The 72,089-nt window shown below is 34.9% G+C and overlaps 1 protein-coding gene across 1 annotated transcript; it reads right to left on the reverse strand.

The window, feature by feature from the left end:
* Positions 1-5,245: 5,245 nt before the first annotated feature.
* On the reverse strand, positions 5,246-29,265 carry ZSWIM2 (zinc finger SWIM-type containing 2). The gene is made up of 9 exons (XM_003309359.6): positions 26,724-29,265; positions 25,463-25,539; positions 22,474-22,514; positions 16,711-16,921; positions 15,056-15,304; positions 11,695-11,779; positions 10,877-10,989; positions 7,491-7,644; positions 5,246-6,555 (listed from the first exon to the last, which is right to left on the reverse strand). Exons 1-9 carry the CDS (start codon positions 27,162-27,164, stop codon positions 5,749-5,751), a joined length of 2,178 nt encoding a protein of 725 aa, XP_003309407.5. The 5' UTR covers positions 27,165-29,265; the 3' UTR covers positions 5,246-5,748.
* Positions 29,266-72,089: the final 42,824 nt, after the last annotated feature.

A 72,089-nucleotide genomic window follows, 5' to 3' on the forward strand; every position in this document is an offset into this window, starting at 1 on the left:
ATATACTTTGCAAAGTCGGGAGCCCCACCTGATGGTAATGTCCTATGGGAAGGCCTATAAAAGACACCAATTACCAAGGTCATAAACAATGTGCTGGTGTGGGGCACTGACATCAGTAAAAGTTCAGTGGTGGCTCTCTTCTATAACCCAGGGTTGATGGTAGGAGAGGCTCTTACTATTAAGTTCACTGATAGCAGTGGGTTAAACACCTAATAAAGGCCAGGTGGTACCACTTAACTGCCAAAATCTAAGTGAATGCAATTACTGTAATAAGCAGCAGGGTCAGAGTAGCAGCCAGGAGGCCTGACCCACAAAGATGGAAATAGTTTATTAAACAAATTGTCACTAGGGGCAAAACAGATGGGACTACAACAAAGGTACTCTAGCTTGCGCTGTTGGAAGAAATCAAGGATGAATGACCAGGAGACCAAGGGCAACTGCACTGGTTAAGAGTCATAATCTAGTGCCAAGTTGCTGGACATGAGGTAGTTTTCAGACCCAAAACCCACTGACTGAGGAGGCCAAGACTCCAGCAGGAAGGAAATTGAAATACCATAGCAATATACTTAAAAATGCATTTCCCCCTCCTTCCACAAAAGTAATTTACTTGGATAATTTTTTGAATAATTGGCCATCCAGATTTGCCCAGAACTGAGGGGTGCCTTGGAACATGAGACTCTTGTCTTAAAATTAGAACTCTCCCAAGCAAACTGATTTGTTAGTCACCCTAGTGCCATACATTAAAAGGGGGACAGCCAAACATTTAAGGTTTGTTGGACACAGTCAGAAATGACAGTCATACTCAAGACCTGAAGCATCATTATGCCCCCTCTAGAGTGGGGCCATATAGAGACCAGGTAGTAAATGGAATCCTGGGAAACATCTGGCTTTTTTTGGGCCCACTGTTTCTTCAGATCTCTTAAGTGGTCATTTCCCTAGTCCCTGAAAGTATAATTGAGAATAACATACTAAATGCTACAAGCCTCACATTGGTTTATTGGCCTGTGGCATAAAGGCAATCATAGAAGAGGGGGAAAGTGTAAGTCTTTAAAATTGTTACACAAATTCAGCAAATATAGTAAATCAAAACCAATGTCACATCCCTAAGTGGATGGTGAAAATTAGTGCCATCCTCTTAAGAATCTAGAAGATGCAGAGTTGTTAGTCCTGATTAAATCTCCATCAAATTCACCAGCATGGCCCTTGCAAAAACTGGAAGGATTCTGAAAGATGAGAGCAGAATACTGCAAACTCAATGAAATAGTAATCCCAATTGTGGCAGCCATGCCAGATATGGTATTTTTGCTACGGGAGATCATTACATTCTCAGGTACATGATGTAAGTCCATTAATTTGGTGAAGGTATTCTACTCTGCTAAGGTCAGAAAGGGCTCTTGTTCACACAGAATAGGCAATATTATATATTTGCAGTTTTGACCTAGGATTATGTCAACTCTCCTGTCCTCTAAACTATTTGAACATCTTGCAGAACAGTACATTGATTTACTGCATCAATGCTGTTACGTTAATTGGGCCAGACGGGCAAGAAGTTGTTATCATAATCCTCGTTAAGACAAAAGTGCTCTACAGAATGGAAGATAAACTCTACAAAGATTCAGGGGCCTTCACATTATTAAAATTATAGGGTTCCTATGAACAGGGACATGCCAGGATATTCATTCCAAAATAAAAGACAACTGATCACATCTTGTACTTCTCACCACAAAAAAAGAAGCTCAACATCTTTGAGTTATGTGGGTGGCAAATTTCACTATCCTACATGTGGGATTACTGCTGTGGCCCATATGCTGGATAATACCAATGGCTGTCAGATTTGGGGGGACCCAGAACAGGAAAAAACTCTGCTGCAAGTCTAGACAGTGGTATGAGCAGTTCTGCTACTTGGGCCATGCAACCTGGTAGACTCTATGGTATTAGAGGTATTGGTGGTAGGTAAAGATGAGTTTTGGAGCTTCTGGAAAGCCCAATATGGGGAATCACACGTATGTACCTGAAGTTTTGGAACAAGGCCATGCAATATGCCTTTGAAAAACAACTCATGGCATGCCCTGGTGGAGATGGGACACCTGACCATGGGATACCAATTGATCATCTATCCACAAATGCCCATCAGCAGCTGGGGTCTGTCAGATAGATCCATTGCATCACAGAGCTGGCAGCAATCCATTATAATACAGAATTGGTAAGTCCAGATGTGAGCATGAACAATATCAGAAGTTAAGATGCTTGAGCAGAGAGCCCAGACTCCCATGTTATCCACCAGTGTTGGACACTGCCCCTTCTTTGGCTCATATCTACAATAAGCTTACACAGAAGGAAAAGACTTGGGCTTGGTTTCTGGATGGGTCATCTGGGTATGTGGGTGCAATCTGAAAATGGATGGCAACTGCCATTGGTCAGAGCTAGTCCCAAAATCTGCCTAACTCCAATGATGCTGGAAAGTGTAGTTTCTCAAATGCCTGGAAAGGAGCCAGACAGTATTGGTGAGCACAAGTAATATCTAGCACAAAAAGCATTTTTAGACTTGTTTTTCTTCTTTTCCTTACTGATCACCTTTCTAAATGTTTCTTTAATTTGTCTAACTTTCTCTATCTCTCCTTATGGTAGATGGGAGATGCATTGCCCAGACTGACCTTAAAAGACAGTGGCGAGAAAATTTTTTTCCCATGGACAGAGCTTTTGGCAGTGCCTTCTCCCATATGTTCATCCACATGCCTTTACCCTAGACTTACTTGCATACAATCTTTCAATTTCTCCTCTTCTAGGCCCTCACCAGCCTGTCATATTATTCACCACTACCCAGAAGTATGTTTTATGCTGATCTCAGTCCATTTCCTCTTCCTCACAAATAGGGTAAACTTTATTCTTAGAAATCAGACGTTTTTTGCAATTTATTTTGTCTATTTAAAAAACTGAAAAATTGTTTAACTTCTCCTCATTGAGTCACCTAATTTACATCCCCAACTCTGAGCACAGCTTGCTTATGTGGTCAAGGAATCATTACTGTATTAGTTAATTTCTACTCTCCTTTTATAATCATGAATATTTGGTATATTGTATATTACTGCAATAATAAAATAAAAATTGCTGAATGATCATTAACCAGTTTGACTAGCGTGAGAATAGTATCCATATTATATCTTTCTCATAACTAAAAAATGAATTTTATGGCATTGTCTCAATTAGCATTCCAACTTTTTACTGTTGATAGCCCTATATATATATATTCTTTTTTTTCCTAAAACACTGTCTACCCTTTTTGAAGGGTTCTTTTAAAAAGAAGAGTGAAAAACAAGCAATGGGGAAAGGATTCCCTATCTAATAAGTGGGGCGGGGAGAACTAGATAGCAATATGCAAAAAATTGAAGCTGGACCCTTTCCTTACACCTTCTACAAAAATTAACTCTAGATGGATTAAAGACTTAAACATAAAACCTAAAACCATAAAAAACCTGGAAGAAAACCTAGGCAATACCATTCAGGACATAGGCACGGTCAAAGATTTAATAACAAAAACACTGCAACAAAAGCAAAAATTGACAAATGAGTTGTAATTAAACTAAAGAGCTTCTGCACAGAAAAATAAACTATCATCAGAGTGAACAGACAACCTATAGAATGGGAGAAAAATTTTGCAATCTATCTGACAAAGGTCTAATATCCAGAGTCTACAAGGAACTTAAACAAATTTACAAGAAAAAAAAAGCAAACCATCCCATTAAAAAGTCGGCGAAGGACATGAACAGACACTTCACAAAAGAAGACATTCATGTGGCCAACATATATGAAAGAAAGCTTAACATCACTGATCATTAGAGAAATGCAAATCAAAACCACAATGAGTACCATCTCATGCCAGCCAGAATGATGATTATTAAAAAGTCAAGAAACAACAGATGCTGGTGAGGTTGTGGAGAAAAGGAAATGCTTTTACACTGTTGGGAGTGTAAATTAGTTCAACCATTGTGGAAGATACTGTGGCGATTCCTCAAAGATCTAGCAGCAAAAATACCATTTGACTCAGCAATTCCATTACTGGGTATATATGCAAAGGAATACAAGCCATTCTATTATAAAGATACATGCAGATGAATGTTCATTGCAGCACTATTCACAATCGCAATTGGTTGATTTGGGAATCAACTCGAATGCCCATCAATGATAGACTGGATAAAGAAAATGTGGTACGTATACACCATAGAACACTATGCAGCCATAAAAAGGAATGAGATCATGTCCTTTGCAGGGACATGAATGGAGCCAGAAGCCATTATCCTCAGGAAATTAACACAGGAACAGAAAACCAAGCACTGCATGTTCTCATTTATAAGTGAGAGCTGAATGATGAGAAGACATGGACACCTGGTGGGGAACAACCCACACTGGGGCCTGTCTTGGGGGCAGAGGGAAGGAGAGCATCAGGAAGAATAGCTAATGGATGCTGGGCTTAATACCTAGGTGATAGGTTGATCTGTGTAGCAAACCACCACAACACTTGTTTACCTATGTAACAAACTTGCACATCCTGCACATGTACCCTGGTACTTAAAATTTACGTTCATGAAAAAGATTAAAAAATAATTAAGGAGAGTGAAATATCTATGGGAACATACATAATATTTTATTAGTTGGAAAATTATTTTGCAGTTTCCTTAACTCTATCTTTCAAGACAAGTAGGCTAATAAAATTCTGAATTGCTGACAAATATATTTGGCCATCCATCTTTATGTCAGAAGCAAGACAAACTTTCATTCAATTTTCAAATGCAGCTCATATTATAATTAACTCTGTTACTGTTTCTGAACTACATTTTATTAATTACTTTCTGTTTGTGATTAACCTCAATTTAATCACTTATTTAAATGCAAATTCTTTTCAAAGAATTTTGCTTGATATCTTCAATATTTGTTTCATAGACCTATGTATTCCATTATTACCATGAGAAAAATATCATGTGATATTTTTTCCTTGTGACAGATAATAAAAATCAATATAGCATCAATAATTTTAAAAATATTTGAAAAGAAACTGAGCCATATAATTTAAAAATAAACAAAAATCTAAGGGTTACATTTTTTCAAATGAACATTTTGAAACAATAGTTACTTTGAAAATAGAGCAGATTTTAAATAACAGATTCTTCAATAATAGTGATTGTATCAAGAAATTTGGTAGTACTTATATAAGTTTCTTGAAAATAAAACATTAAGACCATTATAAATGTGACATAGCTGATAGTATTTCATTTTATTTTCATTTTATGTATAAGAAAACTCCTTTATGGAGTTTTTTAAGGTTTTTTTTTTATAGGTTTGTGGTAATTACTAGTACAACAAAAACGCAAAAAATACAGAAGTACCGGGGAGTAATCCCTGCATGTTATGTGCTACCGTGAAAAATATTTGAAAACAGTGACTCAAAGTAGGAAAAATATATTTCCTTAATTTAAGTAAAATATTTCTAAAATCAGAGTAAAATAAGATAAAGGCTCTAAAAATTATTCATTATTTATAACATCCTGAATATATTCATGAAGACACCTAATGCTGTAAGTCATATAAGTAATAGAATCATTTCCTTTAAGTGTAGTGAGCTGTTTATAGGTAAGTAGGCAAATCCCAACAGAGAATTTTACATACATTTGTCAAGACTATGTGTGCTTTTTATGTTCTATATAAAACTTTTTTTATATTCAACATTCAAATATTTTCAGATAGTAAACTTTTTCACAGTTGAACTCCTTCTATTATTAAAGATAGCTCAGTACTTTTTGTATTTACAGAGTGAGACGCAGGCTGTCTTGATAGATGACTACATTTTCGTGTAATTTCTCCCATACAGTTACTATACCTTTTAGACAAACTAAGTTTAGCTGTGCTCCAATTGACAATAAGATTGAAATCCTCTGGAAGTAAAGTTGATCGCTTGTTGTCCTCTCTTATTTTAGTGGCAGGAGTCTTCTTTAGGTTGTGGTTATTACATTTACAGCCTTTGGTCATCCGGCTTTGACTAGTGTGATATTTTCCACTGATGTATGGACTTTCCATTGCAGTGGGACATACAATATTCTTATGAACAATAGGAGGAAGCAGTGTTTGAGATGGTATTTTCCCAAATGATACAGTGGGTAAATCTTGAAGATACCTGGGAAAATGTTGGCTAATTTTATATTCATAGGTTAATTTTTTTGAATTTGAATTATCTAATTTGATAGAGCATAGATTATCTATTGTTGTATTTTCATAGGCATCTTTTGGGCTTTGAGGTGTATTCAATTCATCAAAATTACACTGAGGTATGCTAGGTAAAATTCCAAGTCTATTTTGTTTTAAGACTAATCCAGTACCAGGAATAAAAAGATCTGGTTCTTTCTGCTTTGATAGATGAATGATGTCTCTGTTTGAAACAGACTGATGTGCTTGTCCATTCACCGCTGAATTTTTCCAAGTTAAAGGGTTATATATAACTTGTCCATCAATAGGGCATGAATTGCACTTGTGGAATAACCAGTTGTCAATACACTTCCTGTGAAACTTTAAAAAAAGGTAAGCTAATCAGAACTATACCAATCTTGTTTATAATATTATTCAAGTAAATTTCCCCCAGTTTCATAATTTTATGATTAAAAATATTTAGCAAAATTGAAAAATAATTATTTATCAAGTTTTATGAAAATATTTTGAAGAAGTTAACTTCTAAATATAACTATGTAGGGACTGATTTCCATTTTCGATATTAAAATGCAAAGACTTTTATGGATAGCATTTGTAATTTTGTTAAAAATTCTCTACTTAAAGTTATTCATTTCACTGCTACTTATTTCTAATGAAAATTATTTTAAAAGTCATAACCAACTGGGGTTGAAAATGGATCTGATAACAGTAAAATATAAAATAACAAATTAAGTTTTTGAAAATAAAACAATTAGCCATTTTAAGTAAGGATGACTCTAAAGCTTTATTACTGAAGCTTTGTTTGTTTACTGAAGCAACTTCGTTTCAGAAAAAAAGTTGGTTATCAACCACTATATAGTTGCTTATCAATTATATAGTGATCAAGTAGTATTATGCTGATTCTAATGAGTTCATGTGAAATAATAATTATGTCAACTTAGGCATTTCTGTTTCATCTTAAGAATCATAAAAATACATAGCAAAATATTAGTATTCTATAAACTTTTTTCTTTTTACAGATAACTAAAGTAGATAAAGGAATCTAACTTAAAGTACCATTTTATCTTTCCTAGATAGTATATACAGAAATGAGTACTAATTAATATAAAGACATCCTCAGGGAGAAAGCTGCCTTCTCAATAGTCTCTGTGGTAGTTCTTTCTATATGTGCTGTGCAATGTGAACACCTCTGTACAGAGCACAACTCAAAAGTAAAAGGACAGACTTAAATTGTCACTTCATTTGTGAAAATTGACCCTACAGGGAAAGTAAAACTAAAATGATGTGACTTTTACCTTGTGAGTACATGGTAGCAACCTTGTATGTTGACCAAGATGAAATGCCTTCAAACAAAGTAGACACTGGTAGCCTGGAGCAAGCAGCTTACTATTCTTAGTAATCAGTTGGAGAGGCAGTGATCTTACAATGTGTTTTGGTGTGTAAACTTGGCTGAATGAGAATAAGCAGAGACATGAGTGTTTACATATTATTATAGATCAGGAAGTGATCAATAGCACAGGTAAATAGTCTCTATATAAATAATGCAATCGAATCCTAGGTTTTCTTGAACTAAAGATGATAAATCTCATATATTATAAAGTTAAACAAATCTATTTTATTGATCCTGAACAATATGGATCCAACTTCATAAAGAACAAAGTTTTTGGCTGAGCGCGATGGCTCACGCCTGTAATCCCAGCACTTCTGGGAGACTGAGGTGGGTGGATTACCTGAGGTCAGGAGTTTGAGACCAGCCTGGCCAACATGGCAAAACCCCATCTCTAATAAAAATACAGAAAAATTAGCCGGGCATGGTGGCAGGTGCCTGTAATCACAGCTACTCAAGAGGCTGTGGCAGGAGTATCCCTTGGACCCAGGAGGTGGAGGTTGCAGTGAGCCGAGATCACGGCACTGTACTTCAGCCTGGACAACACAGTGAGACTTCACCTCAAAGAAAAAAAAAGTTTTAAGTAGTCACATCAAATAAAAATGCTAACCTAAAATTTTTGAGTTTGAGTCGCACTTTAATGTCAATAAAATCAGACCATATACTCAAATTATAATATTTTAGTCTGAGCCAACAATTAGGCAAGTGTTTAGAAAAATACAACCCAATTTACTCTGTCTTCTGGTAGGAAGTGAAGTGTATGGTAAGCCACATTAAATATTCCAGGCTACTATGATAAATTGGTAGATCATAAGAGATAAGGAAATTTGTTTTCTTTTGGAGTATATTCTTACCACTTCAATACTGTTAGACTATGTTAATGTAACTCTAAAAGTACCAGCTCCATTTTTTGTACCAAACATACTGACATAACTAAGATGGTATACTATGAATTAACTGCTATTTGATGCCACTGCAACTGGTAAAACAGATACAACAAATCTTTAAGAGAAAAAAAACTTTGGTTAAAAGGTCAGATGCATTCCTATCATTCAAAAGTCATTCAGAACAAAGTTCAAATATATTCTTCAGAAAAGTTTGTACTTCTCATTACTCTACAGATATATCCTCACCATGTTACAGAAATTGCTTTTACCAGGGTCCTCTAATTTCAATTAAAATGTATATTTTTAGTACTCTTTTAAGGTTGTTACCTACTGTTTCTTATCCTGAAATTCTCTTACTTATTCCATTTTCTCTGCCTAAAATGTCCTTCTTCTCCTAATGTTCTCCTTCTCAACTCCCTGTCCCCAATATCTCCTAAGTCCAACCGTTAGTTATACAACTTAGCATTCTAACAGGATGAAGTATGATGCTTGTGCAGGGAAAATGGAGTTGCAAAGCCTTTGTGTAGGCTCATTTTACGCCCCACAAGAGCTCTGGTCTCCAATGTGTGTGGAGTACCCATGGGCACGGGCTATATATCAACTGAAGTTTGGATACAAACTTACATATACATGTGTATGTATACGTGTGTGGGGGTACAGGTGTATTATAGGTATGTGTATAAATATATATTACATATATTTTTAATGAGAACAAGCACATTTTTTGTTTAGTTGATTCACTGAAATTATTATTTTTAGTTTCTATTTTATCCCATGCTTAAAAAGTCGTGACCCAGCCATCCCATTACTGGGTATATACCCAAAGGATTATAAATCATGCTGCTATAAAGACACATGTACACGTATGTTTATTGTGGCACTATTCACAATAGCAAAGACTTGGAACCAACCCAAATGTCCAACAATGATAGACTGGTTTAAGAAAATGTGGCACATATACACCATGGAATACTATGCAGCCATAAAAAATGATGAGCTCATGTCCTTTGTAGGGACACGGATGAAGCTGGAAACCATCATTCTCAGCAAACTATCGCAAGGACAAAAAACCAAACACCGCATGTTCTCACTCATAGGTGGGAATTGAACAATGGGAACACATGGACACAGGAAGGGGAACATCACACACCGAGGACTGTTGTGGGGTGGGGGAGGGGGAAGGGATAGCATTAGGAGATATACCTAATGCTAAATGACGAGTTAATGGGTGCAGCACACCAACATGGCACATGTATACATATGTAACAAACCTGCACGTTGTGCATATGTACCCTAAAACTTAAAGTATAATAAAAAAAAGTTGTCTCTTTTCTATGTGTTTCATAATGTACACAATCTTTTAACATTATACAACATGCTATATTTTCTTTTTTTCTTTCTTTTCTATTTTTTTTTGAGATGGAGTCTCACTCTGTTGCCTAGGTTGGAGTACAGAATTGCCATTTTGGCTCACTGCAACCTCCGGCTTCCAGGTTCAAGCAATTCTCCTGCCTCAGCCTCCCGAGTAGCTGGGATTTACAGGTATGTGCCACCACACCCCGCTAATTTTTTTTTGTTTTTTTTTTTTTAGTAGAGGCATGGTTTCACCATGTTGGCCAGGCTGGTCTCGAACTCCTGACCTCAGGTGATCCACCTGCCTTGGTGTCCCAAAGTGCTAGGATTACAGGCGTGAGCCACAGCGCCCGGCCTAAATTTTCTGTAATTGAACAGGACTATTGCAAAAGGTCTGGAGACCTCTCCACTAATAATGTTCTTAATCAATGTTCTGAAATATAACCAATCTGCTAGGCACTCTTCTTCCAACAGGGTGAAGTAGAGGGTAGACAGAGGGGGAATGAAGCAAAAAAGACTTTCTTCCCCCAAAGGCCAATTATTTCAAATGCAAATTTCAAATATCTTTGAATCTGTTTTTTCTTTAAACATAACTGATGTCAGTTTCAATTTTACATTTATGTCGATGATTATTTGATTACTGAGGAAACTACTGTATCCCTCATATCTAGTATAGTTTCTGGTCAAATTAAAAATAATAGATAACATTATTTGAATATTTATTGTGTTTGTTAACTCATTTCATACTCACAAAATTCCTACAAGGTTGGTTTTAACAATTATTCCCATTTTAAAGATGAGGAAAATGTGGCAGATAGAAGTGAAGTAACTAGTCCACAAGCCACATAGACAATGTGTAGTTGAACTATGATTGGATTTAAGCAGTCTTACTCTACAGCCCTGCTCTTCAACTGGATGGTACAATGCCACCTAGTATCTAAGTGCTTAATAATAATTAAATAATAAATAAAAGAATAAATAAAACTTATTCAAATTGAGAAGTTATTCAAAGATTCTGTCATACAACAAATATAAAATTTACTGGGAACCTCACCCTTGCTTTTCTTGAAAATGTGACATCTTTTCTTCTATCTCATTTTTAGTATCTATGTATTTTACAACTTCATCTGCTCTTTTTTCTAGTGATCTCCATTTTTGGTTTCTTTTCTGTAATAGGTAAAAGTAGATGTTACTTTGCAAAGTCGTGGATATTTTCATTTTGTGGATAAAAATTGGTTGCATATCAATAATGTGAATAATACACAATATTTTAAGCATATATATTATTTTTCAACATGTTAAAGTACTTACAAATTATTAGTCTCATATTGTATTGCATAGCTACTATAATGGCATTACTTTTTAAGGTAAAAAATAACAATAATTGTGTATGTTTTATTTTATCTTGTCTGGTAAGTAGAAGGTAGTGTTATTATTCAGCATCAGGAGATACTTTTTAAGTGTACGGTTTAAATTATCCCAGTAAAGTTCCATGTTTCATTATTGCTTATGTAAGAAAATTTAAGAGAAAATCATAAATGTTTTGGTTTTACGTTATAAGCCAATTTGTAATGTTGAGAGCTTTTTAAAAACCAAAGTTCAAAGTTTCAGAACTTTCTGTTCTGAAAATTTATTCATAATGTCATCAGATGTTTCTTATAGTATTAGATTTTATAAATTACCAGTGTAAGAACTGGTTGCTTTGTGCATCCTTATGAAAAAGAGTTCTCCTAAAAATATGGCTTTAGGTTTGTATTAAAAACCAATCAGCTCTGTTCCACAGTGTTGTGTATTCTTCTTATCCTTACACTGACTTAGCTCTACAACAGGACAAATAGAAACACTGTATTAGATTCAAGATGGATACTGTACCTCACGAAATGTAAACGTGTGGGAAAGATGGCAGCAGCTATCAAAACATTCCTGGCATAAGTGATATTCTATGCATTCGGTACACCTAAAAATACAAAACATCAAAACACGCAAGAAAAAAAAAATCCAATTATTGTGATGGTTTTGGGTGAAAAATTCTGACCAAAACTTCCTGGGAACAATCCAAACATGACAAGGTTCACCTCAAGTCACACTGTGTATTAGTTTCCTGTTGCTGCTGTAAAAATTTACTACAAACTTAACTTAAACTGCACAAATGTATTATCTTACAGTTCCATAGGACAGAAGTCTGAGATGAGTTTCAATGTGTTAAAACCAAGGGGTTGGCAGGGCTGTGTTACTTTTAGGGGGCTCTAGGGGAGAATCTATTTCCTTGCTCTTTCCATCTTCTAGAGTAGGGGTCCCCAACCCCAGGCGCTGACCTGGTCTGTGGCCTGTTCAGAACCGGGACATACAGCAGGAGGTGAATTGTGGGAGAGCAAATCTCCTCCTTCTGTCAGATCAGCGGTGGCATCAGATTCTCATAGGAGTGTGAACCCTATTGTGAACTGCGCACATGAGAGATCTAGGTTGTGTGCTCCTTATGAGAATCTAATGCCTGATGATCTGAGGTGGAACAGTCTCATCCTGAAACCATCCCCCAATAACCCCCATGGAAAAATTGTCTTCCAAAAAACTGGTCGCTGGTGCCAAAATGTTTGAGGACTGCTGTTCTAGAGACTGCCTACATTTATTAGCTTGTGACCCTTTTCCTCCATTTTCAAAACAAACAATGTAGCATCTCTCTGCCTTTCTTCCACAGTCACATTTCCCTCTGACTTTCTTGCCTCCCTCTTCTACTTTTAAGAACCTGTATGATTACACAAGGCTTATCCAAGCAATCCAGGATAACCTCTTTATTTCAAGGTCAGTGATTAGAAACCTTAATTTCATCTGCAACCTTAATTCCTCTATGACATACAAGTTCTGGGCGTAAGGATGTGGACGTTTTAGGAAGTCCATTATTTTGTCTACCACATGCCCCTTCCATGATGCCTTCTCAGACTATCTTAGCTTTCATTTACCTCTTTCTCTACATTCTTACAGGATGTACAGTCTATTAGATATTCTGTCATTTGATTATCCAGTGCTGCTTTCCAGTTGTTTCATGAATGCCAGAGTTAGAGTTGGCAGCATACTTCTTGAAAATAAAAATTATATTACTTTTTCCCCACAGAATGGAAAAAGGTAAACATATAAAAGATCTCAATAAAAACTATTGACAAGTCAAAAAAACCCACTTTCCATAAAAGCCCAATCTCAAGGTTATATTGTTTATAAAAATTTTGTCACAAGTAGAGGATTTTAAATTACTTGCAACATAATTTACCAAACTGAAAATATTCTGAGCAGTAGTCAAGTAAACTTATTATTCAAGTTATCAAATATTTAGAAGATTATTGCTATGAGAAATTTAAGAAAATATGTCCCTCAGACATCGTAAAAGAAGCAACTGCTAATTTATTCATTATTACTCTTTGTACATACAGGGAAGATTTTAATAATTAACACCAATGGGTTGGACAAATGGTGCCATTTATTCAATACATCAAAGTATGCTGGGCTAAAAAAAGTTAAGCATCTCTGTATTTTAACATATATCTAGTAATTTCGGAATTAACCTCTTAAAAGATGAAGTAGTTAAATTCTGAAATTCTGATGAAGAAGGAACGAAGAAACTTTCTAGTTAATCTTGTCTCCTACTCAATGTGTTCCTAAAAGAAATGGAAATAGTTTTTCAGACTGATGACTGAAATGTCGGTACTCAAGGGAATGGAAGATGGATGGAGTCACACACATTGAAAATGCATTCTTTAATTTGTAAAAGAGAATGGAGACAGAGATGAGTAATTGTTAGCCAGATCCGTAGAGGAGAAGTTATGAGACAAGAAAAGATTCTCAAAGGGGAGTGTAGGGTCACTAGTGGGCAGGGGGCAGGATAGTGGGCCATATGTTTACTTAGTAGGAAGAATAATGCCCCAGGACAGAAAGAGCAGTCAGAAAGCTCTGAGTGACACGAGTGCACTGTCATCAACAACATACCCAAGCAATATTTGTACTAAAGCTGCCTGTAAACCATTTGGGGAACATTGATTGTAAGCACTGAGAATTTTACACTGTGGCCCTCACATGTCCTTGTTCCCCCACATGTCCCAGCCCCCACTTTTACATGTGACCTTATCCCCTCCATGACTGGTCCTATCCACCCCTCTTGAGAAAATTTAAATGCCCATACGATGGCTGCTAATACCAAAGATCAAGTCCTTCCTTTTCCTGGAATCCTCTTTAACCAACATTCCTGAACCTAGCTGAATATCCCTTATTAAAAATTTATAAAAATTCTGTACTTCCACCCCAAGTTAGAATCCTCCCTAGGAGCCTTCTCAGGCCAGCCATTTTCCAGTAAATACTTTTGTTAATAATCAACTTTCTTTTGTGTTACACATACAGAAAACAAAACTAAATTCAAAGGAGAAAGGTATAATTTGCTGTTGGATGTGATAATGTTTTACGGTGTTATGACAGAATTTTAATATATATATAAATTAAATTGGGCTCATCATAATGTAATTCAAGAAGGCTGAAAAATAAACCAATACATTTCAAAAAAATGTGACAAAGATTGAAATAATGTTTTCTTCTTAATGTACTGTTAACTTAAAATTTTAATTAAGAAAATACAAATTTCCTAGGCATAGCAATTAATTTATGTTTTATCATGAGAATTGTGGGAAAGTTTGGGGGTTACTCACAGTTAAAATTGTTTGCTCTAATAATTACTATGTTTTTGTAGTTGTTGAAGTATAAGATATGAAAGAAAACAAAACCTGTACTCATTGCCATTTGGAGTAGGGGGGACTGGATTAAATATTCAGTCAATCCAGTCAATGTCCCTCTGGCCCAATCTTCGGAATTTTTGGCAATGATTTCAAAGGTAGTTCAAAGAAAGTTACAGAGGGTGAGAGATCCAGCAAGGCTCTAAGCTTGGAAACTTATGTAGGCTAAAGCCACCTATCCTGTGTCCAGAGCTTCTAGGATGGGGTGCTACTTCAGACCCAATCTGGACCAGAGCTCAAACCAATACCCTTGAACAGGAGAAGAAAATAAAACGATTGGAGTTCCTGAGATACTGGACTGAGATGGAAGTCAGTCTGTGAGTCCTAAATAAGCAGTCATCACACAAGTCAAACAGTATATGCAGGAAGAGGGAGGCTACAGAACGGGTACTCTAATGCTCGAAGTTTCCTGATGTAAAAAAATAAAAAAGAACACATGCTTATAATTTACGGATAACACTTACTTATAACACTTCCCCTCAATTGGAAACTGTTTGCAGTTATTACAGGGAATCCCAAGGTGTTTGTCCAGTCTCTCTTTTTCTGCTGCAGCTACAAGTTTGCTAGAGTTTTTGAATTCCTCCAAAATCAGTTTTAATGGTGCAAACTCTTTCCTGCACAGAGGACATTTCAACATGGAAGTGTTTGATGTACTCTGATAATTAGCTAAGATCTTCATGCATTTTATATGAATACTATTGCCACAGCCAAACCTATGAGAGATAAAATTGAAGTTTACCATTTGTATAGAGCAGTTTTACATATCCATTGTATATATATATTACATATATATTCATATAAATAAAATTTCCTGTGCTACCATCTTTATTCCACAAAAAAATAGATTCTGAACTGATTTTCAGCTATAGCTTGATTACACACACACACACACACTCACTCATTCTAGTAATCTATCATCTTTAATACATCAGAATTCCAAACTTAAATTTTCCTTCATTCCAATGAAATGGTGAAAGATTTTGCATCATTAAAATATTTTCATTTGTAAAGTGAGAATGAATATAGGCTTAACACAAAGGAAAATAATAATAATTATTATTTTAATAAAATGCTTCACTGAGAGCAGGGGTGCCACCATACTTTTCCAGAAGTCACACAATACATGGTAGTACCAAAGAAATATCTGCTGAGAGAAATACCATTTTGGAAAGTAGTTAATAATTTTACAATATGCAATAGAAGCAGACACATGAACAACTACAGTGTGGACAAAAGTTTTGTTAAATTATCAGAAGAAAAAAGAATGATCAGGAGAAAAAAATTGCAATGGAAAATGACTGTCCAAATTTTTCAAGTCCAACTTTTTAGTGCTGTGAAGAAAAGTATGAACATTAGACTCTCAATAAAGATTTAAAGTATAATAAAAAAAGTTAAAAATAAAATAAAATAAAATAAAATAAAAGTAGACAGCTGATCTGAGGTCTAACAAAACAAGAATTGGTTATGTAGACAGAATGAAAGGGATGAGAGAAATATTATTGTTGGCATTAATGAGTAAAAAAAAAAGATTTGTACATATGTGAAAATTGAATTATTTAGGTTTAAAGATAGAATTTTGAAAAACTAAAAATAATTTTTGTAATTTCAAAGTAAAATAATCTTTACTTTCAGGAAAGTCTTTATAACTATAATAAACCATCATATTTATTCATGTGTATAAAATAAAAACACAGAAATTACTCTACTCTTGTTACTTAAGGTGGGAAGAGGAATAATTGTGGAATTATGTTTCAGTTTTTACCCTTGTAGTGTAGCTCAGAAAGATTTAGAGTAAGAGCATATATTTAGCTCAAAACATATATATACACACACATATATATGTTGCTTCCTAACATATATGTTATATATAATATATATATTTCTATGATATATATATTATAGATATTATATTTATATTGTAATATATTATAATATATTTATATTATATATATTATATATATGTGTGTGTGTTAGGAAATAAAAGAATGTTAATTAAGTATAAATTAGCAGTAGGTAAAGTTGCCTATTTTTTCCCTATCATGTCTCCTAAGGTAATAAATCAGAAATATGTTTTAGAATTTTTAATTAGTTTTAAGAATCTAAAGAAAAAGTACATCACCTGCAAAAGGTGACAGGAAGCTTTTTCTCTAAAAGGAGCTCTTGACAAATAGAGCAGATATCCTCCGAATCAATTTCCTTCTGTTTAACGTACCCATCTTCTTCAACATGTTCATTTTCGTCATTTGTTCCTGGTTGGGGAGTTTGAACTCGATGTATCCCCCGAAGCAAGTCACTTATCTCTCTTTCTCCAAGACCCAATTGTAAAGCAGCTAGTGAGAAATCCCAAAGTATTAAAATCCAGTCATAAAATTGGAGCTACAGAGAGGTAACAACTTATGCTGAAAGTTAGAATTTTCTTTCAAATATCAGAGAGACAGTTTTGATTGAATTATCACACTGACATTGACCCCTTCTTTACATTTTTTTCAGAGCCAAAATGTCAGAAAAGAGTCATTTAAAAAAATATAAAATTTATTATTTTTTCTTGTAACTAAAAAAGAGTCAATGTAAACAGTGCACTTGAATATGATAGTGTTCATCCTTGGATTGGTGTTACAATCATGTCTTATACTTCGACCTGTTCACTAGTCCATAAACAAATATTTTGTCAACATATAAGAATATTAAAATAAATGGGACATGAATACATAAGGAGGAAACTGATATCCGAGTAGCTACTGTAATTATTTGTTAGATGAATAAGTGAATTAAATAATAATGGAAGAGCAAGACTTAATTAATTGTGCCTATTTTCTGTTTCTGTTTTGTGTACCTACAAAAGCATGTCTCATTAGTCTTATCCTCAACAGATTTGGTCAGTGTTTCTCAGGACAATCTATTAGTTACTATATTGCTTGCACCATTGGGATGTGCATTTTTTGAATTCTGTATTTTCTCCATCCTGCAATCCTTAAAGGAATGATGTTCTAAGTGCCTATAGTATTGATCAGGGAATCCTAGATTCTTCATTCCTTGGCCCATCCCTTTGCTGCTTCCCCCTTCCATCTCCTACTCCTGAACATGTCATAATTTAAATGCTAGTTGTTATCGGTCCCCTGCCTTCTATTGATTTTATGTATCTTTTTAATATATATGAATTAAAAATTATTTCCAAGATAATGAAATGCTCTGTTTTTCTGGAAAGACCCCCCCAACTAAATACTAAAATACTGAAAACATCACAGTTACATTTCAATACAGAAATCGCGGTTCCCTGTCAGATGTTATGGCAAGTGGACTGTGGGAGGGCATCATACATTAATTAACCATTACTTTGGGGAAGAAGGGCTATTTGTCACAAAGACACAGCAACATCTGCTCTCTAAAAAAGGAGAGAAAAATAAAGAACAAAATATTGTGCTTTGGGGAATAAAGATGCACTGGGGCAGCAGAAATACTGAAGAATAAAATTTCATAAAAGAAGCTGGCCACAAAGTGTTCTGTGTGGTAAAATGTGAATTGGAAAATAAAAGGAAGAAACAAACTCTTCTAAAGTGAATTCGGAAAAATTAATGTATAAGACTATGCAGGAATATTTTGAAAGAGAAGAGCAAGACAGCTAACCGGGACTGACATCACAATGTGTTGTACAAGTAATAAATGTAATAATATATGAGATGCTCTAAATAATAAACATTGTTAAACAAAGAGGAAAAGAAGGATTATCCAATAACTGTTACCGAGATAACTGGGTGGCAATATGGAGAAAATTAACTCAAACCAAATACCAACCTCCAACTTATACCAAAACAACTACACACTGGTGCTATTATATAATAAAGAACAAAAATAATAAAATGAGCAGAAAAAACTCCAAAGGACTATTGATACTATGGAAGAAAGACAATTTTTAAAGGGTTGAAACAATAAACATGAAAAGAACAGATGATCCAATTTAATAACACAAAAACTCCTATATGTAACAAAATTTAATAAAGCCATAGAGAAAAAACTGATAGCAGATTAGAAAAACATTTGAAAAAAGTAATGCTTATAATAATTAAGAAATGTTTGCAGTTTTATCCTAATAAATAGCCAAAATACAATTCACATAAAACACAAATAGTAAACAAGGCAGTGGAAGATGTTCAATTTTATTTGCATCAAAGGCAAATGAGTTAAAATAAGAATAAAGCACAGACACTAAAACTGACTGAATAAACACTAATAAACATTACTATTTGCTTGCCTTATGTTATTTCTTTTGTATTTAAAAAAGTTATTTGAAGGCATTTTAGATCTTTCATAAAGGAATGTTAAATAAATATACCAGAGAATAGAAACTATTTTCTTATTTAACTTACCAGGCATGGATAGATTACTTTGAACCTTGTATCTGGTATTTTTCCTGCTTTGTGTGGCTTTCTTTCCAAAATTATAGAAATATTACTAACATGGCAAAATATTTCTATGTGTCTTTATTTTCATATTTCTTAAATATGCTGTTAATATCTTTCTTTGTATGCTTAAGTACTATAGTTAAAATGTGCCAAAAACATGAATCCAAAAAACAAATAAAACTTAAAGAAATTGACATATTGCTGAAATCACTGTAAATCAGCAAAAGTATTCTGGAAACATATTTGGCAATACATGGGGGGGAGACATAAAAATATTAACACTTCTACTCCAAAACACAGTAAGACTATAGGCTAAGGAAATATTTGAAAAGAACAAAAAGCTTCACGTACAAAGAATATAACAAGCAGTTAGAAATAAATGCCTAATAGTGGAAGAATGTTAAATTGCTTATAATATACCATATTTAGTGAAATATTAGCTAGCCTTTAATGACTTTCATTACAGAGATTATATAGCATGAAAATATAAGGTAACAGTGTGATAAAAGCAGAACACAGAATTCTGACAGGCTATTAGGCTGTTTTACGATATATATAAAATCATAAAAGGAAAATAGAAAATAAAAAGTTTACATCTTTCTGGTGAGAATTTAGAAAAATTTCCTTTAATGAGGTTTTAATTTTATTCATAATTATTTAATTCCAAAAAGACGATAGTATTCACTAGTTATTGTATTTAAAAGGAACTATCAGGTGGTAAATCTAGCTTTTGTTGGGAAAATGTTTGTGAAAAAAAGAATGTTCAGTGTTCAAAAATTAACATTTTTCATAATAATATTCCCATATAATCATTTTTGTCGGTCTTTGAAAAGAGAGTCTCAGGTTTCTTATATGCAACACTGGAATGTAGATAATTGCTTCCAGATTCCTTTTAGAAAAGAATCTCTGAATGATGTTCAAAACATTACTCTTCCATTACAAGTAACATTCCCTCCACACTTATTTAAATGCTATACATAATCCCAATGAGTAATTATTTATAGTTTTCTTTATTTTTCATGTATGTTTATTCTAGCTTTAATTTAAATGATAAATTCTAAGATCACTAAGACTTTCTTTGAATATTATTAGTCTCTAGTATTACATTGTACACATGGGATTTTCTCAATGCTTACTAACTAAAATTTCTTTTAAATACAAGACATAAAAAATCTTTATTTCAGAAGGAAATATAAACTCTCAAATTATATAGGATTAATTTTAAACATTAAAAAATTCCCTACTGTAGACTGAATGGTTGCTGTCTTCGATAAGTGCAAAGAATAATACAATGTAATATATTAAATTGATCAATACAAAATTGCTGTGTTTGCAGATAAAAGACATTCATATACTAGCAATACATACGATTCAATTTATAAAAAGCACCTAGCAGAGCTCCTGGCTAATATGTGGTACAATAAATATTTGTTGAATTTAATTGGGTAGAACTGCACTGTTGAATATGGTAGCCATTAGCCACAGGTAGCTATTGTGTACTTGAAATTTGACGAGTGTGACTGACAAAACAAATTTTAAATTTTGTTAAATTAAAAATTTAGTTTTTAACTTAAAGCTGATAATCTAGAGTTACAGAAAAATGTATAAGTATGTAACAATTTGGATATGTGAATCTATTTTTCAGCTAAAAATTTTGAGGAAGTCTATGTACAGATCAAATATTTCCATTGAAAATATAGTGTCAGAGTTGAGATCTACTGTAAGTATAACAAACATGCTAGATTTCGAAGACTTAGTATAAAAAAAGTAAAATAGTTCATAACTTTTATATTGATTACATGTTGACACAATAATATTTTGATGTACCGGGTTAAGTTAAAATACATATTAAAGTTACTTCCCTGTTTCTTTTTACTTCTTATAATATGGCTACTAGAAAATTACATATGTATGTTATATTTCTATTGGACAGCCTCAGTATTGAAGCTTGTGAAAATGATATGGAAGAATAGTGTAGAGAATAAGACTTTGGAGAGAGGGTCAACATTTAACTTCAGTGAATGCAATGGAGAAGTCAAAAAGAAAACAATATGTATAAAACCATACAACCTAGTCATCACGCATGAAGGGACTGAGAGAGAGGCTTAAGAAGAGGCTGACATTTTAGAAAGAATCTGCCTATCTAGAAGGTGAAAGACAAAGTGCAAAGTTCAGGCATTGGAAACAAGGGGGCTACACAGAATGGTACTAAGGGCTGAGGAAAGTGGAACAAAGGTAAGAATGAGTATGGAGAAATAGAAACACTTGAGAAATATGTAGGATGTAAAACAAGCAGGATTTGTGGTATGGGTAGATACATGGCAGAAGAGGACGAGAGAGAAAAAAATCAGAGAGAATATCAAGGTTTACAGCTTTGAAGAGAAAATAAAAAGGAAAGCCAGTATGTGAGGTAGGGAATCTAAGAGGGGAGCACAGATGGAGAAATCAGTATTTAAGATGCCCATGGGACCTCCAAATTGAGCTGCCCAGAAAGCAACTGGAAATACTGGTCTGCTGGTAAGATTGGGAATCACTGATACAGAGTTAACAGTTGGAGACATGGAAAATGGGAGACATTTCTAAAAAAATATGTAGAGTGAAAAAAGAGAAAATCCCTGTGAAACACTAATGGTAATTTATTATCTGGTATAATTTTTAAAATATGCCTACTGTGATTGTAATTGTATAATAGCTAGGGGGAGATAAACTTGCCTAAATAAAACCAATTCTTTTTGAATAGAAAAAATTTAAAACTAATTATCACTTTAATTATTCATGAATATCAGAAACATTTATTAATACTTTTAAAAATGCAGTTGTTAGATGGGTCTAGTATTGGTCAAACAATTCCTTAACTGCAGTTAACCCTTTGACAATGACAGTATCTTTATTATAAGATGTACAAATTTAAGTGACTTGTATTGCAATTATTTTTCTTTCTCTCTTATTTTTGAGAACTCTGGAATTTAAACTTATATAAATATATAACTGACTCTAAACTCAATTTAAGTACTCACTTAAAAACTACATTTTACTCTGCTTTTGTTTAGCAAAACAATTTCATTCAGCAAACATTTTTGAATAAAATAATGTGCCATGCCAACAGTCTATTTCTGGGATCTAAAAAAATCACATTTGCTATTTTTCTCACAATTAAAATAATTTTAGACACAGAAACCACTGTAACCTTTTCTTAGAATACGTAAATGTTTTCCTACTTAATAACTGGCCATTGTTTCATACCTGTTTTTATTAAGTGCCTATGAGTTTGAAAATGACATATAAAGTTACATTTTTTTTAAAGATGAAAAATGTTCCAAGTGTCTTAAGTTTAAGAAGCTGAGCTACTGATAGTTACCAGATTCCCTAGAAAAATAACCATCTAAATTTAGAAAATGTTAAATAAAACATTCTTATATTTGTTAACTTCAAAGTAGTAAAATAAAAAAACAAAAACAAAAAACCCAAACCCCAAAACTTACATTCATGGTTCCTTGGAAGCTTGAATTTTTTCAACAAGACCCTAACATTCACAAGTAGAAAAAAAATCAAGACATTTATTTTTGACATAAACTCAAAAGACATTTAAAAATATTTAGAATAGAAATTGAATTATAAGATTTATATTATGGAAAGTGTTATGAATAAACTTAAAAATCATCAATTTTCTGTTATAATAGTTGTTAAACTTATGTTTTAAAATAAGCATATGTGAAAAAAGTATGATTAATGAAAACAAATGACATTTGGTGTGAAGAGATTTGTCAGAGAGAGTCCATGTATTTCCTACGACATACAGTTATTCAAAGGGAAAGGATAATGAGGGGATTTAGGTTTTTATGGTACTGCCTTTAAACTTCTCTGGAAAGGCAGTAATTTTCTGGATAGTGTACCAAATGGCTGTTTTCCTACATATACCTCTCTAACGCATGATATAAAAAAATTTTTTTTTAATTTTACCAATTAAAATGGAATGTGACTTTTTAAAAAATGTGGGAAATGCCTATTAAATTATTATTCAAAGATACTAAATATACTTTAGTATATGAAGCACTTTGATTATATTTCCATTTACTTAATGGTTACAATATTGTACAACATGAGTTATATAATAATCAAAAGAGAATACCCTTCCCCTGACGTAAAATGAAAATGGAAAAAAAACTATTTTAAATATAATCATAATACCAAATTGTAAGTTGTGAAAGGACCATATTTTATCTTTATGTCAACTAGAGTAAATAACTTGTGTTACTAGATGCTTAATAAAAAGTGATCAAAATAAAAGAGCAGAAAACTTAGTAAAAACATTAGAAATAATTATATAACATTTTTTACTTCTAAAGAAAAGCACTAGAAATGTGAAAGTAAGTCATAATCTTTTCTTAATTTCTTATTTTTTCATGTTAACTATCAAATAAATTAAAATAATATTAATAATTTGTTAGTATGAGTATAGGTAGGCAAAACAAAATGAGTTGATTTGTATTTAAGCTTAAGGAACTTTTTTTTCATTTCTAAAGGTCAATTACCCTACAAATAGATTCTCACACTAGAGGAAAAATTTCAGATTTAATAGACATAATCTTCAATAGAGTTCTACTTCTATCTTGAAAGATTTATAGTTAAAGTCAACAAAATTATACACTGGGGAAATGACATCCTATTCAATAAATGGTGCTGGGAAAATTGCAGCCATATGCAGAAGAATAAAAGCGGACTCATAACTTTCACCATATACAAAAATTAACTCAAGATGGATTAAAGACCTAAATGTGAGACCTTAAACTACAAAAACTCTTGAAGAAAAACTAGGAAACTCTTCTGGACATTGGCCTGGGCAAAGAATTTATGATCAAGTCTTCATAAGAAAATGCAACAAAAAGAAAAATAGTTTAATAGACTTAATTAAACTATAAAGCTTCTGCACAGCAAATGAAACAATCAACAGAGTAAACAGACAACCTAAAGAATGTTAAGAAATATTTGCAAACTACGTATTTGACAAAGAGCTAACATCCTGAATCTATAAGGAACTGAAACAACTCAACAAGAAAAAACCTAATAACCTCATTAAAAAGTGGGCAAAGGACATGAACAGACATTTTTCAAAAGAAGATATACAAGTGGCCAACAAACATAATAAAATGCTCAACATCACTAATCATCAGAGAAGTGGAAATTATAACCACAATGAGATATCATCTTATACATGTCATAATGACTATTATTAAAAAGTCAAAAAACAACAAATGTCGATAAGGACCTGGAGAAAGGGGAATGCTTATATACTATTGCTAGGAATGCAAATTAGTTCAACCTTTATGAAAAACAGTATGGCGATTTCTCAAAAAACTAAAAATAGAACCACCATGACCCAGCAATCCTATTCCTGGGTATATGGCTACTGGGCAAGAAATCATTATATCAAAAGATAGCTGAACTCATATGTTTATCACAGCACTATTCACAACAGCAAAGATACGGAATCAACCTAAGTATTCATAATGGTGGGCATAAAAATATACCACATTAATAAAATGTGTGTATAAACATATGTATGTACACACATATATATATAATGTAATAGAACTCAGCCATAAAAATTAATGAACTCATGTCTTTTGTAGCAGCATGGATGGAACTGGAGGCCAATATCCTAAGTTAAGTAATTCGGAAATAGAAAGTCAAATACTGCATGTTCTCAGTTGTAAGTGAAAGCTAAACAATGGGTCACATGGACATATAGAGTGAAATAAGACATCAGAGACTACAAAAACTGGGAGGGTGGGAAGGGAGTAAGGCTGAAAAATCACTTATTGGGTACAATGTTCACTATTGGGGTGATTAGTACACTAAAAGTCCAGACTTCACCACTATGCAATATATGCATGTAAGAAACCTGAACGTTTTATAAAAAATAAATAACCTGAACTATTTATAAAAATACATGAAAATTTAAAGTGATTCATAGTCAAATGTTAACTGAAAAGGAAAATATTTTGAAACTTGACTGCCATAGGCCAATAGGGAAAAGGTGAACACTTTCAACCTATGTATACATGTAGAAAATGGAACATTTGATATTCAAGAAAACGTGATTTTGGAAACACAATTTGTGGAAGCACAGCAGTGTCTCAAATGAACCATATAATTATCAGCAGTGATGGGATCAGGATTTTTCCCCCGTTTTATAGTTAGATTTCACATTTGTACATGAGAATCTAAAATTGATTTTTTCTATTTAAAAGCATTAACATTATAAAATGGTTCTCAATTTAAATGTTATTCAATTTTCAGAATAAAATGAAATACTGAAAAATTTATTGGTAAGCTATGACCATTTTAACTTTATATTCCCCAAACACCAAATTTCTTTAATTTTGTTGTTATTGAAACCATGACAAAGGCAAAATATTTAACACACCAAGATGTTCCTTCATGGAAGATCTTCATTGAAAAGTCACTTACCAGCAGATATGCTTACAAAGTTCCCCTCCTTTCAGAAATGTGGAACAGTTACAAACGTGAGGATTTCCTAGAAAAACCTTTAAAGGAAAAATGCATACTTAAAAAGACCAGTAAAATTTGAGAGTTAGAGCAAAACTGAGTTAATAAAAGAGATTTGAAGAGGTAATTTAGTTTAGGTGATTCAAAAAGGTTGAATAGATTCTACTGGAGAATCTTAATTCTTGATACTAGTCTCTAGGCTGATTTTTCATTTCATTATTTATCTTTGTTAGCAAATTAACAAATTAGGATGGTTTTAAAGTGACCTGTCCTTAGGCAGGTGAAAATAAAACTAATTCCCAAAGTCAGAGAAGAAAAAAAGCAAATATCAACCCATAAATTCCTCACTGTAAGGAAATTCTACTTTGGGGTGGAGCTAAGCACCTTTTGTAAGGTAGCTCATTTTGGATTTTTGTTTGGTGCATTTGAGTCGGTGAATTTATTTAATTTTATTCAAGAGGACAAAATTTATTCACCAAGGCTAGTTTGGCTAAAACAATTAAATACAGTAAGTATTGAAGCAACAAAGTAAAAAAAGATGCTTTAAATAAGCACAGACTAGTAAATTGCATCCAATTCTTAAACTTCACGGCACTAACGTAAAATTTTGTAAGTCAACTCCTAGGAGGTAGTGCAGTGGCTAATTTTTGAGTGGTTAAGGATGGGATATGCAATTTTGAAATATCTGTGGTCTTTCAGTAAACTTGAATTTTTATTCATTAATATCTTTCCAAGGTATTGCCATTTAAACCATCCTTCAATAGGGCCTTCATATAGTTTCAGAGTGAGCAAAGAGTAAAGGGAAACCTATTTATTTATTTAAAAAATATTTACAGTATGCTAGCAGATTGTAGAATTTTCATTTCGTTTGATTTACAGGACTAAGGACCACTAACAACAGATCCAAGAACACATGTAATGCAAACCAGATATTCATATAAAGCCTCTGACATTTTCAAGCCTAAAGATCAAGAGCCATCATCTTTTACAAGAGTTGCAGTTTGGTCTTAACCTCCAAAAAAGAAACTTCTAATAAATACTATTTCCTTCTGTAATTTCACGTATTTTAGAGTCTGGAACACTCTTGGGAAGGCGCTTTCGGGGGTGAGGCAGCAAGTATCCGCAGAGATTGTGATGGTGGCTACGCACATTGGGTATGCCAGCGGGGGAACCTGGTGGGCGGGGATGACGGCCAACTGGGGATTGTAGGGGCGGTAGTTACTCGGAAATCCATGTATTCCGGCTCCTCCTCCCTCAGCAGGAAGCCAGTGGGGCCCATCTCTCGTAGGAGGTAGATGCTGCTACTCAGCGCCTGGTCTTGGTGCCAGCTGAGCCTCTCGCTCAAGTGTCTTCGCCTTTCAGAGGCCTTATAGCCTCGGCGAAGCATGCTGGGTGCGGGCGGAGGCGGCCCCTCTGCTCGGCTCACTGAGGCGCCAGCCGGTCTCCAAGACAACGGCGTGCAGGCTGGTTGCCTTGGTGACGGTGGTTGGGCTCGGGGTGTCCCGGTGTGCCCTGCGCCGAAGAAGAGCGGGCGACAAAGGTGCGGGATGGCATGGATTCCGCAACTCGCCCCAGCCTCCACTGCGTTTTGAAGCGACGCCCTTGACTGAGCAGTGTTTTTAATAATCATCTGGCCGACTTGGAAGCTGGAGGCCGAAGGCATAGCTGTCGATTTTCTTGCGTTCCTTCTGCTTCCTCGGGGCAGAGATGGTGAAATCTACTTGTAAGGACAGTTGCAAACCCGATTGCAGTCTGGGCTCTGGATGCCGAAATTATCCTGTGATGATTCATCATCTTTAACAGAAAGCCGAGGTTACAGAGCCCAGAGTGATTTTTGACGTTCCACAATATTCCACGAACATTTTCTGATTGCTCACTATGTGCATAGATTGACTGAGTCTCTGGGGGAAAGATGTAGAAGACAGGAGTTCTAAACCCTAGGAAGTGCATCACCGGTAGTGGTGCCGGCTGTAGTCCCAGCTACTTGGGAGGAAACCAGATCCTTAAGTCATTTCTCTCTGCCTCTCTCTCTCTCTCTCTCTCTCTCTCTCTCTCTCTGTGTGTGTGTGTGTGTGTGTGTGTGTGTGAGGGGAAATGGTCTTCCAAGTGAGGGAACATTTTTTAATTGCATGTTTGGGTAGGGGTGGGTGTTGGGGATGGTACAGCCAGAATGGTGGATGGTGGTGCATCCTGAATGGTGGCACAGAATCCATTGACTATGGGTACATGAAACTTACAAATCTGTATACTAAGGAATAAGAGTTTCAAGGTATGCAATGTTTGTACCTCCAATAATTTAAATTGTCTCTGAGGTTTGTTTACCACGTTTTAGGGGGAAAACTGTAATAAAGTATGGGTCAACATTTTGAGTCATAATTACTGAAAAAAGAAGCCACATTACTAGAATCTCTATAGGAAATTAAAAGCAGGAGATAGCACTACTTGGAGGTCCAGTAACCTTTGCCTTGGTGGCCAAAGATAGAGCATATTTGTCCTATTTTATCATGGGCAGAAATCATAACTAGATTATGTCAACAGCAGGAGAGGTCTCAGAAAATGGCAAGGGCAAAAGATGAAAGAAGATGATGGTAATGGCAGCTTTCACAGGTGAGACACCTGGATAAACATCATCCAACCCTTAAAATCTTAGGTCTAAGGTCTAAGGTTTTAATTTACTAAATTTTATTTTTATTCTCCTATTCTGACTAATAACAACTCACATTCATACTACCATACTCCCAATTTTAGAATCAATTTAATGGTACTAGATGTTAAAGAAATACATTATAACATTAGAAAGAAACTCACATATCAAGAGCAAAAGGAATTATAAATTGGATTAAATTATTTTACATATTGATATGTATAATTTTAAAAACTCAATAAATTAATGACTCCATATTTGCTATATAATATGATGAGTTGGGCTTCAGAGTGAGGACATTTTATTCAGCCATCAATTTTTTTTTCTCTCTTTATATATATGTGTGTACATATAAAATAAAGTTATAAAATTTTTAAAAGCAAACAGCAAAAATTGTTAAAGCTGTTGTGTTTTAGTTATAGTTAGTGATACTTGTTTACTTGCTCCATGTATAAGTGATAAACATTTTCAAAGGGTCGCATGTTTAAGACACAATAGTCATTATATCAATGGAATATAGGTTCATAAATTCCATTTTGGGAGATGGTAAAAATAATGGTGTTTATGCTTTCATAGAAGTTAAAAAGTGAAAGCACAGATTGCTAGACAGAACTTCATTCTATTTGTAAGATATTTGTTTTGATATCTGTCAGTTATGACTTTAAAAACATTTTTATAGTCAGGTGACTATCCCATATGTTTGCTTCATCTCTTAAGAGTGTGTGATAGGGGTAATATTTTGAAAATATTAAATTGGAGAATTAAATATCCTCCTTCAGGTATATTTTGTGGCATATTTCCCCATGTGAGAGGGAGGTGGTTACTGCAAAAAATAAAGCTGTGGGCTGGGTGCGGTGGCTCATGCCTGTAATCCCAGCACTTTGGGAGGTCAAGGCTCGGGGGATTGCTTGACCTCAGGAGTTTGAGACCAGTCTGGGCCACATGGCAAAACCCTGTCTCTACAAAAAATACAAAAATTAGCTGGGCATAGTGATGCGTGGCTGTAGTCCCAGCTACTTGGGAGGCTGAGGTGTGAGGATCACTTGAGCCTGAGAGGTGGAGGTTGCAGTGAGCAGAGATTGTGCTGCTGCACTCCAGCCTGTGTGACAGAGTAAGACCCTGTCTCAAAAAAAAAAAAAAAAAATGATGCTTGAGTTTCATGGATCGATAAACCTGAGTTTCTTGGATTAATTTTTAGCCTCTTTAGCAATACAATTGTCATGAAAGACAGGTATTAAAAAGTTATGATGGCTCCCGTTAAGACAGAAAAAACTGAACCTAGAGTATTAGACCTTGGAATTATGTGGAAAATAATGCTCTAGGAAGTAGGAAGAAGAGTGATGGAAGTTACTAGAAGAAGTCAGCTTGCCAGTCTCCAAATGGGCATGTGTGAGTTGGGTTGAGGGCAGAATATATGGAGTGATGGATTGAAACATTGAGATGAGTTTAAGATGACTGAATACCTGGAGCAGGTGTGTGTGTATAGCATACTTCTGTAATGGTGTTAGAGAGTTGCAGGCTACTAGGAAACTTCAGCTTTTTGCCATGTCTAACACATGGCAAGCAATATTCAGAGGTGCCTGTGGAAGACAGGTAAATGATCTGGTTCTCAAGGATTAAAAACATGAAATGGATACAAGAGTTTGTGTTTATTTCTAGAGATTAGGCACAAAAGAAAGGCGGAATACTGGTATCTGACAAAGAAGATACAGAATTAATTGACTTCAAGACAGGAAGCAAATAGAACTAAGGATTCCAGAGGGAGGCACCAGCACAACCACCTTAAAAAAAGTCAAAACTCGCAACTCATTGTTCACTAACAAGGAACAATTCAGACTGCCCATATTGCAGAAGTGACCAGCAAGAGTCTAGGGGACACTGTGTAAATTTAAGGTCATCAGCTTTTATCAGACACGTGTTTACAGAGCTTTTATTTCCTCATACACTCATGTATCTTTTTGAGATGAAATAGGGAATGAGTGGAAATCTAAAATTCTAGGCATTTTATCCTTAATAGTGATTATGATGGTCTTAACATTCCACTTAGCTTGACTAAACTTTAGACAGATTTTTTCCTGACTGTAGATTCTTGACCTCCCTTTTCTTAGAGTATTTACTTCGGAAAACTTGGAATTATAAATTCTTTCTCTACCCCTTTAAGATGTAAATATTCTTGCAGCCTCTTGCAGATGTGACAACTAGTCATGTCTTTCTCAAGGACCTGGGAGGCATTCTTTGAAATAGAATCAACAATAAAAATAGTGCTCTCATATCCTAGTCTTTGCAGCAGCATAGAAGCCTAATTTAGATAAGTGCCAATTAGCAAATACAGGTGGCTTAGTCACATCGGCCAACCTTCACCCTAAAGTCCTCCAGTACTTTTCCACTAGTTTACCTCCAGGTGCAGGAAACCACCATGGCACGTGTGAATCTATGTAACAAAACTACATGTTCTGCACATATACTCCAGAACTTAAAGTATAATAATAATAAAAAATATAAAAACTGCCACCTTTTGTTTCAGTAGTCATGTTTAATCTCACTCCCATATTGCAGTAGACTTTAATAAAGTCTTCCTTGCTTGTTTAACTCCATCCAATGCAGTTTTTCTTTGACAGTGAACACCATTTATCTAAAAGACTATTTGGTAATTAAGTCAGGCTAAATTATATTTTGCTGAGTTTTTTTCTTGTGAACAAAGAAAGTGAAGTCTATCAAAAGCAACTGGACCATTTATAGAGAAAATATTTTAAACTTTTTGCACATAAAAGTGTAATATGAATAAATATATAACCCACTATGAGTGTGACTGGGACTTTAAGATGCCAGAATAAGTAGATAATGTTAGTTTCTCCCCCATTGACTAGCCTAAAAAAAAGTCAGGTTTCAACCTCTGACAATGAAGAGAACTAAAGAGGGCTGAGGTAGGCAGAATTTTCAGAATGACCCCAGTGACCCCAATGACCCTTACCCTTGTATAATTTCTTCCTCTGTGAGTATGTAGTGTTATGTGGCAAAAGAGATTTTGCAGGTATAATTGTGGTTACTAATCATTTGATTTTGAGTTAATTAAAAGGGAGATAACTATGGTTGGCCTCATGTTATCTCATAAACTCTTTAAAGGCAGTTTTCTCTGGCTGGTGACAGAAGGAGAAGTCAGAATGGAAGCACTTTTTTTTTTTTGGCCAGCTTTGAAGATGGAGGGGGCCATGTGACAAGGAATTCTGTGGCCTCTGGAAGAAGAAAGTGGCCTCTGGCTGACCACCAGCAAGGAAATGGCGTCCTTAGACCTTGAGCAGCAAAGGACTGGATTTTTGGCAGCAACTTGAATGGGCTTGAAAGCAGATTCTTCTGCAGAGCTTCCAGAGAAGAGCACAGTCTGGATAACACATTGATTTCAACCTTGTGAGACAGTGAGCAGAGAGCCTAGCTGAGACTGCCTGTACTTCTGACCTATATATCTGTAAACTGGTAAATGGATATTGTTTTAAGTCACTAAATTTGTGATAATTTCTTTTGCAGCAATAGAAAAAGAATATGGGCCACTGGCAAATTAACAGTTTCAACAACCTACTAGAAGAACAAATATGGGTGGAAGAATGCTGACTGATGAAATGAGGAGTAATTGATGGCAAGAACATGGAACAGATTACTTCTCATCTGCCAGCATTGGGTTGGACAATAGAATCACTTTAGCTAGTTTTACTTACAAAGGAATTTACTATAGGATATATGTTAGCTTGTAAGCTGACTAGAAGGGCCCAGAATCAAGCTTTAATTCCACCATAAAGTGAGGCATTCAGGAAACTTATTCACTTATACCATGAGATTTTTCCAGTGGAAATTCCTCTGAGTAATTCAAAAAGCTAGGGACTAAACATTGTACCTTTATTCTCATTGTTGCAGTGAAAACAAAGGACTTCATAACTGTGATTGCTAGTTGGGCTGCGTGGTCTCAAGAACTTTATTATTGCCTTTTAAGTCCTGGCAGAAGACAGTCAAGTATTTACAATCTAAAAGTTAAAAAAATCTGGAGAATATAGAAAGGTGGTAGAAAAAAATTGGAGAGTTACCCAAATGGATAAGGGGGCAGGAGAATTCAAACAATTTGACAAGCCGCAAGACCAAGATATTAAAAAGACAATCAGAATAAGAAGGGTTTTTTTGTTGTTCTAGAAATGATTTTTTAATTAAGAAACTCAACAGAAATTTTGAAAGATAAAGTCAATTATCTAGATGTAGAGCAAAAAGAAAAAAAGATGGGAAATATTAAAAAGAAAGAAAGAGGGCTAAGCAAAAATGTACAAATTTAGACCATTATGATTTTCAAAAGGCAGAGTGAAGGGAAGGAAATTATCAAAGATGATAATAGAAAAAATTTCCTAGGATAATTGGGAGAACTATATCTTCAAATAAAAAGGGCTTGTCAAATGCTGAGCAGTACAAATGGATAATGATTCATACCTAGATATGTGGCTGAGAAATTTTGAAGTGTTGAAAATAAAGAGAAAAACCTAGCCATTTACAAAATGAAAAAAAGATACAAATGGGCAAAAACAAGATAAGAATTAGAGTCTTTATTTGCATCAGGGATCCTAAATGACTTGGAAAAGTTCTGAGGGAAAATGATACTGACACTAGAATTTCATGTCTAGCTATGTTATCAAACAAATGTAAGGACAAAATCAAGTCATTTTCAGATATATAGGATTCAGAAAGCTTATCCCCCATTCATGAATAATGAGTAAAGCACAGGGATATATGTGAGAAAAACCAGGAATGTATAATTTTATGTTTAAATGGTTCTTATTATCACCAGCTCTTCTTTTTATATCATAGCTTCTCCATTCTCTTTATTTAGCAGATTCATTTCTTGGTTGGTTTGAATGACTTCTTGAATAATTTTTTGCGGAGAAAGCATGAGCAGTATACTTTTTGTCTTGAATAACCTAAATTATTTAAAATTGCTTTCACACATAAATGACCATTTGGCTGGTTATGCAATACTTGGATTAAAATCTTTCTCCTACAACTCTAAAGATATTGCTATATTTTTGCAAGTGAACCATAATATATAGGGTATAAATCTGACACCAGCCAAATTTTTTAACCTTTATGTATTGATAGCGTGTTTCTTCCTGGAAGATTTTAAATTCTTCGTTTTTAAGACTTCAACCAAGATAATTTCATAAGTTGTGTTTCACTGATTTTTTCTGCTATGTCATCAACTGACTTTTTTATTCTGTGACTTTATTGATTATTGCTTCTGTTCTATTGCTTCAGATTCTTTTTAAGGAACCCAAATTATCTTGTACTTTGTTCCTATTTTATTTGCTTGTTTTTAGTTAGTCTTATCTATTGTTTTATTCTTCCTCTTTTTTTTCTCAATCTTCTGCTTTCAGGGAGAGCTTTTCATGTTTTTCTTCTTTATCCTGATGCATTGAAAATTATGTCATTTGCATATTTATTTTAGAACACTTTAAAAATTATCGTTCTTTTGCTATCTTTGCCTGTCGCTCATGCAGTTTTAAAAAATCTCAGCCACTTGTTTAATTGCAGATAGTTATTATATAACATTTTTAACTTTTTTATAGAGGCTATGTTTTAGCTAATTTTACTAATCATATAAAACAGATGTTATTAAATATAATATCTTTTTAAAAAGCACATGCTTTCTCTACCTCTTGAGTGGTATGCCTTTTTGTTATTGTTACAGAATTTTTCCTAGTTGCATTTTTCTTTTTATTCATTTTTAATAAGGTTAATTCCTTCCAAGTTTGGTATTTGCCCCTAAAAGAGGACAGATGGAGTCTTCTCGTTTTGCCTCAGTTTCTACTTGGGATTATCAGAATCCTCTTGTAGCATTTTAGACATGTGGAATTGTTCGTAGTTCAGTGATCTGGGAGTAGGAAGAAGCTAGGACTGTGGTCAATACCACTTGGGGAACTTGTCTCTGTGAGGTTTCTTCTTGTATTTTGTGAAACAATTTTTTCAGCGGTTTTACCCACTGTGGTCCAAGCTCCTTTCTAAATCTGTTGCCCACAGCATCAAAAAGACGTCTGATGTTAAAGGGCAAAACTCCTTACTAACGACACTAGTATTTTATTTTGTGTGGCTTTCTTTATCTTTAGGTTCTTGAAGTCATCTTGCTGTCCCTGTTGCTACTACATTTCACATAGTCAGGGTTCAAGTCACTGTTTTTTGTAGACAAGCTCCTTGATTACTAGCACAGTCTACATCAGGGGTGTCCAATCCTTTGGTTTTCCTGGGCCATATTTGAAGAAGAGCTATCTCGGGTCACACATGAAATACGCTAACACTAATGATAGCTGATGAGCTAAAAATATTGCAATAAAAACCTGATAATATTTTAAGAAAGTTTACGAATTTGTGTTAGGTTTCATTCAAAGCCCACCTGGGCTGCATGTGGCCCATAGGCCATGGGTTGGACATGCTTGGATGGTGTATCTTCCTGGTTCCTCTTGCACAATTCTCTTCAAATAATAAATAATGCAGATCAGTGTTCCAGGTTTTCTTCTATACTTTGCATGTAGTTCATCTTTATGTCATAAAGAAGTCAAGTAGGGTCAGATGCTTTGTTTTAGCTGCCAACTGGATTCTGGGAACTTTTTTTTTTTTTTTAATTGAGACAGGGGTCTCACTGTGTCGCCCAGGCTAGAGTGCAGTGGCACCATCTTGGCTTATTGCAACCTCTGACTCCTGGACTCAAGAGATCTTCCCACCTCAGCCTCTTGAGTAGCTGGGACCACAGGCTCACATCACCACACCTGGCTAATTTTTTTGTATTTCTTAGGTGGAGATGGGATTTTGCCATGTTACCCAGGCTAGTCTGGAACTCCTGAGCTCAAATGACCTCCCAACCTTGACCTCCCAAAATGCTGGGATTACAGGCATGAGCCACAGCACCTGGCTTGGGCACTATATTTTATGAGGGGTTCTTAGAACATTTAAAAGGGCATGCGTTTTAAAAAGGCACACATATGAAAGAATACAATTTTGATCTATGTCATTCAAGAGGGCTTGATGTTTTAGAGAGACAGACTTTGGCTCATTGTAAAAAGGAACTTTTGAACAATTTCAGCTTTCCAAAAATGAACTGGCTCTCTCACGCTGCTTGGAGATTCCTATCACAGAAAACATTTCATGGCATTCTGAATGCCAATATTCAGGGTTACTGTGGAAGGTTTTCCTGCCCAGATGGGAAAGTGTCCTAAATATCCTATCTAAAAGACATTTCAGCTTTAAGAGTCTATGATTATTTTGTTTTAAATTATATGACAAAGCTTTAAATGTTGTTTTGTTGTTTTAAAGCTTAAGCTAGTTGCCTCTCATTGTTTACTTCGCATAGAAACTGTGTCTAATTTGAAATTTATACACGTTTCAGTAGTATTCATGAATCTTTCCTATAAATATAAAAATGCAATATTATCTTAGTTACCATACTAAAAGAAAATCAATGTGAACGCATTTTGAGAGTTTTCTAAACATATACACAACTTCCAAAATTCAATGTGTAAATGTTAAGTATCTTATTCATTGGAGGATCTTTCTTGTGGAACTCTTGGGCCTTAATGTCACCAGTGTAAATATTTGATGTTAGGGTCTATGTAAATAAAAAACAAATTAATATTCAATAAAATTGTGTATTTTTTTGTCTTAATTGTTTAATCATTATCTTGGAAAATACATCCAGTCTATTTCTTCTCTTTACCATCCAGATGGTGATTTTTCTGATATTATATTGGCATTATTCTCAACTGCAAAGCTGATCTATAATTAGAATATATTATTGAATATTGCCTTTGTAACAAATGACAACACCTGCAATTCTCAGAGAAGAGCCAAACGAATATGATTATAAATAGAAAAATATGACATTCCTTAAGCAAAAGGAACGGAAGTGTGTGCGTGAGTGTATGTGTGTGTGTGTGAGAGAGAGTGTATGTGTGTGTGTGTGTGTGTTTGTGTTCAGAGTCAGCAAGAATACATCGTACTTTGACATGGGAGAAATTTTTTTTTTTGAAAAACTAATTTCAACTTCTAATTTAGATGTCGGTGGTACATATGCAGGTTTATTATATGGGTATATTGCATGACACTAAGGTTTGGAGTACAAATAATTCTGTCACCCAGGCAGAGAGTGTAGTACTTAATAGGTAGGTTTTCAGTCCTCCCCACTTACTCTGTCTCCTCCCTCCAGTATTCTCCGGTTTCGATTGTTCTCATCTTTAAATATCTATAAGTGCCCAATGTTTAGCTTCCACTAATAAGTGAGAATATGTGGTGTCTGGTTTTCTGTTCCTGTGCTAATTTGCTTAGGGTGATGGCCTCCAGGTGCATCCATGTTGCTGCAAAGGATATAATTTGATTCTTTTTCATGTCTGCATGGTATTCCACTGTGTATATATACTACATTTTCTTTGTCCAATCCACCATTGATGGGCACCTAGGTTGATTCCATGTATTTCCTATTGTGAATAGTGCTGCAATGCACATATAAGTGTGTGTGTCTTTTTTGTAGAATAATTTATTTTTCTTTGCATATATACCCAGTAATGGGATTGCTGGGTCAAATGGTGGTTTTGTTTTTAGTTCTCTGAGAAGTCTCCCTGGGAGAAATCTTAAAGTGACATGATGCCTCAGAGCAAATATCCATGTGAATATTATCCCATCTTTTGATTTCCAAAAATTATTTCCTGAGCTCCACTGATGTGGTTCTATATTGGTCTGTGCAATGTTGGCATAAGTAAGACAAAGAAAAAAAAAAGAGGGCTCTACTGAACACCTATGCTTATCTCTCGGTAACTCACTCCTTCTCGAATCTCTGGTACATAGGAGGTAGCATGCATCATTTTACCTCTATTTACAGCTACTTGGACCAAGAGTGGACACTATATTTAATAAGAGTTCACAGACTAGTCTGACTTCAGTGGCCTGGCTCACAAAGATGGTCTAGGCTTCCTTTGTTAGAAACGGAGTTCAGATTTGAGGAAAAGGGTTGTTTTCTTTTCTGGCAGGGGGTGTTGTCATGGGGGTATAGTAATAAGCAGATTTGTGAAGTGCTGCATGGTCACACTAATGACAAAGCACTAAAGTAAAGCTTTTTGGACTCCTGCTGCCAAAGTCACCAGAGCTACCATGAATATATGACGCTCTCTAGTCCTAACCTCACTGAACTTTATTTCTATTGTAGTCCCTCCTTCCAGATTATTGTGTGATTTCTTAGTTATTTACTACTATAAACCTGCTTGTTTGAACTAGTTCAAGTGAGTCTCTGTTTTTTTGTGACCAAATGAGTAACAAAAATGATTCTCTGCATTAATTTAATGGTTGTAGAGATGTAAAAGAAAGAATGGGTTTAAGGTGTAGAATCAAAATACCTTAGAAATCCAAAAGATATGGATGATAGGGAGAAGGAAGAGTCAGAGATGAGTCCCAAACCCTTGCCAATGGGTAACACAGAAGACAGAACAGGGATTGAAAGAAACATATTGAAGTCCAGGTTAGACGTGTTAAGATTGTGGTGCCTGTGATTTTTTGTTATTGTTGTTTTTTTTTTTTTTTTTTTGAGACAGGGTCTTGCTCTGTCACCAGGCTGGAGTGCAGTGGCATGATCTCGGCTCACTGCAACCTCCACCTCCCAGGTTCAAGTGATTCACCTGCCTCAGCTTCCCGCATAGCTGGGACTATAGGCGCGCACCACCACGACCAGCTAATATTTTTTGTATTTTAGTAGAGACAGGGTTTCACCATGTTGGCCAGGATGGTCTCAATCTCGTGACCTTGTGATCAGTCCTCATTGGCCTCCCAAAGTGCTGGGATTACAGGCATGAGCCACTGTGCCAGGCCGACTGTGAGATTTTTAATGGAGATGCATATTAAAAAGTTGGATATGTAAGTGTGGACTCACTTTCATGCGCTACTCTTTTTTTTTCCAGGAAAGAAGGCTTAGTTGATATAAAAATCTTATATTCAATTATTTATGATTAAGGATTTTGACAATTGAAGGTTTAACTGGTAAATTGACATAGACTGCATCAAACTAATATAACATCATGCTATTAATGAGGTTTCATTCCTTTAAAATAACCTCGTTTTGGAGGCACAAATTTTGAAGAATTAGTCATGAATTTATGATGTCTCCAAGGTAATTTAGGTGTGGAAGTGCACAGCTAGACTCTCTAAATATCATCTTTGGTTCTATTGCATTGGAACACTTATAAACCAATATCTTTAGTGTATTTTGGCTTTCCTCTCAGTGACCCAAGTGGCAAAAAGATCTATTAGCTAAATAAGCACACAAGGTTGCTTCTTGGTAAATTAAACATATGAATCTAAATAATGTATTTTCCAAAACCCCACTGAAGCTATAGTAAAGGAATATTATGAAAGACATGAACCCACAAGTCAAAAGGAATCAGAGTGGAGACAACAGCAACATAATTTTGGAAAATGAAATGATGGATAAGTGGTAGGCATTATAGCAAACTTGTGAAAGCTCTATACTAAACTTGTGTTGCAAAAGGTAAGAACCAGTTCAATTTACTTTGAAGAATTTTAAAAGAGCCAAGGATTTATGTGATTAGCTACCTCTGGCAGTTGGAGGGTCCAGTGGGATGTATTTTATAAAAAGGAAAACTAATTGAAAGCTGCTTAGGAAGGAGTTACATTCCTGGTTCTCCTTTCTCAGTCTGAAAATTTAGGTAATTGCCTCCATCCAAGTAAATCAGCAGAGATTTGTTCTCTGGAGGAGGTCAAACAAAAGGGCATTGAGGGATACCAAGCATAATTAGTGATATCTTACCAAAAAAGTGGTATTAAGTTAACATGCATACTGGAGGCTGAATCCCACCCCCTCCTTATTCTACCCTATAACTAGATTACTGGTTATCAGAAATTTGCCTTCCAAGAAGAAAATAGTAAGAGTCTTCTCTAGAGAATCTGATGAAAATGTAAATATTAATTAGAGGGGCTCCCTGATGGCATGGTCCAGCCAGATTACCTGCAGTGATGTTTACAGTCAGAAAGCCCCACCTGCCCACTCAGTGTTTCAAACTGGGGTTTTTCATCACCCACTCTAAAATATGAGCTGACAATCAAGGCTTATAAATCTAAGGGTGACCTTTAACATAAAAGATGCAGATCAAATAGCTAAAAGTAAAAAACTATGAGGTAGAAACAGAGATTCTGCAGAGAGAAAATCATAAAAATTTGCATAATATTTTTAGAGAGATGTCTATTGAAACAAAGGAACAGAATGCTATAATAAAGACATATTAAGATAATAAAAATGAGATTTTAGTAATTTAAATTATTACAAAGAAAAGATAATTGTAAGAGCTGAGAAAGTTCCCTCCCAAATAATCAAACAATAACAAAAAAAGACAACAAAAACTAATTCACCATCACCATCACCATCAACAACAAAAAACAGAATAAGAATTCAAGTGAGGAAATATTGGAAGAGAGCACAACAGTTTCACTACCCAATTAACAGAAATTCCGGAAAGAGACCAGATAAAAGAAATGGCAAGAAAATGTTAAAAATAATTTTACAACATTTCCTGGAACTGATTCGAGGGCTCCTCAAGTATAACACATTTGCTGAGTATGGATGTATAGGTTGGGCATGGAACCACTCCAAGGAAGCACTCTGTATGCATAAGCGAAGTCATGCAGTTCACACCTACAGGTGGTGGCTCTGCATCCTACCGAGACCGATGGACATGAAATTTCATAATTCTGGGGAATGACAGAAGATCTTACACTCTGGGGTGTGTGTGTGTGTGTGTGTGTGTGTGTGTGTGTGTGTGTGTGCGTGTATGAGAGAGAGAGAGAGAGGAAGATAGGGAGAGAGGGAGAGAATGAGAGAGATGAAAGAAGCGGGAGGGAGAGAGAGAGAGAAGGGAAGGAGAGGGAGGGAGAGAGGAAGGAAAGGGGAGAAAGAGAGAGAAACTAAAGGATCTAGAATCAGAATTGATTTTTACTTCTCATCAACAGCAGTGAAACCATGAGACAAAGAGTAATGCCTTCAAAATTCTAAGGAAAAGTAATTTCTAACTTAGAGTTCTATACCTAGCCAAGTACTATACTTACAATCTAGGTGACAAAATTATCTGTATACCAAACCCTTATGACATGCAGTTTACCTATATAACAAACATGTATATGTACCCTTGAAACTGAAAAAAAGCAAAAGCATAATAAAACAAAATCTTACATGTTTGAAAATGTTTCTTATCTGCATAATGGTAAGTTTGGGGAAGGGGAAATGGGATGTAGAGAAGAGAGGACCATTTTTGTCTCAACAAACACTGATTATTTTAGCTACATTTAAAAAACCAAATTTGATTAAAACAAAAATGAAGAAAAAGCTACTGATTACTTTTAAAAACCAAATTTTTATGGAATTTGGTGAGGTATTATTTGAAAACCAACAGCATCTGCTTTCAATCATTTCAAGCAATTTTTCACTAAATTGGCACCAAGGCCATCTTGCCTTTTGGCATGTTTATGATATGTATATCATGTGAGTCTGTGTGTATGTGTGTATTATTTATTCTACAGCTTAAGGGTGAAAAGCTTAAAAATAGATTTCTTGGAAGCATTGGGATCCTATTTTTATTCCACTAGGTGTCAGCATAGTACCGTGAACCTGAATGCTGTTGGGTTAGCAATCATTAAATCATTGCTTGTTCATAAACATGTTTTTATTTATCTTTCCAAAAATGATGATGTGAAATTTAGATTTAATAATGTAATCATCTTCTGCATTGTAATCATTATTCTCTACTCAAATGTTCCTTTCCCCCTACCTATTCAGATTAGTATGAGCTGCTTAAATTAGTTAACCTTTGGTGCTAATATACATCAAGGGAATAGAAAAGGAAAACAACTGCTGACAGAAATGACAGCAATGAATGTGTTTCCTGCATCTGAACTTTGGATTTTCAGTCAGTGTTTTTTTTTTTTTTTTTTAGTAGATTAAGAGAGACATTTGGCTGACTGGGAAGATCAAAAGTATAACATTTCCACCATCTGTTATCTAGTTTATAAATATGCTTTAAAGGATATGAGCAATAATTGACTAGTTTAGTGCCATGGCAACTGATAAGTGTTCTTGTTAAGAAGACGTGTTGGGTAATTATTGTTAGATATTTTTAACTTATTTATTCCCCCTCTGACTAATCACTGTAGCATCATTGGCTTTGGCTTTGTATTGACTTGACCTTGACTCATCTCAACATCAGCCATACATATACCTATATGTGTATATGTGGATGTATATATATACACACACATATATAAACTCACATAGACACACATATAAATGTCAACAAATACAAGGAGCATGTCTATCTTTATTTTCTGTTTATTATAATTAGAAAAGTGGCTGAAATGTAATAGGTATGCAATAAATATTTGTTAGATGAATTATTTAAAGACACAATTCGATAATATACATGTGTAAGAGATTTAATTATTAAGACTTGGTCACTTATGGATGCAGATAATTAGGAAATGAGAAAGTCCCTTGGGGTTTCTAATTTAGAAGTCTTGGTGGTGGCATTCATAACTACGTGGGACTCCAGGAAGAGTTGTAAGTTCAGCAGGATAGATAATGAGTTCAGATTCTGCCATTTTGAGGCAGTGGAGTGGACAGCAAACTGAAGCTGTCTGATAGGCATTGGCTATAAAGCTCATATATTTTGTAAAAATATTTGAGCGGGAGATACAGTAATTATCATGATGTAGAATGGGTCAGAGAGTAGATAAGTTTACCCAGGCAGGGTTTGTTCAATGAGGAGAGAAAAAGGCCAAGGGCAGAAACCTTGCAGAATAACATTTTAGGAATATTGTACAATGAAAGGGAATCCTGAAAAAGAAGCTGGAAAGGAAAGAATAAAGTGTTAAGCATAAAAAGTAGTGAATTTTGGACGGGCGCAGTGGCTCATGCCTGTAATCCCAGCACTTTGGGAGGCTGAGGCAGGCGGATCATGAGGTCAAGAGATGGAGACCATCCTGGCCAACATGGTGAAACCCCGTCTCTACTAAAAATACAAAAATTAGCTGAGTGTGGTGGCACGTGCCTGTAGTTCCAGCTACTTGGGAGGCTGAGGCAGGAGAATCACTGGAACCCAGGATGAGGAGGTTACAGTGAGCCGAGACGAGATCACACCACTGCACTCCAGCCTGGCGACACAGCGAGACTCCGTCTCAAAAACAAAAAACAAAAAACAAGAAACAAAACCCAAACAACAACAACAAAGTAGTGAATTTCAAGAGAAATAGAATGGTCACCAGGGTCAAATGCTGCAAAGTAGTCCAGCCATATAAGCAATAAAAGATAGGCACATATTTATGAATTAGGAAATTGTTGATGACTCTGCTATGGAGTTATGAGAAGAGATTACCATTTACAGTATGACCGAGGATGACATAGGACATGAAAGAGTGAAGATAGTGAATAGAGACTGTAGACTCTACTTCGATGGAATATGACTATTCAAAGAAAGGGAATAAAGAACTTGGCAGCTCAAGGTTTGCTAACACCAGCTGCCCCAAGATTGAGATTTTATGGAATAGTTAATCAGCAGTCTTCAAACTGAGATATGTACACTTCTTGAGGTCCATGAAGACTTTACCAAGTACATAGGGTTGAAATAATTTAGAGATTAATGTCTATATCCTCCATTCCACATACACTCTTTGCTAATATTAATTGGCCTTAGAGCTTTAGTTAAAATATCACACTTGTTTTCTTTTCCTACTTTCCTTTTGCAACTACACTTCTCTTGCTTTATCAAACAAAATCACATATTATCTAATCTGATGTTGATCATCCCAGGGTATAAAATCATGGAGACATCAAACAAAAGAAAAATTTGTATTGATGATGAGAAAGTGAATTTCCTCAATGATTCAGAAACAAAATTTTTTGAACGTCAGGGAGTTTCTAATTTTTTGCTTTCAAAACAATTGAAGGAACTGATATATCATTAAAATATAATTTTTGATAATACATCCCTATGTGACTTTTGGCATATAACATGAAAGGATTTCAATAGTTGATTTATGATGCTAATACCAAAACATCCATTTCCATCTGTCCTGTCCCACATTGTTACACAAAAAATTTTTCTCATATTTATAAAAACAACCAAATTAGGAATTAAATGTATGCTGAACACTGTCCTTCATCATAAGTAATATTTAGTCATTGCACATAAACTAATTAGAAATGAAACAAAAAAAGAAAAATAATCTCACAGGGTACAAAGAAAAGTGGGAAAGAGAAGAGCATTGGTACTCACAACTGAAGGAGGATTGAGTAGAATGGGAATGAGAACATGTGAGAGGTAAGGTCAGTAAGAGGCTTGAATTCTGTGCTGGGCTGGGTAGACAGGGACATAATGGAATCAATGATTCTAGATTTGAGAGTTCTCAGTAGAGGTGGACTGAAGTCTCAGGTGATGTCCAACGAGGCCAACTATCTGTGACTCGTTTTCCCTCAGGATTCATGATTTTAGAAAGGCACTTAGGGCAATGACTGTGATGGGATGAATCCTGAAGAGAACACTCTCATCAGATGGTGGGAGGAGATTCAATGTATCTGAGAACACTCATCTCTTGAGGAGTAAGAGCTTGACTGCTTTCTTCACTACAGTATTTTTAAAGCTTAGAACTCTGCCTGGCACAGGGTGCTCAGATATTTTCTGTTAAATGAATTAGCAATGACTGGCAATAGCCAAGACTCCTGAGTCTTCACTTAGTGGAACTAGAGTGGCCTTTTAACAGAACCTATTTGCATTTACACATTATGTGTTCACGCTATATAAAGAGGAAAAAAAAACGCCAAAATACATATTTATGTTCATATAATTCAGTTTGAAAGTTCTCTTTCAAATAAATCTCACATGTCTTTCATTAGCTAAAATAAGAGATAAAGTGTTACACATAATCCCCCAAAAGAACATAAGTCATAACTCAAATTATAATATTAATTAAAATAAATTATATAAACTAGCATTAAATTATTTGCTATGACAATATACATAAAGAAAAAAAGTGGGTGACAGCAGACAAAAAAAGGCTAAAAGCATTACTTAAACTTGGCGTCATGAGGTGATGTTGTCAGAGACTTAGCTTTTAATAGGCCAGAATGATCATGTAAAATAAAACAAGCAACAATCTTAAACTGACATTCCGGGAACATGGGAATGATTTTGAAGTTAAAAACTGTTTTTAGAATAACAGTCTTAATGATATTTTCTGCCAATTAAAAAGGCTATAATTGACAGCTGTTTTAGTCAAGAATTGTTTAGTTGTAATGTATAGAAATCCTATTTTAATTAGTTTTAACCAAAAATGGGGATTTATTGGCCCCCAAAAACTGCGCCCTGGAAGCCCAGGGTACACCTAGCTTTAGCATAGCTGGATGCAGGGGGTTAAATGATATCATTAAGACAATCCTCTTTCTTATTTTCTTGGTCTTGTTTTCTTTTGTGTTGCATTTATTTCTAGGTAGACCTTCCCTACAAAAAGAGCCTCAAGAGTCCAAGCCTGTATGGTACCTGAAGCTCTGAGGGAGAATATACATTTTCCCGATAGCTTTAACCAAAACAGCTGGGAGGGCTTCTGTGGGCTTGGTGTGGGCCATATACCTAGCATGAAACATTTATGATGGTCGGTACAATGTAGTCCTCTGAGTGACCAGAGCTGGGCTCTTTGTGTCCCTTGGGAAAAGGCTGGTGTCTTCACCTGTTTGTGCTGCTGAAACAAAATACCACAGACGGGGTAACTGATAAACAATAGAAATTTGTTTCTCTTGTTTCTGGAAACCAGGAAGTCCAAGATCAAGGTTCCAGCAGGTTTGGTGTATGGTGAGGGCTGCCCTCTTGGCTTCCAAGGTGGTAGCTTGTTGCTCCATCCTTTAGAGTTGAGGAATGCTGTCCTCACATGGCAGAAGGGAGGGAAAGGCAAGAAAGTGATCCCTTTAACCTTAAACCTTAAACCTTTTTATATGGGTGCTAAGCTCATTCTTGAAGCCAGAGCCTTCATGACTTAATCACCTCCTAGAGGACACACCTCTTGATTCTGTTGCATTGGGGATTAAGTTTCAACATGAATTTTGGAGGGGACACCATCATTCAAACCATAGGAGCTGGTGATAGAGGCATCCCTATCTGAACCCTTGGATTTAAAAATCCCACCCCCGCCCACCTCCCCCCAAATAGATTGTCTCTGTAGAAGAATTCCAAAGGAAGGTAAGCAGTTCAGGGAATGTAGGTGGCTCTTCTTAAGGTCAATCAGGATTTGAAGTTCCTTCCATTTTGTTGTTTCTCTGTTCCTTAATGCTGAAGCTATCTCATTGGCACCAGCCCATAAGAAAGGGGAAGGAGGAAGTAGAGGAAAGATAAAGAGGAAGGTAACTTCCATTTAAGGAAACGATCTGGAAGTTGTTCACATTAGTTCTTTTTCATGTCATATGACCATTCCTGATGGCAGAAGAATCCAGGAAAAATAGAGTTCTGTTACTAAAAGAAGGAAGGTCAGGATGTATAATAGGACAAGTAGTTGTCTCTGTACCATTTACTTCTTTTAACTTTCAGATATTCAAACATTTAAAGATTAAATTTAAAAATTACTTTTACAGGAGGACATAGCTAAAAATGTGTCTTAATATGGGAAAACGGAAAACGAAATTTCTGTTCCACATTAAAAGAATCAGTTGCAATATAAGTGGTTAGTATATTTTAAAGTCCTTCACCTATGGCTGTACAATTGAGAGATGCTTTAATTTTTGACATTATTATGTGCCTTTCAAAAATAATATTAACATATTTTTACTTTTGAAAGAATGGATATTGATACTCTCAAAAGAATTATAAATATTTTGATTTTGTACTTTTAATGTCATTGGTTAGTATATCAATATTTTTAGAAAATAAAATTAACTATCTTGATTTTACAAAGAACCAAATTGTTCTACTGTAAAAGAGTAGACTAAAAATTCAGGTCTAATAGAATTGCAAGATTTTATCTCTTTCTAATGCTAAAAAGTTACTGAACTGGAAAAAGTATAATTTAATATGTTACTCGCTTGCCAAAAAAATAAAAGATGCCTGGCTTGGATTTTATCCAGGAAGACATCTGTTTGCCTGGAACTAATAATAGCACAATCCTAATGATGTGCCAAACAAGTTATTTTAATAGAATGCTTTGTTTTGGGAGGTTAAGTTTGGTTACTCAGCAAAACTGCTGTGTTTGTAAAGGTATTGTGTTTGAATCTTCAACTAGGGAAGCTGGTGGGAAAGTTGGTGGGAGATGCTGAACATTTTAAAGATAAAGCTAAACTGATAGGGTATGCTTCATTTCTAAATGACTTTTCAAGATTAGAGAATGGATGCAAGATAGTAGCAAATCACAATTCAAGTTTTAGAATTGATACTGGAGATTCTCCATTGTTTCAAAAGGCAAAGATATTCATTCCAATGTCTAGTGGTTATTTCTCAAAACCTATTCAAAGTAAAAATTCTACTTAAGTTTGGTCCCTTTATTTTTCACCTTTAGCATTTCCCTAAAATTATAAAACATCTAGATGGAGGGAAGAAGAAATAGTTAAATATTTGAATGTTTGGTCTATATGATTTAAAACAGCTAGATGTTTAAAATCATAGAAATAATTGAATTTTTGATTTTATTTAAACTTGCTATTGTATATACTTAGCACATTAGCCACTGATGCAACTGATTAGTAACTGTTTTTTTGTATTATAAAAAACTTTACCATGTGAACTAAATAAAAAGAAATAATGTCATAGGGAAAGTCATTTATAAGCCTTTTTGGCCTGTTGGGTAATTTTTGCGATTGCTCTGTTCATTCTCATTGTGCCAACACTGCTTCCATTTAAGCATTAGGCCAATGGCGGATACTCATTAAAGAAATATGTCTGAAATTTCTTCCAATATGGCCTTAGGTGTTAATTCAGAGGCATCATCTAACCCAAAATGAGAGGCTAAAATGCTTCTTTTAACAAGATTAAGTACTAGAGAATAACTATTGTAAGAAAATACTTACTAATTTATATTTTACTTTTTCGAACTAGAGTATTAATGATATAGTTGAAGCAGTATAAAGAGGCTAATGCCTTAACATTAAAATAAGGTTTTATATGTAAGTAATTTCTACACAAAGACATTTTGTAAGATTAACATTTTCTGAAAAATTTTTAAACTGAAATATGACTGCTATGATGTTTTATATAATAAATTTGTATTAATTAGCTACCTTCTAAAGGCACATGAAATTCTGAATGATGTATACAGAGAACACAGCCAGAAGAACATTTTCTGGCTAAATCTGGCTTCACATGTTGCCATTGACCATGGGAAACAGATTTTGGTGAAAACAAATGCTAAGAATATTCCAGGAACTTTCTGGAACACCTGGATTTTTTTTTTCTTAATTAACTAGTCTCTACTGAAATGATTTTCTAGGCCTAGGCTACTTTAGGGGTAGGGTCTTTAAAATACAATTTAATTCTAGTTCCCCAGATGGAGTTTCAGACCATATTGTATAGTCTCGAGGAGAAATATTAATGTAGGAAGTTGTAATATACACTACTAGTTGCCTTTGCCAGAGAAATTGCCCAACTATTTTTTAAAATTTAAATATAATATACACGTAGTAAAAGTAAAACCCCTTTTGGGTGTACAGTTCTATGAATTCTGGGAAATTTATACAGTTGTATAACTATTATCACAATCAAGATAGAGAACATTTCCATTATTGGAACAATCTCCTTCATGCTTCTGTAATCAATCCCCTTCCCCAATCCGGAGTCTCTGAAAACCACTGATCTTATTTCTATCCCTCTAGTTCTTACTTTTTTTAGAATGTCATAGATTGAATCACATAGTGTGTAGCTTTTGAGCCTGGCTTCTTTCACTTAGCATGATGCTTTTGAGATTCATCCATGTTATTATGTGTATCAGTAGTTTCTCTTCTTCTTCTTCTTCTTCTTCATTCTTTCTTCTTTCTTCTTTCTCCTTTCTCCTCCTCCTTCTCTTCCTCCTCCTCCTCCTCCTTCTTTCTTCTTTCTTCTTCTTTTCTGGAGACTCACCCCCTCTGAATGCTAAAGGAATCAAAGATGTGTTTGTGCAAACTTAGAAGCAGTCTGAGCCAGGTGGTCACCGTGGCTCACGCCTGTAATCCCAGCACTTTGGGAGGCTGAGGCGGGCGGATCATGAGGTCAGGAGATTGAGACCATCATGGTAACACGGAGAAACCCTGTCTCTACTAAAAATACAAAAGTTAGCCGGGCGTGGTGGCAAGAGCCTGTAATCCCAGCTACTCACGAGGCTGAGGCAGGAGAATCGCTTGAAACCGGGAGGCGGAGGTTGCAGTGAGCCGAGATCGCGCCACTGCACTCCAGCCTGGCGACAGAGCAAGACTCTGTCTCAAAAAAACAAAACAAAACAAAAAGAAGTGGTCTTAGCCAATCATGGCAATCCTATTTTCCTTAGTCAGGGAGTCCATTTCTCATAATTCTTTTCACCTAGGAATCACCATGTGTCTGTTCAGACAAAGAAGAAGCAAGGGGAAATCGGTTGGAGAACATTTAGGAAAGACGTCTCTTTCTCATATTAAAAAAAAGGAACAAATACAAACTTGTCATAGTCCAGTCCCACTGGTTTCTCCCTCCCCCTTCCAGATTCCCGTTTCTAGATAAATTACATCTGGAGCTATGGTAGCCATCTTGCAAGTCTAAAGGAGAGGCCAAGAGAACTGTAGAAAGCCCCCGAACTTTGTCATCATTAGCTCAACAACAAACCTTAAAACTGCCCACCTTCAGATTATTGATTATGTGAGATAATTGAAAGTGTTTGTTATTTTAGACATTTTATTATGTTATTTGCAGTAAATGACATTCCTTGCTGAGAAAACTGTCAGTCTAGAAACCAGTTCGGATTGCAATTGCGGCACACAATTATAGAATTTTGATTACCGTAGTTAGAAAACCTGTACCACTACTTTCTACAGTAACTTCATATTGTACTTGAAATGAGTTGGTATCTAAGGCATTTTCCTGAGGAATTCCAACGTATCCATTCACTTGAATGATTACAGTTCCACCTCTTTGGGGTTTGCCTTGGTGTTCACTTACTGTACTTGCTCCAATATTTTCTGTACTGGTTTCAGATCTCTGAAAACTATATTATTCACTGATTGAGATATTGCAGTTATCTTCTGTAGTCAAATTTATCATGATTTTTATATTATTATCTAGAAAAGAGGAGAGAATTCACTAGAAAATTTAAGGAGCCTATATCACCATGTGTTAGCAATGCTATCATTAGAGTCTCACAATAGTTAATAGACAGTAACTCAAATAATGCATTTTGTTATATTAAGTTAGGCATAACATATAAACTTAAAATAAATAATAGGATATATCCTTTACTTTGTGGAACTGGGGAAACGTGTTAATACCTTTAAAACAAAATAGAAAATGAATAAAAATGATTTCTTTAGGTAGACCCACATTTTTATTTGGAGTCTATTCAATATATGCTATTATTACTTACTATTAAGTACTTGGCTCCGAGTTATTCCAACCAAGGTCCTTGTAATTTTGCAGCAACTGAACAGGAAATCCTGTGCTTAAAGAATTGTTCTGTTTGGCATTAATGTAGGGATGCGCCTAGTGGGAATAGCCTGAGAGAGTAATTGGCCCTACAGAAATATTGGAATAAGATAATATAAAACTATAAAAAACTATAAGATGTTTTTGTTAATGAAATATATTGATGCTAATAATTTAGGGGAAAGAAGATAATTTCAGGTTTAAGTCTGTTTTATATTAAACTCTTTTTCAAGGAGGGCGGGGGCCAATGTTACTGACTAAAGCAAGTGCCCATATGCAGCTAGTTTATTTATCCAAAAATAAACTAGAAAGATATTTTAAATACATTATTCTTCTATATTTAAGACATATTATGAAATATTTCTTGAAATAGTACTAAGAATAAGAAAGTAGATTATCTAAAGGATCTTTGAATTTGTCTTGAGCTTGTCTTGATTTATAACTCAGAATCAAAAAGTTCTTAGAGATGTCTATTTTTGTTGTTTCAAGTGCTCTGATTTACCCAGTGATGTGCATACTTTTTTTTTCCGAGTTGGAAGAAAAGAGGTGAAGTTACAGAGAAAGTAGCTACAATTGCCCATAATCTATTCCCATATCTCATCTGTGCTACAGTCCACAGGAGAATGTCGCACTTGAGAGCCACCATCTGCTGTGGGTACATGGAGATAGAGTTTGAGAAACAACAGATCTACTTAAATTACACTATATATTTGAGAAAACCAGTGGTCAGAGAGGTAAAATAAATAACTTGCTTAATATAAAATAGCTATTCAGAGACCCAGGAAAAAAACATCTTCAAGTAGAAATAAGTACACTTTGGACCTATTCGTATATGTGCCATTAACTTGTTAGAAATGGCAGTAGAAAAGTGACTCTAACTGTGACCAATGACTTACCAAATGTATGTAATTTATAGATTTGGGACACTGTGTGCAAGAAAGGTCACATTCCCTGTGTAAATTTAGCATGGTCGCATCTTCTGTCTCAGAATCCTGACTGCAGCCAACAATTATTTTAGTCATTGGAGGAGAGTTAACTAATATTAACCAATAATTGTTTGTGCTGCATGACTCAAATAGGATGATGAGCCAATCAGGGAGAAGGATCAGGTGGCTGTAGAGTTTAGAGAGTTTAAGGTGGCAGCCACAATGAGAGAGAGTGATTCAATGTAGACACAGAAATAAGAAGAGATAGTCATATATGGAACACTTATTACATACTATAAGCATCATTCTAAGCACTTTACGTCTCTAATGTCCCAACAGCTTTATTAGGAAGCTTCTGTTTTGATTCACATTTTTCAGATGAGGAAAATAAAACTTATTTAAACTACTAGTTTATCTAAAGTCATACAGTTAGTAAATAGTAGAACAAGATTTTGGACTTCGGTAGTCTGACTCGAGGCCCATATTCTTGGGCAGTGAGAGAAGCTGAGATGTGATGAGCAGCCTGATACTACAAACTTTTCAGTTTTCAGATCTGGTTTTCTTAAAGGCTGTGTTTTCTTCATTTTTTGTGTTCTATGAGATTTACCCTATACCCTCTTTCCACATTTTTACAAGAGCTAAGTTTGTTCCTTTAAGAAAAACAGCCTGTGCTAAATGTTGGGAAATTAGGTGCTGAGAGTAGAAGACTGCAGAAACAAGCTATTGGAGCTATTTACAGTGTATGAAATACCAGACAGGGTAGCATTTTAACAAAGACATCTCCAACTGGAGGTAAGAGATATGGACTACAGAAAGATGGAGAGAGTGAGGATTTACAAGTAATGATTATATTGAAATCCTAGCAATTCTGAGAATTACTATGTGCCAAATTTAGACTCAGAATTTTAACACTGTTCTAGAGTCCCAAGAGCTGGGAGTGGAGTGAAATGTCAGTTTTAGAAGGTTTCTAAAAAAATCTGTACTATTATCTGACACTTGTGAGATGGTCAAAATATGTTGAGTGTTGTACATTCCATGAAATAGATTTGTAATTTACCTGAGTAATTCCATTTGAGAAAAAATGGACAAGTTGATACAAATGTTGTCCCAATGACTATTCTTTGAATTTCTTTTTTTTTTTTTTTTTTTTTGAGACAGAGTCTCCCTCTGTCACCCAGGCTGGAGTGCAGTGGCACGATCTCGGCTCACTGCAAGCTCTGCCTCCTGGGTTCACACCATTCTCCTGCCTCAGCCTCCTGAGTAGCTGGGACTACAGGCACCCGCCACCATGCCCAGCTAATTTTTTGTATTTTTAGTAGAGACGGGGTTTCACCGTGTTAGCCAGGATGGTCTTGATCTCCTGACCTCGTGATCTGCCCGCCTTGGCCTCCCAAAATGCTGGGATTACAGGTGCGAGCCACGGCACCCGGCCTATTTGAATTTCATCATTAGGTTGCAATCATATCTCAAACAAAGTGATTTGTGTGCTATGAAACTATAGTACTCTTTTTTTAACTAGCTTAACAATTAAGTACACAGTATAGCATAGTTAACTAGAAGCACATTATTGTAGAGTAGGTCTCTAGAACTTTTCATATTGCATAACTGAAGCTTTATGCCCATTAAAAAGCAATTCTCCATTTCCCTCTCCTCCAAATTCCTGAAAAACATCATTCTACTTTCTGCTTTTATGAGTTTGACTACTTTACCTACCTCATAGAAGTAGAATATATTGCAATATTTGTCCTTCTGAGACTGGCTTATTTCACTTGGCATAATGTCCTCAAGGTTCATCCATGTCACATCTGACAGATTTTCCTTTTTTAAATGGCTGAAAAATATTTCATTGTATATATATATAAGCCATATTTTAATAAACATATATTTTTAACTGAGAAATAAAAATTACACATTATCACATAAAACATATTCTGAAATAGGTATATATTGTGGAATGGCTAAATTGAGCTAACTGATATATGTATTACCTCACATTCTCGTTTTTGTGGTAAGAACACTTAAAATCTAATCTCTACGAATTTTAAGAATACAACATGAGGGGACTTCAAAGTTTGTGAAAAATGAAATCAAACGATAAAAATTAAAGATATAAACTTTATTTCTCAATATAAGTTCTATCAAGTTTAAGACACTTTTGTAGTGATGATACCAGCCGTTTAGTCCATCCCATTAGAACTGAGAGTCCTGGGAATTTAACCATATCGATGCAGTCTTTTTTTTTACATTAACTGATGAAAAATAAGTGTATTTTAAAGATTTTTTAAGATTAGGACAAAAATAAGCCAAAGGAGCCAAATCAGCACTGTAAGGTGAATGACTAATGAGCGGAATGAGCAGGAACATTGTTATGGTAGAGAAGGACTCTCTGGTGAAGATTTCCTGGGCATTTTTTGGTTAAAGCTTGGCTAACTTTCTCAAAACCCTCTCATAATAAGCAGATGTTATCATTTTTTGGCCTTTCAGGAAGTCAACAAGCAAAATGCCTTAAGCATCTCTAAAATTGTTGCTATGACCTTTGCTCTTGACCAGTCCCCTTGTGCTTTGACTGGAACACTTCCACCTTTTGGTAGCCATTGCTTTGATTGTGCTTTGTCTTTATGATAATACTGGCAAAGCTATGTTTTGTCTCCTGATAAATTCTTCAAAGCAATGCTTCAGGAGCTTTCTTCTACTTGTTTAAAATTTCCATTGAAAGCTTTGCTCTTCTCTGCAGTTGATCTGGGTGCAATGGTTTTGGCAACCATCAAGTGGAAAGTTTGCTTAACTTTAATTTTTAGTAAGAATTGTGTAAACTGGGCCAACTGAGATGTCTATAATGTTGGCTATTTTCTCTATTATTAATCATTGGTCTTCTTCAATTATGCCATGAACAAGATTAATTTCCTCCTTGCAAATTGATGTGAATGGTCTGCTACTGCAGGCTTCATTTTCAACATTGTCTGATCTCTCGTTAGAATGAGTTATCCATTTGTAAACTGCTGATTTCTTTGGGGCAATGTCTCCATAAACTTTTCATAAAGCACCAGTGATTTCAGCATTCTTTTACCCAGGGTTCACCATAAATTTGATGTTTATGTTTGCTTCAATTTTAGTAGAATTCATGTTGTTCAAATAGGGGCTCCTTTCAAACTGATGTCCTTCCTCATGCCTGAAACTAGGTCCTGTTCAGACATGCCATAACAAGTTAGTATGAGTTTATTTTGGTGCAGGAAAACTTTGAAATCTATGCATAGTTTTTGATAATACACATTTTCCATGAATTTTTAAAGGCCCCTCCTGGCCGGGCGTGGTGGCTCATGCCTGTAATTCCAGCACTTTGGGAGGCCAAGATGGGCAGATCATGGGGTCAGGAGATCAAGACCATCCTGGCGAACACAGTGAAACCCCATCTCTACTAAAAAATATAAAAAATTAGCTGGGCGTGGTGACTGGTGCCTGTAGTCCCAGCTACTCGGGAGGCTGAGGCAGGAGAATGGCATGAACCCAGGAGGTGGATGTTGCAGTGAGCCAAGATGGCGCCACTGCACTCCAGCCTGGGCAACAGACTAAGACTCCATCTCAAAAAAAAAAAAAAAAAAAAAAAAGGTCCCCTCCTATGCTATTATTAAATATAATCACCATGTGGTACACCATATAGATCTCTTGAACTTTTTTTTTCTATCTAACTAAAATTTTGTGCCTTTTGACAAACATCTACTGCCACCCTTAACCCCTGCTACCTACCATTCTGCTTTCTACTTCTGTGAGTTCAACTTTTCTAGATTCCACGTCTAAGTGAGATCATGCAGTATTTGTCTTTCTGTGCTTGGTTTATTTCTCTAAGCATTATTTCATTCAAGTTCATCCTTGTTGTTGCAAATGACAAGATTTTCTTCTTTTTTAAAGCTGAAAAGTATCATATTGTGTGTATATATCACATTTTCTTTGTTCATTTGTTGATGAACACTTAGATTGACTCCACATCTTGGTCATTGTGGATAATATTGCAAGAACCATGGGATTGCAGGTTATCTCTTCAACATACTGATTTCATTTCCTTTGGATATACCCCGGAGTGAAATTTATGGATCTACCATATAGTAGTTCTACTTTTAATTTTTTGAGAAATTTCTATTCTGTTCTTTATAATGTCTATACTAATTTACATTGCAACCAACAGTGTGCAAGTATTCCCTTTTCTTTCCAACCTTGCCAAAGACTTGTTATCTTTTTTGTTTCTTTGTTTTAGTGATAGCCATTCTAACAGATGTGAGATGATTTATCACTATGGTTTTAATTTGCATTTCTCTGATTACTAGTGATTTTGAGCATTTAAAAATATACCTGTGGGCCATTTGTATGTCTTCTTGTTGAGAAATATCTATTTAGGTCCTTTGTCTATTTTTAATTGGGTTATTTTTAAATTGGATTATTTGTTTTCTTACTACTGAGTCTACTATTTGTTTTCTTACTACTATTTGTTTTCTTACTACTGAGTCCGAGTTATTTATATGTTTTGGATATTGACCCCTTATCAGATGTATGGTTTGCAAATATTTTCTACCATTCTGTAGGTTGTCTTCAATCTGTCGATTTTTCTCTTGGCTATGCAGAAGTTTTTGGTTAATCTCATTTGTCTATTTTTGCTTTTGTTGTCTGTTCTTTTGGGTTTATATTTAAAAAATCCTTGCCAAGACCAATTTCATGCAGGTTTTCTCTTGTTTTCTTTTAGCAACTTTTACAGTTTCAAGTGTTACCCTTAAGTTTTAATCCATGTTAAGTCGATTTTTGTATCTAGTGTGAGATAAGGATCTAATTTCATTCTTTTGCATGTGGATAATCAGTTGTCCCAAAACCATTTATTGAAGAAACATTCCTTTCCTCATTGTATCTTGGGACCTTTGTCAAAAATCAATGACCATAAACATGTGGATTTATTTCTGGGATCTCTATTCTGTTCTCTTGGTCAGTTTTCATGTCAGTATCATGCTGTTTTGATTACTGTAGCTTCATAGTGTATTTTGAACTCAGGCAGTGTGTTGCCTCCAACTTTGTTCTTTTTGCTCAAGATTGCTTTGGCCGTTCAGGGTCTTTTGTGCTTCAATAAAATTTTAAGTTTTATTTCAATTTCTGTGAAAATGTTATTGTTATTTTGGTAGGGATTACATTTAATCTGTAGATCGTATTAAGTAGTGTGGACATTTTAACAATATTAATTCTTCCAACCTATGAACACAGGATATCTTTTAGTTTATTTGTATCTTCTTCAATCTCTTAGATCAATATTTTAATTTTCAATGTACAGGCCTTTTGCCTTCTTGGTTAAATTTATTCCTAGGTATTTTATCATATTATATTTTTAGCTATTATAGATGGGATTGTTTTCTTGATTTCTTTTTTGGATAGTTCATTGTTAGTGTATAGAAATCCTTCTGATTTTTGTATGTTCATTTTGTGTCCTGCAACCTTACTGAATTTGCTTATTAGTCATAATGTTTTTTTTTTGTGTGTGTGTGTGGAGTCTTCAGAGTTTTTTGTATATAAGATCATGTTATCCAGAAACAGGGACAACTTAACTTTTTACTTTTCAATGTGGATCCCTTTTATTTCTTTCTCTTGCCTAATTGTTCTGACTAGGACTTCTAGTACCATGTTGAATAGAAGTGGTAGGTATGGGCATCCTTGTCTTGTTCCTGATCTTAGAAGGAAAGCTTCTGTTAGCTGTGGGTTTATCATAGATAGCTTTTATTGTGTTGAGATATGTTCCTTCTGCACCCAATTTGTTGAGAGTTTTTATTATAAAAGAATGTTATATTTTGTCAAATGCTTTTTCTACATCTATTGAGATGATCATGTGATTTTTGTTCTTCATTCTTTAATGTGTGGTGTATCACATTTATAGATTTGCATATGTAGAACTGTCCTTGCATTCCTGGGGTAAATCCCATTTTATTATAGTGAACAATCCTTTTAAAATGCTGTTAAATTCAATTTTCTAGTATTTTGTTGAGGGTTTTTGCATCTATGTTCATTACAGTATTGGCCTATAATTTTTATTTCTTCTAGTGTCCTTGTCTAGCTTTAGTATCAAAGTAATCCTGGCCTCATAAAAGGAGGTAGAAAGTGTTCCCTCTTCTTCAGTTATTTGAAAGAGCTTGAGAAGCATTGATATTTGTTCTTTTTTTTCTTTTTTGAGATGGAGTTTCACCCTTGTCACCCAGGCTGGAGTGCAATGGTGTGATCTTGGCTCACTGCAACCTCTGCCTCCCAGGTTCAAGCAATTTTCCTGCCCTGAGTAGCTGGGATTACAGGCTGGTGCCACCACGCCTGGCTAATTTTTGTATTTTTAGTAGAGATGGGGTTTCACTATGTTGGCCAGGCTGGCCTCGAACTCCTGACCTCAGGTGATCCACCTACCTTGGCCTCCTGAAGTCCTAGGATTACAGGCATGAGCCACCATGCCTGGTGATATTAGTTCTTTACATATTTGGTAGAATAGAGCTGTGTAGTCATCAGTTCCTTGGCTTTTCTTAGATGGCAATCTTTGTATTACTGATTCACTGTCCTTACTTGTTATAGGTCTACTTCAGATTTTTCTTTTTCTTCATGAGTCATCCTTTGTAGGTTATGTGTGCCTAGGAATTTATCCACTTTTTTTTCTAGGCTATTTAATTTGTTGGTATATAATTATTTATTAAGAATAGTCTCTTGTGATACTTAGTATTTCTGTGGTATCAGTTATTCTTCTTTCATTTCTGATTTAGTTTGATTCTTCTATCTTATTTCTTAGTCTAGCTAAAGATTTGTCAATTTTGCTCACTTTTTTGAAAAACCAACTTTGTTAATTTTTTTCTAGTTTCTATTTCATTTCTATTTCCATATATTTGTCAATTTTCCAGTTTTTCTACTGCTATAGATATATAGTTTCATTCTATTGTGGCTGGAAAAATACCTTCATATGATTTCAATCTTCTTAAATTTGTTAAGACTTGTTTTGTGACCTAACATATGATCTATCATGGAGAATGTCCCATGTGAACTTGTCAAATATGTGTATTCTGGTGCTGTTGGGTGGAATATGTATATATATGTGTGTGTGTGTGTGTGTGTGTATGTATATATATGTGTGTGTACATATATAAATTTAGTGTATTCGCTTGAGGATTTTTACATCTATGTCGAAAGTAGTATATTGAAGTCTGCTATTATTATTTTGTTGCCTATTTTGCCCTTCAATTCTGTCAATGATTGCTTCACATATTTAAGTGCTGTGATGCTGAGTGCAGATAGATAGATAGATAGATAGATAGATAGATAGATATATCTTCCTGTTACAATAGTAACAAGTTGAACTTGTTCTTAACTTGTTATTATTATATCCTTCTTTATCTCTTTGTGACACTTTATTAAAGTCAATTTTAATAAAGGCATTTTATTAAAGTCAATTAATTAAAGTCAGTTTTGTCTAAGTATGGCTATTCTTGCTCTTTTGGTTACCATTTGCCTGAAATATCTTTCTCCATCCTTTTATTTTCAGCCTATGTGTGTCATTAAATCTAAGGTGAGTCTCTTATAGTCAGCATATAGTTGGATCTTGTCTTTTTTTTAACCACTATGTCTACTCTAGATTTTTTTATTGTTGAGTTTAATCCACGGACACTTAAAGTAATTATTGATAGGGAAAAATTTACTACCTCAGTTTTGTTAATTGCTTTCTATCTCATAGTTCTTTTGCCCCTCTTTTCCTCTCTTGTTGTCTTCCTTTGTGTTTCATTGATTTTTTTTTTTTGTAAGGACATTCTTTGATTCCTCTCTCATTTGTGTATCTTATATTGGCATTTTCTGTGTGGTTACCATGATGCTTACATAAAACATCTTATAGTTATAACAATCCATTTTAAGCTGATAACTTCAGTTCAGTTGCATACAAAAACTACATTTTTGCCCCCTCTTCATGTTATTAATGTCACAAATTACATCTTTTAATATTGTGTATCTATTAACATTTTAATATAGTTGTAGTTATTTTCATACTTTCGTCTCTTAACTCTATACCAAAATTAAAAGTGATTTTTGCACTACAATTACATTATTATTGTATTTTGTATTTGTCTATATATTTACCTTTATCAACAAGCTTTACAGTTTTATATAATTGTATAGAAGTTGCTGTTGCTGTTTTATCTCTTTTATTTCAACTTGAAGGACTCTTTAGCATTTCTGGTAAAGCAGGTCTTACAGTGGTGAACTGTCTCAGCTTTTGCTTATCTGAGAAACTTTGTATTTCTCCTTTATTTTTGAGAAAGAGTTTCACCTAATCTAGTACTCTTGGTTGGCAGTTTTTTCATTTTAGCACTTTGAATATGCCATCAATACCATTACACTCTCTTCTCACCTGTAAGATTTCTGTAGAGAAGTATGCTGATAGTCTAATGGGAGTTGTCTTGTAAATCACAAGTTGCTACTCTCTTGCTGCTTTCAAAAGTCTTTCTTTGTCTGAATTTTGACAATTTGATTATAATGTGGCATGGCGTGGATTTCTTTGGATCTTCCTAATTTGGTTAGATTGGGTGTCTTAAATCTAGATGTTTATTTTCTTCCCCGGATTTGGAAAGTTTTCATCAATTAAAAAAAATAAATTTTATGTTTCTCTTCCTCTCTCTTCTTCTGCAATTTCCATAGTGCATATATTGGTCCACTTGATGGTGTTCTATAAGAAGCTTAGGTCGTCTTCACTTCTTTTCTTCTTTTCCTTTTTGTTCCTCTGACTGGGTAATTTAAAATGACTCAAGTTTAGTTATTCTCTTTTCTTCTTGGTCAAGTGTGCTGTTGAAACTCTTTAGTAAATTTTTTAGTTCACTCACTGCATTCTTCCTCTCCAAAATTTCTGTTAAGTTCTTTTTTATATTTTCTGTTTCTTTATTGAAATTATCTTTTTGTTCATGTATCATTTTTGCTCAGCTCATTGAGCATATTTATGGTTATTTCGAATTATTTGTTGGGAAATTTACATACCTTCATTTGTTTATGGTTGGTTTTTGGAATTTTTTTTTTGTATCTTTGATTGGATTATTTTCCTCTTTTCCTTCATGTTCCTTGTAACTTTGTGTTGGTACCTATGCATTTGAAAAGACAGTCACCTCTCCTAGTCTTTACAGATTGACTTTATAAAAGGAAAAGACATTCACTAATCAGCTTAGCTAGAGATTTTGAGAATTTCTGAAACATTTTCTATGGATGTATCTTCTCTGAGCATGTTGCTCAGCTTGTTCTTGTTCTCAGTGGCCCGCAGGCATCTAGAAGATATTGGGTCTTATCAGGACCCCAAGTTTTACTAAACAGAAACCAGTGCCTCAGGCATCCCCTCCAAAAGCTGGATCTTTGGATGCACATTCCACTCTTCTCTTTTCCCCCTGAGGGAGAGTCCACTGAGCTATATTGTCTTCTCTCTGCTGTACCATGGGCCCTCTAGAGCAGGAGCACATTGCTCAGCTTGTTTTTCTTTTCATTGGTCCCTAGCCATCTAGATTATGCTGAGTGCTGTCCATGCTTTGAGATAAAAGAGACAGAAATCAGTCCCTTGGACAGCTCCCCCAAAAGCCAAAACACCTGTCCTGTTCTTTTCTTTGCAACCTGAGCAATAGACCATAAAGTCATTATCAGCATCTGCCTGCTGTACTGTGGTCCCTCTGAAGCAACAGCATGCTATTCAGCTCTATTGTTCGTAGTGGCCCCCAGGCAGCCAGAGTATTCTGGGTCCCATCAACATTCCAAGAAAGATCAGACAGAAGCTGATCCCCATTGGCAGCTTCCACTAAAGTCAGAACATTGGGCATGTATTTCCATCTTCTCTTTTACTCCCTAGGGAGAAGCCAGGAGCTGAGTGTTTCTTCCTGATCATGTGGCATTGTGCCAGGGAAAAGTACTGTGGCAAAAGAGAATAGGATGCTATGAATTTTTCTACTAGCTTTGATACAATTGGTTTCCTGTTTCCTTGGGGATAAAAAGAGTCTTTTAACTGGTTTCTAGATTTCTCATAAAGGGAATGGGGGTAGGTATTATTGAATCAATATCTCCATGAGAGGAAGGAGGGTCTGGGGCCTTTTATTCTGACATCTTGCTGATGTTACCTATAACATTTTTTTTGTGGTTGAGTTTTTAAAATATTTTGTGTAGAAATTAACATTAGTGTTTATTCATTGTAAATAATTATATATACATTGATAAATTCGGTACTAATTTTACTTCTAATCATTCTCAAAAGTTAATGTTTATATAAAGCTGCTAGTTTTGACTATTCATGGACTTGATGAATTAGAAAATAGAAAATATTGGTAAAAAATTTATACATTTAAGGTATTATTATTAATAATGTATTTAATTCTCCAGTCTTAGATTTTACTGGGGAACTCCTGTAAATTTTATCAGCACTTGAATCTGAAACTCACATCCCTGTTCAGTTACCCATTGGCCTATCACATGTAGTAATGGAATGACGTATGCCTAAGGGATACATTTGACCAACATACAGTTCTTTCTATGACCATGATTTTTAGCCCAAATTCCAATATAGTTTTCTTAGTGAGCAGAACTAGAATTCAAAGCAGTCTCAGAAGCACCTCTTATCCTTTATCCCAAGGTGCAAAATAGAATTGGCCTAAATTTCCCACTCTGTATTTCTTTTCTACTGGAGTTTTCTCTTGTTTCACCTGGCCCCAATCCAAGCAGAAGGAACCTCTAGGACCTATCTTATCCCATTAGCTTCAAGACACAAAAAACCCACAAGAAGTAGAGACACAATTTACTTACTTACCACAAACTCAATGCAATGCTGATAGGATGACTAATTGTATGTCATTTAGTTCGTCCCAGACTAGAGGTTGCAAAATGGTGGCTCATGAGCCAAGTTCAGCTAATAGATTTGTTTGTTTGTCTAGCCCAGTGTTTGTAAAAAGTAATTTTGAATATGTTGTCACAATTTTAAAATTGGGTTGTTTTATGTAGAAATCTGGATTCTAGATTTCTCCTGAAAAATTAAAGATCCGAAAGAGTGGACTCAAATTCCTTAAGGTAATAATAAGTTGAATTTGAATAGAGCTGCCTTCTTTACTTGGGGAATACTTTCTTCATTTTGTCCAATTGCCCCTGTCAACTATATTCATTTACATTATCTTTCTGGTGTGGGTGGCCTTTTGGTTTTGTGACCCTGACGTAACACAACAGCATAGTTCTTTCTCTTGGGATAGTTTGAATAGAAGGATGTACATTTAAGGGTGGGGATGGGGAGAGGGCAAGGAGATTTGAATGGGTGACTATCAATATTCTGCCTCATGAAATCTCCTAAGAGACTGAATTAATTCAGTTGGGAATAAACCTATTGTAACTTAAATGTAGATAATCCATATATTTGTATTTGATTAAAAAATGTATAAAAGTTTACATTAGTCCTTGACCTTTTTAACACAATGGAGTTGAGAATCAATTTCTAATAATTATAGTGAGTAAATTCTTTTGGTAAAGGGCATTGCAAGGGAGTAATTTACTGCCTGTTATGGTTTTCTTGTTAGTTTCTTCAGTTTACCTTAGTATGTTTTCATTGTCTGGAAGGACTGAAATTTGCAGAAGTGATTTTCTAGTGCCATAGTAAAAAAGATTAGCAGTGACAGTTTTCTAAAATATATGTTTCCTACCAGAAGCAGCCTTCTCAGCCCATTTCCTTTAATGATATCTGGTGAGGATCTGATAAGCTTTATTCTACTTGACAGAGGTCAAAGGGCATTGTCTTCCTCTTCAATCCAGCAGCCAACAACAAAACCAGTCATATGTTATCACCATCACACAGGAAGCTGCGGGCTTGCTTGTGTTAAACAGAGCACAAATACAGGAAAAGTGTCAGCCGGGTTAAAAGCTGGTAGAGCTGTGCTAGGAGAACATTATGCTAATAACATTACAGACAGAACTGAAGATATATGATTAAATTTCAGCATAAAGTAATTAGAAATCCTTAAACATTGAAAAAATATAAAAAGTGGCTGTGGCCATATTATTTTCCTTTATTTGAAATGATGACCCCATTTTTAAAAATAGGAAAATAGCAGTTAAATAAAAAGTTATGTCTGGAAATAGCACAATTTTGCAAAACATGCAATTAAAAAGTTGTTAATAATTTTAAAATTGTTTCCCTCTGTTTTGTATGATAAAAATTCCGAATTATATTATCTTATTTCAAAAGAAAAGACAATCTATTTTACGTTAATGTTTTGTCATAAATACAAATTTGTGCCTTTTAAAAACTAAAGAACTCATTTCACTGAGGAAGGGGTGTGTGCCTGGTTTTAAGGTGTTACCTGGGTCAAGGTGGGTATATTCTAGAGATATATACCAATAGAGTTTTATGTTCCATATTGGACTTCTTAAAAAAAAGATCTGAAAAGTTTTGCATAATGTTTTCTAAATTCTTTCCATTAAAAATATCAAAAACTATGAATTACAAAAACCTCTAAAGAGAAAATAAACAAAAATAATACTATATACAACTCTGCATTAACACAGTGACTGTGAACATTTTAATTCATTTCTATCTATATTTTTCAATATATTTTCAAGAGTTCAGTCCATTGCATGTGTGTGTATAGGCACATGTATACACACACATATATACTCAAGCACAAACATGTAGATACACAAATACATTTATAACTTTGAATGTCACCTTCTTTTAACAAATTAACATTATATCAAACATTTTCATGTTTTTTGTATTTGTCATAGTCTTCATTTTTAATAGCTGTATCTGGTTTCATTGATTGAACATGCTATAATTTATTTATTCAGTGAGCAACTGTAGGGGATGTACAAATATTTTTCTTTATTGGGACACTTAACATTTCCTGAGTACCTTAGGGATAGTGCCTCTCTATATGTTGTGCCTTCTAATGGCCATGATCAGGAAGGGCCTTGTCATGTGAATAAACTATTGGACATAGTGGACCTGTTGTAATGCACGTGCCCTTAGTATAAAGTAATTAAATAGTAAAATGTAAAGTTGCTGCTTCTAGGGAATAGTTAATGGTGTTGCATAGAAAGTATTGTGGTTCTGTACAAAAACATAACTCAGTTCCAGTTTGGATTCAAGAGTGTAGTCTGTTGAAGAGACTTAAAATAGATATTGTCCAGTTAGAACAGAATTTTGTAGGTTCCCTGCCAAAGTAAAGACAGAGAAAACTCATGTTTGAGTTTTATATACCAGGGTTAATAAGTAAAAATAGTACAAAAACTCTGTCTTAATGAGTGCTTTCTTGTTTGGGTATGTTACATACCCTACTTGGGATATATGTGATATAGGTGTGCCCATTTGTATTGGAAACACTATGCTGGTTTTGCACTTTTGCTTTTAGGACCCAAGAAAAATTCTAATAGTCATACATTGATTATTTTCTCTGAATGTCAGTCATAAAGAACCAAACACAAAAGTCCTAATGCCCAGCACACCTTTATCAGAGAGTGCTTGTCATCATCCCCAGGAATATTACTGTGTCTTTTCAGACAATAAAGAAAGAAAATATTATTGCTTTACTGTCTCTCTCTCCCCCTTCACCTCTCCCTCCCTCCCTTCCTTCCTTCCTTTTGTTTTTTTTCTTCTTCCTATTTTAGGTTTCTTTTCTCCCTTGCCCCACCTACATGTCTTTCTTGGTTTCAAGGAGAGGACTCAAAAACCAGACTTTTTTAAAAAACAGATACATTTTAGCTATTGAGTATCTTATGCCACAGAGGATAATATGAAATAAAGGATTATTTTGATCTTCATAGGAATAATGATGTTTTAAATAATTCTATTATGACTCTAAATTTCTGTTGACATTATCAGTTTTTTAACATTGGAAAATTCTATTTTTTCTAATTGTAGCATTGGGTAAATATATTTAATGTTTTTTCATGGAGAATTTTTCTTAAAAAACCATAATATAAAGAAAAGAGAAGCCTACTGCCCCAAAATAAACTCTGCCTATTTTTATTTAGGAAAATCATACACTGAAATATCAAAAGGAAGACAGAATATGATTTAGCTAGTTAGTTTTGTGTTGGGCTGATGCTGGACATGACAACAAAGAGTCTTTCTCTGCTGCATCCAGATGTTACGAGGCGATTAAACTTGGGTTTAACTGACCCAGGAGAATCAACTGGCTGCTAGAGCAGCCCTGCTTCTGGCTTTGTGGAGATCAAGGAAAGCCCTTTCAGCATGTCTGAGAGCCAGATCCAGGGTGTCTCAGGCAAGCTGGGGAGCACGTTGGCAAAATCTCTGGGATTGTGCAATCTCTCTGGTTTTTTTTCCTGACTTTTTCCTCTCAAGAACATATGCCTAAATTGGGCCATGCAGCTGTGTGAGGGTGGAGTGCTTACACTTAGAGCCCTTAGGTCTAAGGGTGCGGGGTCAATGGTACATTAGTTCCTCCTCTCAGCATCACCCTGAGAAACTTTAGGAGTAATCCCTTGAGGTTTGTTCGTAACCTGATTTTTCACCCTAAATGTTAACATAGGGCTTGCCTTTTCTTGATATTACACATATGTAGCTAGCAGCTCTCAGACAGTTTGAAAAATGTTTCACTTGCTTTCAGAAGTCTAATGACAAATGACAGTGACAAATGACAAATGGTTTATTTCAAAGAAGAAACTTAAGTTTAGTTGTCAGTTTAAAGAAGTCTACATTTCTGTAATATTATTTTAAAGTTTTACAGATACTTTATTAATCAAAGTATCGATTATACAAAATGCAAAAAGCTCATATAATTCTGTTTAAAAACACATTTTGAAATAGTCCCAACTATACTCACCCCTGGGTTTCTTTGAATTATAGAACAGATGTTTCAACATCCTTAAGGAGGAACTTGATTCTTAGGGCAAAGTTAATGTTGCAAGAGCAAGGAACAATTTGTTAGAGTACTTATCATGGTCCTCAGGAACATTATTCTGTGCCCTCTTGGACCCAAAGACATTACATTTTGTTATTACTGAGTCTGCTTGATTCCTCCTCCTCTTATTTTTCCTCCTCCTTTTCCTTATCTTCTTTCTCCACCTCCTCCTCTTCATCTTCTTTCTCCTTCCCACCCTTCACTACCCCCATCCTCCCTTAAAGAAAATACTTGATAATTAAATTTAAAAACTTTATATACAATGATGCTGTTGATTTCCAAAGTATCTTACTAGGAATAGAATACTACAATAAGAATAATAAAAATGTAACAGATTATTGATGATATAGTATTTATGAAACTATTGTAGTCAATATAATTTAATCTAATAGAATTCTATTTTTATAACTATAAAAACCAAACTTTAGATATTCTTCTTTCAATTCATGTTCCACTAACATATTTTTGTCACTGATGAATGGAAAAAATAATTGCTACAGTTGTGTTTTCAGAATGGTGCATAGACATTTATTTCATTAGTGATAATGTCTTCTCATTAGAAACTCAGGGTTTTGTATGTAATCTAAGGTAACTTTTCATTTTCTATGAACCGGCTCAAGTCAAACTACAAGGGAAGACTATAAAATGGAAGATTAATCCAAACAAATTTACCTCTCGACTTTTTAAGAACATAATGAATACTTGTGTGTGTGTGTGTGTGTGTAACACAATTAACGAAGCACATTTACCTTTATTTGTTCATTAAGTCTTTAGCAAGCATTCTTTAAACAAATATTTATTGACCACTTTAAATTCACTTTGAGGCACAGAGATGCTTCAAAGAGCTGACAGTATTTTGAAAAAGTTCTCTCTTTTAATCTTCACAACTCTTTGAGATATATAAAGCCTCTCTGTAACCACGACTAATATTAGAGTTCCAAGTGAATGAAAATTAGTGGAATAACAGCTGAAGTTGTGCTTTTACGTTTCCCTTAAATTGATCATATTCTTCATATTCTAAAAGCAGTTACAAAGTAGTTAAGGTAGTTGCTATTATTATTATTACTGAAAAGAAAAAGATAAGAGAAGACAAGGGAAGTAGTAATCTAGCATTCAATGAGTATCTTAGAGGCTAGGTACTTTACAGATGTTTCATTCAATTTTTCCCACAGCTCTGAGAGTTATATACAATTTACATTTTACAGATGAGAAATTGAAGCTGATTGTGGTTAAGTAACTTATCTAAGTCACAGAGTTGGAACCAGAGAATGAATCTCACATTTTCTGATTATAAATCCTTTTTTTGTGACACACATTTTTCTTTTGGGATCTCTTCATATACAAACAGGAAAGAAAGGGAAATGATAGAGAACAGAAGCTAAGTAAAAGTTAACCGTGAATTAAGGTTTCCTCAAGTTTAATCACACGGAGACATTCTGTACTGCTGTCTTAAAAACAAGCTACTAAGGGCATACATTAGTAAAAGAGTCTTGAATTTCGCCATTTATTGTCGACCAGGAGCCTCTGGCAGAACAGTTCTTAATTTCACAATTCCATGATGAAATAATCTGGTGCTATGCAACCTTTGGTGTGACTCTAAATCCCAGGGGATGGGAATGTTGAATAAAATTCATATTCAGAAAATGAAAAAAGGCTTGTATATATTTTCATGACAAGGTAATAAAATGATGTAGTGACTATGACTAACAAAATTTATCTCAATTATTGTAGCAGATTGAATACACATTTGGTATGACTAGACTGATCCCAAATGAATATTCTTAGACACTCCTAAGTATTGATGAAAGTGAATATGTGTGAGAGAATGATTCAGTCCCTAGATAATTATAGAGAAATGAAGTTGTTAGAATGATTTTGGTAGTAAGTAAAAGAAAATGATACTTAAGTGAAATAGTTTAAAGCTATTTTTAGTATAGAAAAAATGCTAAATAAATAAATATTGAGCATAACAAATCTGGGTCTTTTATCTGTTAGATGAACCCTCCTTTAAACAAAGTATGTGTGATCAACAAATTTTTCATATTTAGTAATAATAACCATCTATTATTGAGAACCCACTCTGTGCCAGTCACTATTGTTTTGACTTTTATTTAATATTCATAATATTCCTAGTAGAAATTACTATTCACATTTCACAAATTAGGAAATTGAGGATCATACAGAAACCAAAAAGCCAATTAGGAATGAATTAATATTGAACTCAGATTTATCTGATACCAAAGCCTGAGGTTTTTTCTTTTACACTGTGCATTAGGGGAATTTTCAGCTGATCTATTCTGTGCCAATCCTGCCTCTCCATGCTCCTTTGACTACCCAGCACCCTTGACCACTCATTACTCCCTCACCCTGTTTGGCCACAACTAAGTGGGCAGGGTCCCTGTACCTTGAACGGTATGAGCCTAAACTCTGCTCTCTCTTTCCTCTTTCACTTCATAAACTCACACAGTAATTTCACCCAGGCCAGTTCCTTCTTTTCTCAACTTTATCCATACAGAGGTATGATTCAGAAAGTGGCAAGATCTCAAGGTTTTTTACTCAAGTTTGTTTGTATGAGTGGAGGATGTGAAGGATGAAGATCATGGTAAGCAAAGGTGGGTGCCTACATGGCTTCTCCTCGGCTTTATTTCTGACAATACAAGCAGAGCACACCAATGCGTGTTCCTGTGCTTTTCTGTCTTTGTGTTAATGAAGTCATCCTTTGATTCTTATTCTCCTCTTGATCCTGGCGTGCAGACCCCTCCTGCCATCCAACCAAGAATGATGCTGCATAGGGCAAGGTTTGTCCATTCCTGGGTACATGCCATAATGCCCAGGATATTAAAATTTTAATATCTTAAAACTATTAAAAGATATTAAAAGTTTTAATATCTTAAAAACTTTTCTTCAACTACATCATATTGTCTCTCATTTTCTTCATTATGCTTGAAATGATTTCACTTTTAGAAAACCCAATGATATTTGTTTATTGTAAAGGCATTGTTACAATAAAATAATTCTATAACTACAGTAATTTATTTTGACTTTTTCTGTGTAAGTGAATGGGGGGGTAAGGAGGGGAGTCTTGATGTAAGTGTTCAATTATAATGTTCATATATCAATCACATGGAGATATCTTGATTGGCAGAAGGAGACCCCATTTACTCTTTGTGTTGTAGCTAATCTCTTCTTGTAAATACAGAATATCATTATGGAATTTTGGAAGCTTTGAGGTTGGGGAAGCCAGACAGTCAAATTCCCAGAGGTCAACAGGTCACACAGAGTAGAATTATGACATTGGTGACTTCACTCTGGTCCAACTTCACAGGCCTAGAGACTCAATCTTGTCAATACCCTATAATTAGTCAGATGTGTTGGATGACTCACACTAACTAAATTCACAGGAGACTGAAGTGTATAAGTCAGAAAGCCAGCATGTTATTTGACAATAAGGATGTGTTGGATGACTCACACTAACTAAATTCACAGGAGATTGAAGTGTATAAATCAGAAAGGCAGCATGTTATTTGACAATAAGGAATGTAAGAGCCAACATAATCCAACACTCCTGTCTTCTTGCCAGAGTGCTTTTTTCCCACAAATAACCAGAAATAGATTTTATGTACATGGGATCAGGATAAGTTACATATTTGATCTGAGGCTTTACTAGCATTTCTGCAATAGAAATAAGTGTGGGCTAGTAAACAGTGTCTACTTATCTCTGCTTGGATGGACCACTGCCAACATTTGTCTTTCTGGTTATATTGCTCATGATTAATACATTTTTCTTTGTGTTTCCAAATACATTACTCTAGTTACAATCTAGTCTTTTTTTTGAGCATCTTTAAATAACATTCTAATATGTGGTGGATACAATAATGAAGTGCCATTTGAACACTGTAGGGAAAGATTTGTACTGATTTAGTTTTTAACAACTATATTTACCCCGTGAAAACATACTGGGGAAACTGGATTCTATAATTATTGTTAGTGATACTTTCTTAGTCAGTCAAGTCATAGGCTATCGATGGATACACAGATAGAATTGACACTACCAAAAAATCCCAGAGAAAGAAAAATATTTTAAAAATGAATGTAACATGCAATTTAGAAAACAAAGCAAGCGAAACATATCTATTATAATTCCAAATTGTACACTACAATTTAAAGAGAAAATTCCAGGATTATGTCAACCACATAAAAATTTTGTTGTAAGATGAATCAATCCTGAACTTCAACCAAAGCAATTTGTTTTCTGAAATGCCTAAAGGACCTCAGTAGGATAGTCTTACTGAATGAAATGGTCACGTAAAGAGCCACAAAGTCACATTCTAATCTAAATATAAGCAGTTGCTATTGTAGCACTGTCAAATACTATCTAGTGTTATATAAATATTTTCTCTCCAGTTGACCAACTGGTAGGAACTAGATGAGTATAGGACCAGATGAAAAATTGCTAGAAATATTTTCTTCCTTTTCACTGTTAATTTAGATAAAGTGTCTTGAGGTGGGTAAACAACAGGGAAGAGGAATACTCAGTTTCTTATTAGATAAATATAAGCTCTGAAAAAAGGGTAGGCACATTCATTTATGTTAAAAATTCATACCCGCAAAATGTCATTTGCCTATACACACAACTGCTTCTGTTCTGTATTCTATGCTTTCTAGGTCACAGATACAATACTACCTTTTTCCCCACTGAAGAGGTCAGTGAAGTCCTCTGAATTGATTTTATCAATACCACCGATTTACCTTTACAGTTTATCTCATTTTATATTTTATACATAATAATATGAAATGTATTAACATTTTATAAATTCATATAAGATATTTAGTTTTAGATTTGTTTAAGGAGTTATATTATATAATTTGTAAAGTGAATCATCAACTTCTGGTTTCTACTTGTCTTTTAAATCAAAGATTAACTTAAACTAGACAACTGACTCCCCACTCCAAGTTTGGCCGTCACATTGGGTAGCATTTTCTATGTAGATGGCCCATCTGCTTCTCTGCTCAGGTCTTTAATCGCCACATCTGTGGTGTCCTTTACTTCCACAGTACTTGATCCAGCTGTTCTCTAAGCTACATTCTAGACTTTTTTTTTTAAATAGTTCATTACTTCTTCTCCTTTCCAATGTTAGAGCCAAGCAACCAATTATCAATTCCATATCCATTACAGCTCAATGGTTCTCAGTCTTGGTTGCACTTTAGAGTATCTGGAGACAATTTCAAAATTTCTGCATTTCAGATTCATTAAATTGGAATCTCTAGAGGTGGGATCCAAGAATCAGTATATTATACAGCTCCCCAGGTGATACCAATATGCAGCCACAGATGAGAACCACATTTTAAACTCTTGCATTCAGTTATTCTCCTATGCCTGTTATTGAAACACTGAACCTTCAGCTGTCTCCAAGCCTCATTTTCCCTTGTTCTTTGCTCCACTGACTTCTTGTTTCATTCACCAGTGCACCATCAATTGTGGATTAACCTGAAGGTCCTTGCATGCCTCAGCATGTGGCTGGCTGAGCACTGGTGGTGAAAATCACAGAATAGGTCAGGACGGTGCCAGCACTGGTTCTTCATTTTCAATTGCACCTGGGTTCTCAGTGTTGGTTATTTCATGTTCCCATTCTCCACAATACATATTTGAAACATGCTTTACTTTTCTCAGACTACAAATTACCTGGCTTTAAGAATTCAGAGTAACTTTATTTTTCCTGACATATCAAATGTTCTCATTTTTCCTCCCTTCCCAGCCTTAAACTTTCTACTTTATTGTTTTGTATCTCACAATTTGTGTTTTCATTCAGTTACCAAAACCCGAACATCTCCTCTGAGTTATGTTTTCTATCCCTCCTTATATCAAAGATCTCAAAAACCATGTGGTTTATACATTTTAAGACTTTGTCAATTTCTCAGTATTGCTGCAATTATGACCTTCAATTGGGCATCCACTTATTTTCTTGATTGCTGAAATAGTCTCCAATAGGTCTCCCTGCCTCTAGTCTGGCCTCTTTCTGGGCAATTCTCTAGAGTGATATATCCAAAACGCATACCATATTGTGTCTTTCTTTTGCTAGTCAGTTTATCAGCTTTACCTTTATTATAAAATCTAAGTTGCCAGACACACTGGCTAATGCCTTTAATCTCAGCACTTTGGGAGGCAGAGGCGTGTGGATTGCTTTGAGCTCAGGTTCAAGATTAGCCTGGCCAACATGGTGAAACCCCATCTCTACTAAAAAATACAAAAATTAGCTGGGCACGGTGGTACCTACCTGTAGTCCCAGCTACTTGGGAGGCTTGAGTCATGAGAATTGCTTGAACCTGGGAGATGGAGGCTACAGTGACCAGAGATCATGTCACTGTGAAGCAGCCTCATTGTTTGGGGTAACACTTAAGGTTTGTTGTCTCATAGCCATGAGAACAAGGATGCAGACA

This window comes from Pan troglodytes, chromosome 13, assembly GCF_028858775.2.
Source record: "Pan troglodytes isolate AG18354 chromosome 13, NHGRI_mPanTro3-v2.0_pri, whole genome shotgun sequence".
NCBI classification, from domain to species: Eukaryota; Metazoa; Chordata; class Mammalia; order Primates; family Hominidae; genus Pan; species Pan troglodytes.

What these genes read in the sequence shown, in the direction of transcription:
- ZSWIM2 (XM_003309359.6), bottom strand. Translation starts at nt 27,164, where the DNA reads ATGCCTTCGGCCTCCAGCTTCCAAGTCGGCCAGATGATTATTAAAAAC. An exon ending in CTTCCTGTCACCTTTTGCAG is followed by an intron (nt 15,305 to 16,710) that starts GTGATGTACTTT and finishes TATCTCTCATAG; the next exon opens with GTTTGGCTGTGGCAATAGTA. An exon ending in CATTTTCAAGAAAAGCAAGG is followed by an intron (nt 7,645 to 10,876) that starts GTGAGGTTCCCA and finishes ATTCTCATTCAG; the next exon opens with CCAAGTTTACACACCAAAAC.